Below are 72,089 nucleotides of genomic sequence, written 5' to 3' on the forward strand. Positions count from 1 at the left end.
AGTCAAACCAGTTATTACAAACCAAATTTATAATTCAACATTACATTAAATGGTAATGTAATAATCCTCACAAATTCTCACACAAATCCACACAAATCCTCACCACAAGATAGTAGGCAACCAACTTCGAGTCCTCGGAGTGGTCCGTCGATCTCCGCTAATCCACACCTGCGGAGTTATTTTCTACACCATCGAATAGGTGCACCAGGATTGTAAACACAAACCTGTAAGTTTTGCAGCTCGTATGAGTAAAACAACAATATAACTCGCATATCAATATATACGAAAATCCACAAATCAACAAATATAAATGCACTCATGATTCATTAGACGGCCCATCTGGTTGTCTAATAATGTGAAAATATATGTACTCATGAGAATTGGGCAACCTCTTTGTTTACCCAAATGCATTTATAATACGGGTATTCATGAGCGCTGGTACACCTCTCTACCCCTCATGTAGTACGCCGCCGACATTGGATAACCATCAGTCATCCAATATCAAAAATATATGGGTTCTCATAAGCCGATAACTCATCTGTTACCTCATATGCAGTACCCCGGCAGACAGACTAGAGCTCTAACTGAATCGTAACTTTCGCCCGGCCAAAGGCTAGGTTCTGACATGCCAAACACATCCGAAGACTGGTCTGAAGACATAAAACACGTTCGAAGACATAAACTCGTCCGAAGACATAAAACACGTCCGAAGACAAACACGTTTTAACAAAACTCAATGTTAAAACCATGTACAATAATCATCATGTCATATTGTACAATCAATTCACATGCTCGATATATAAAAATCTCATCACCAATTGAACATATTCACAACGAAATCATGATAGTATATAATATAACAAATTATATATATGTACTTATTTACCATTTATACAAATATATATTCTACTATATCATATACATATCATATTTCATTCTTTACAATTCAGCATAATCCCGAATCTCCGCAATGGTAGATTCGTAAATGTGAGGTTTTACTCACCTTATAATCTCAAGCGTAATTCTACAACTCCGAATGTAATTCATTTTCTTGAATTATCGATCACCTTGAAAAGATAAGAAAAGAATTTAGAATCGTTACGTAAACCTTAAATGCCGAAACAGTAATAATATTTTACTGTTCAGCAATTTCAGATTTTACGAAATTACTCCAAAATTAATACAGTAAAATTCTCGGAACTCATGACTAACCTCGAATTTTTGGTTCTTCCATTGCATAGGATAATCCCAGTACTTTCATTTTAATTGTCACAACAACACCTAATTACACGCGCTCTCAATCCCCATTCTCATCTTTTATATCACATGTTCTGTTCTACTTTTCAAACTTAGATTAGGTTACGTATAGGTTGTGTCTATTCTTCCAGTTAACATCATCAATAGTCATCTAGTACGTACTACGTAGTATCATGAATTTACTCGAAATGTTTCAACTTCTCTACAGTTTACAAGACCAGACTTTTCTACCCACGTACTTTCCAGAATTTTGATTAGTTTGTTTTGAACTTTAACGATCCGAATAACTTTTCTATCCCCAGAAATTTCCTTTACAACTACGTATCCACGATCATTCAGATAGTGCTCTTAACTTGTTAGATTTTAATTGGAAATGAAGACTAACAGCCGGCCGTGAAATATGGTAGAAAGTTGTTAAGCTTGTTAGAAATTTGGGGCAATTCAATTTACACCCAATTGGAAGAAGAGAGTTTCAATTAAACCCATCTTTTTTTTCATTTCAATTTACACCTAAAAGTTGTCATGTACGATTAATATTAAAACATGTATTTTCTCAAAATTACAAAACTTGTCACTGGGTCAAATTTGTAACCTACCTAATTTACTAATCATTAACTTAATCCATTTCATAATAAAAAATTATTACATTAAAATAAATATTAATCACAAATTTGTAATTCGTAGCCTTAATGCAATTATTAATTGTGCCAAAGTCATGCAATCTAGATTTGGAAACCAAAGTTAAATGAGTTGTTATGTATTCTTTTGTAGTTAAAAATGTTTCTATAATATAAGTATATTATTTAATTAAACCTACCATATAGATAAGTTATTCTACCATATAGGTATATTAATTAAACCTAATATATAGGTAAGTTATTTAATTTTACCATATAAGTATATTATTTAATTAAACCTACTATATAGGTAAATTATTTAATTATGCCATATAGGTATATTATTTAATTAGTCCTACTATATATGTAAGTTATTTTAAATAGTCATACTATATAGGTAAGTTAGTTTTGAAAATAACTTGTTTCAACTTTGTACGTTAGTCATCCATGTAGGTATGTTATATTATACTATATTAAATTAGTAAGTTATCTATTTTTACTATATAAGTAAGTTACATATTTCTACTATATATGTAAGTTATTTATTCAAAAGGTAACTCTAATCATTTGAGTTTTTCTCAATATCTTATTAAAATGTAAATTAGTTTAGATATCTCACATAGTTGTGTGATTTATTAGTAAACTATACTAGAGATTTGTTTAAAAGATGACAATATATACCTATATATATTAGATAAAATAATCTAATAACAAGATGTGTACCTTATGATAAGAAACACAAAATGTAAACACGTTCGTGAAAATCCATGATATGTCTTGTATTATTCAAAACTTTTTCTCAAATCCTTAACTATCACTCAGAAAAATGGTAAAAAGTACTATATACATAGTCAGCCTCATTATTTCTTCAAAAAATATATCTCCGTCTTTATATCAAATCTCTCAATCATACAATATTGGAAGGAAAATACCTACTAAATAGATCAAGAACTACAAACTTTTGTTATAAATAGATAGTTTTGTAATGAGTATATATATATATGCTCAAGTCATCAAATTATGATAAATTAATGGATGAAATTGATTGAAATAGAGTTAATAAGATTTAAGTTTAGTTAAAATTTTCAAATTCTAATAAAAAGATGCTAAAAAGAAGCTAAAAGGCACTACAACAAATTACCCCTTTAGTCACGAAGTATAGGTCACAAACTTCAAATTGTCACCCAAAATCGAAAATAGTCACAAACTTTGTTAGTTCGTCACCCAGGATTTCGCAAGTCGAATTTGTCTAATAGTTTCGATTACACACTGGATTTCACTTAACCTTATCTCTACCACCACCAAACCACACTGCCTTCCACAGACCCCCAACTTAAAACCTAGATCTCTCTCTCTCTCTCTCTCTCAACCCATTAATCCTTTTAGTTTCGATCTCGTTTACTCTTTCACTCTCACCCTCTCAATTTCTGCAATTTTAGGTGGAATGATTCGTGAAATCCCCAATTCGGCAGCGTTGCAAAGTGACTGTTCTGCTCCGTCGTGTGGGACCAGCAAGGGTTCCTCGCCCATCGCCTCCTCCTCCGTCCACGATAACGTCATGATGCTCACTTTGAGTCCCAACCTCCCTCACCTCCGGCTCTTCACCGCGACCCAAAAGTGGCGATTGCTTCTGGTTCGTTCTCTCTCCCTTATTCCCTCACACATCTCTCGTTTCCTTTACTTTGCTTCAGAAAAGAATCTTAATCTGTAAAAAAGACTCATCCTTGTGTGTGATTTCGTATGTAATTGATTGGTATGAAGCTTTGAATCATATCAATTACTTGTTTAGATTCTCAATTTGGAGGCTTTTTATTTGTATCGGTTGAAATTGGATGGGTGCATTGATTTTTAGGGTTTTCAGGACCTGAATTGATAATAAGTTTTTCCCAGAAACTTGAGGTTCGATGGGGTTTTTGGTTTTACTATTACCATATTCAAATATAGAGAAGACCATCATAAGCTAACTGAACTGGAAGAAGGCTGAAATGCTGGGCATGCACTAGCTAAGCTCGATGAGGATGAGGATGAGAAGGAGATCAATTCTCATATTCTTCAGTATTAAGTTCCCAGTGTAGAATATTAATTGATCAAAATTGGCCAGTGATTCTAACTGTAGGATTTATTTAATCTCATATTACATTGCATTGGTTAGATTAGTACATGCAATTTATACATGTCTATATTTATAATTAGGAAACAATAAAAATGGATTGAAAAAAATGAGATATTTCTGTGCATCATCCATATATGTAGTTATATCGTACACGTGGTATCTAATTAGTACTGCTGATACTCTGCTAGTAATACCGTCAATAATTTTCATGGTAAAATGCTTCAAGCTTATGAAGATTGATGTCGTGCTGGCTTTGGTTTGTTCTGATTTCCTGTATATTAATTTAAGCTCAATTTCATTGAAGCAGTAGTTCATAATACATGCTGCACTGGCTTGTCTTTTGCACATTGCCAAAATGCTGAAAGACCGGCTTTTAAGTTGTACATTTTCGGTTCATTGAATTGGTTATTAGTTTTGACATGTATATTTTAGTTTCTTTTGCAGTGTTTCTTATGAGGTTCAGCATATGGTTTGTGGTAGATCAATATATGCAGAAGGTACAGTTGATGCTGTAATTTTCCTTGCTATGAAGGTAAGATTTGTATTGCTGTTTTGCTTTACTAGTTATCATAATGCTCCAATTGTGCTACATAAGTTTATCATTCAATATATGGCTTCAACTGTAATTGGCATATGCTTACTGTTTGATTGCTTTAAAAATCAATGGGTAGATATAAATCATATAATTTTGGAATGAGCTGTCATAGGATACTGAGAATCTTGTTTCTGTATGTGTTGAGTCATCTAAGTTGTGTGGTGATTATGCAGGGAAGTGTCATCAATATAGCTTGTTTGTTGGTCTGGTTTGCAATGTGGGAGAAGCCAACCATAGTGCTATTGCCCTAGGTTGTATTGCATCAGATATGACTACTGAGCTAGGGGTTGACACCATCCCCAATAGGTGAGCTTGAGGAAGTGCTACTTGATATTTGTTAGAATCATTTTGTAATTGAAGTAATGTCATTGTTGTGGTTGTGTCTACAGGGAGATATGCTCAACGTGAAGAGATTGCCGGACTTGTGGAATTCTTGTAGGAAAATTCTGATTGAAGGAAAGAGTTGGACAAGATGAAGCAGAAGTCTGTTAATCGAGGCATTCTTTTAGAAGAGATTATGAAGGTAGCAGCTAGATTCAGAGTGATGCCCTCTTACACTCTTAGTTTGTATTAGGATCTTCATGTCCCTGGATTAGTTTGTATTGGCTACGATCTTCATTAAGCAATTCATTTTTGCAATGAGAACTCTTGTCAAGTACTCGATGATAATTATCTATATATGTCTGATCATTTTTTATTTACACTTTTGGTGTATTCTGGTTAATTGTTGTATGGCCTTGAGAGGTATCAAAGAAAAAAAAGAAAAAAAAAAGGTGACAAAATCAGAGGGATTGGGTCGCAATTTTTTTTGTCAGCAAACATAATTTAGGGACGAACTTAGGATTTCGTCACCTATTGGAATGGGTCACGCACTATAGGTGATGAAAATGGTGACAAACTTTTTGCGTCACCCATACCGTTTGGTCACGAAATTTTCAGAATGAGTGACAAAAGTGGTTTGTCACCAAAGGGGTAAATTCTAGTAGTGAGGCAAATTATACCTGGTAAAAATATTAATTACAAACATATAATTTATATAGAAGGTTTAAAATACAAAATTGGGTGTAATTAAAGGTATGAGTTTATCTTAAAATGAGTCTTCTATTTTGAGGGTTTCTCTAATTTTCAGTAGAAAATTCCTTTACAACTTCTCTTCTTTTAGTTTACAGAAATAGTATGTTTATGAGAGCTTCTTTTCAAACTCTTCCTGTTTATGTGTCCTTACATTGATTTTTATAAAAGTTTTATGCATTTTCTACTTCGTAAGAAATTAGAGAAGAATAAAGGGTCTCTTATTGGAACCATGGAACCACTCTTAATTAGTTACCCACATGTATATGATACTCTCATTTACAAATTTAAAACACATTTGTTGTGAATGAGGTGATTATAGTGATTTTTGGGAAGCTATTTGTTAGTCGTAATTACTTCACCGGCCTATGATATTTTTACAAGTTTATCAACAAAAAATGCCGATCCGTAGTTTAAATGTTTAATTATGTAAACAAATAGATTGAATACATTTTGTTATTCTATTGTCCATAATAAATTTAATTCAGATAAATTGTCAATTGTGTTCAATTAGTTATATAAAAAACTAAACTAGGTACGTATGATAATATAATTAATATACCGTAGATGACCCTTTTATTACACTTTACGACCAAAATACTAGGGGAAAATACAATTTTGAATCTAAAATGATGAAGTTCTAAAATGAACTTCTTCGTGATTTTCCTTCCTTTTGTTGAAGTTTTACTGTTTTAGTGTGTACTTTGGGGTTTCAACTCCGTTCAATCAAATACACATCTGACTTCTCTCTCGATTCCCCTCCTCATCTTCTATCTCGTTCCTTTTTCCAAAATCTGTTAAGGTACAGATATTAAACACATGTTTAGTCTTCTAGATAACATCAAGTCATATATCAACATAGTTAATATCAATAGTAACATGAAGTTTCTCTAAAACTTTTCAATATCTCCGATATACACTCTTCAACCACTTTCTAGAAGCTTGAAAAGTTTGCTTTCAAAATTTTTTCATCTCATTTTCTACAATTTTGAATAAAATTGTTTCTTAAAATTTGATAAATATCATTTGAATAAGATTAAATTTTGTTAAGTGCATTGAACGTTAATGCTAAAATTAGTTTGGTTAGATTGTTAGTCCTTGTACTCTCACATAATATCCAAAATATGAAATGGCGTTAAATTTAACATGATGGAGGTCCTATTTTTCAAACTGTAAGCCCTCAATAAGTCAGCAAATGATACGATTTGATCAGAAGTTTGGCTTCAAATTCGAGAGTATAATTAAGAATAACCAACATGGTAGAAAATGAGATTGAGAAACTAGACTCATTTTAACCGTAAAGTTCAAATGACTTTAGTTAAATCTAAAAACTCACTCGTGAACCTAACAATCTTTCAATGTTTGTTAACCAATAATTACTATCACCTTTTTTTTTCTTAAGGAGTTAACGAAACAAGTTTGGCATACTATGTATGACTTTTCTCATGTACGTCAGTTTTGATCAAGAAACCAATTAGGTTGGCCGTTGGCTGGATGACAAGGCCCGCTTGGATCGTACGAGACTTATAATGCGAGAACCGACTCTCTCAGATGTCTTAGACGACGGAAAACCTTGGACTAACGGGGTTTAGAGGCTCACATGTTGTAATCCAATGTGTCAATTATGTGCATAATTATGTTACATAATTAACCATAAGTATCCACATACTTTCCTGGCTAAGAATCCTAAGATTCCAAGTATCAAAAAAAAAAGGAAAAATGAAAAATCCCCAATTACCTGGCGGGAATTTGAAGTTTCCAATTAAGTTCTACCAAAGTCACACTTGAGTTTTGAATAACTAATTATTCTCAACTGAATACTATTCTCCCAGACTTTCTGCAACACGAGAGTTTTCAAAACCATTGATACAGTTGTACTCCCGCTTCATGGCCCCCTCCATTGTTCCATTTCTCTATATAAACCACACCCTTCTCTTCTCATCACAACAACACGTCCTCTTCTCATTCCTCATCCAAACTCTTTGGAGCTTTGAGCCGATCAAAACTGATTTACATTCAAGTTGAGAAGCCCCAAGTTTGAGGTTTGATCACTTTGGTCATTTTGGGTGCACCAACTTTCCCGCCAGTTGATTTTCTTCCCGCCAAAATAATGGCGGCGGCAGCGATAGCGGGAGATGACCTATCGCAGCAGTCGAGCAGCCGGGGGAGCTGGCGGTCGACGAGTGTGCGAGAATTGTGGAACCAGCCGGACGTGTTTCAGACGAGCCTGAGGGAGACGCTGGATGAGGAGGAGGAGCTCAAGTGGGCCGCCATAGAGAGGTTGCCGACTTATGATCGGCTGAGGAAAGGGATGTTGAGGAATGTTATGAGCAATGGGAGAGTTGTGGCTGAGGAAGTTGACATTACCAATCTTGGGGATTCTGAGAAGAAGCAGTTGATGGAGAACATGCTTAAGATTATTGAGGAGGACAATGAGAAGTTCTTGAAGAAGCTCAGAGCCAGAAATGACAGGTAAATTGAATTTTGAAGTTATTTGAATGTTACTTACATATTAGATGTATTTTTCTTGGCTTTAATGGTCTCCAAGTGATTTATTTGTTGTCTAATTTTTTTGCTGTATGATGATTTGGGGAATAGGGTTGGAATTGATATTCCTAAAGTTGAGGTCAGATTCCAGAATTTGGTAATAGAGGGAGATGCGTTTGTAGGCACCAGAGCACTTCCGACTCTTTTGAATTCCGCCTTGAACGCATTAGAGGTATCGCAAAGACATTTCCCAGTTGTTAAGTGTACTTCTTCATAACTTTGTCTTCTGTGCCTTTTCTGAATATCTAAATTACTGTTGATGTGATTAGGGATTACTGGGACTAGTTGGACTTTCACCATCGAAGAAAAGAGTTGTTAAGATCCTACAAGATGTTAGTGGTATTATCAAACCTGCAAGGTATGCATATGAACATGTCAAATATAAATAATCTCTTGGCTGGAATTGTACTGTTATATACTTGTATGTATAAACTTCACATATTAGTTCGTGAAAGAAATCTCTAAGGATGAAGACTTGTAGAGCTTGTTGATTCATAGCCTAAATTTAAAAGTTTAATGCTGTTGGTTTAGTTTGGGTGCTCCATCCATGAGCTTGTTGTTTTGTTGTTTTCAGGATGACACTTCTTCTTGGTCCTCCGGGGTCAGGAAAAACAACTTTGCTAAAAGCACTTTCTGGCAAATCTGATAGGGATATTAGGGTAATTCGTTGTTACTCAACTTTTACCAATTTATCTAAACTGTGTTTGATGTGTCTACATTTCTTGTTTGCATCTCTATTGACAACTTGTGCTTCTAAACAGATAAATGGGAAAGTTACTTACTGTGGCCATGAATTTAAAGAATTTGTACCTCAGAGAACCTCGGCTTATATTAGCCAGCATGATCTTCATTATGGTGAGATGACAGTTCGTGAAACATTTGATTTCTCCGGACGTTGCCTTGGAGTTGGAACGCGGTATGATATACTAGCAGAGTTGTCTAGACGGGAGAAAGATGCAGGTATTAAGCCAGATCCAGAGATTGATGCATACATGAAAGCCACAGCTGTGGCAGGCCAGGAAACAAGTTTGATTACAGATTATGTTCTCAAGGTCTGTTGATTCATTCCTATATCCTAAGACATTATCATGATTTCCTCTGGTGTATACATTGAGCAAGCGAGCCTCATTATTTTGGTTTCTTTTAACAGTTACTGGGATTAGACATCTGTGCTGATATTATGGTGGGTGACAACATGAGAAGGGGAATATCTGGTGGGCAAAAAAAGCGTGTCACAACTGGTATGTGACCATGGTTCCATGATAATTATGCTTTCTGATCTTTCTTTAGATATGTGAGAAAATGTATAGAGATTAGAATCTATTTGCTTGCTAGTAAATTGTTGAATGAAAATAAATGTGCAAACCTATTCTGCAATAATAACTCGAATTTGTTTTCACTGAATGCAGGAGAAATGTTGGTTGGACCTGCAAAAGCATTTTTCATGGATGAAATATCAACTGGCTTGGACAGTTCCACAACTTTCCAGATCGTCAGATACATGAGACAGATGGTTCACATCCTGGACGTGTCAATGGTCATTGCTCTCTTGCAGCCTGCACCTGAGACATATGATCTTTTTGATGATATTATCCTTCTCTCGGAGGGTCGGATTGTTTATCAAGGTCCGCGTCAGAATGTCCTCGAGTTCTTTGAATATATGGGTTTCAAATGCCCTGAGAGAAAAGGTGTTGCAGACTTCTTGCAAGAAGTGACTTCAAAGAAGGACCAAGAACAATACTGGTTTAAGAGGAACCAACCTTACAGACTAGTCACAGTAGATGATTTTGTTAAGGCGTTCAGCACATTCCATGTTGGTCAAAGGATTGGGGAAGAATTAAGAGTTCCGTATGACAAAAGAAACACCCATCCTGCTGCTTTGGTTACAGAAAAGTATGGATTATCCAAAATGGAGCTCTTCAAGGCATGCTTTTCAAGGGAAATCCTGTTAATGAAGCGGAACTCTTTTGTGTATGTATTCAAAACTACACAGATTGCCATCATGGCTATAATTTCTATGACTGTATTCTTCAGAACAGAAATGAAACCTGGGACACAACACGAGTCACCAAAATATTGGGGGGCGCTGTTCTTCGGTCTTCTTAACATTATGTTCAATGGACTGACAGAGCTTGCAATGACAGTTCACCGGCTTCCAGTTTTCTTCAGACAGAGGGATTCCTTGTTCTATCCAGGATGGGCTTTTGCCTTGCCCATCTGGGTGACCAGAATTTTAATTTCAGTGGTGGAGTCTGTGATATGGATCGTTTTTACTTATTACACTATAGGATATGCTCCTGATGCTAGCAGGTATGTAAGGGTTATTCTATTATTAGTATCTACAGATGTTCTCTATATCACTGGATATTTTGTTTAGATTATAAACTATTGGTTGTTTTTCGATCTGACAATATGTTCAATATGTTTAGGTTCTTCAAACAGTTGTTGGCCTTTTTTTGCATAAGTCAGATGGCACTCTCCCTCTTCCGTTTCATTGCAGCTCTTGGAAGAACAGATGTAGTTGCTCACACACTAGGTTCATTTACACTGCTAATGGTATTTGTCCTAGGAGGTTATATTGTTGCGAAAGGTGAGCCTCATTTCCTTTGAATATGCTTGTAACAATTAGACTGTTATTAATCTTCGAAAAATGTAAGGTTCTAATGTAAGGTTTTTAACTATTCTCATCTTGATGTGCAGATGATATCGAAGATTGGATGATATGGGGTTACTATATCTCACCTATGATGTATGGACAAAATGCAATTGCTATTAATGAATTTCTTGATAACAGATGGGGCGGCGTAAGTTATCTTAAATCTCAATTGATATCCTCCTACACATTAATAATAAGAACCTACAGTTCATGTTCTCAAGTTAACGACACAATTTTTATCCCTGGAACAGTCACCAATCAACTCCACTCAGCCCACTGTTGGAAAGGCCCTTCTCAAACAAAGAGGCCTGTACACTGAAGAATATTGGTTTTGGATTTGTATTGGTGCACTTTACGCGTTTTCTATTCTGTTCAATCTTCTATTCATTGCAGCACTAACCTACTTGAACCGTAAGCAACAAGTTTCTTTCATCATTTATCTATTGTCATGATAATGGATTCAATTGTTGACTATTTGTTCTCTGTACTACTCATTTTAGCTCTTGTTGAGAACAAAACTCTTCTGGGAGAGGATGATTCTGAAACGAAGAGGAGGCCACAATTGACAGAAGGTTGGAATACTATATATCTTGTGTATAACTTAACTTGGATCCTATTATCGCTGTAATATAATTGTGGCTGATTGCATACTTCCTACAGGTATTGATATGCAAGTGAGAAATGCAGAAGGAAGTTCAAACGTACAAGCCAAGCGAGGAATGGTGTTGCCCTTCCAGCCCCTTTCACTCGCTTTCAGCCATGTTAACTACTATGTGGATATGCCCGCAGTAAGTCACACTGATTTCTTTATATCTCAAGCAGTCTTTGAATCTCCGGAAATCAGTGAGATAACCTGTATAGAAGAAAATAGAATTCAAAAGTATAAATGGTTAAAATCAAAGTTTAATATATGCCTCAAATTATAAGGACTTTAGCCACTACAGAAAATATGCAATATTGTATTTCTTAATCGTTAAAATTTTCTTCATTATCAGGAAATGAGGTCCCAAGGTATCGAAGAGGAGCGACTGCAACTACTAAGAGACGTTAATGGGGCATTCAGGCCAGGGATTCTCACTGCATTGGTTGGTGTTAGTGGTGCTGGAAAAACTACTCTGATGGATGTCTTAGCTGGAAGAAAGACGGGTGGATATATAGAAGGAAGTATTAGCATCTCAGGATACCCCAAAAACCAAAGCACATTTGCTCGGGTCAGCGGTTATTGTGAACAGAACGACATTCATTCACCGTATGTTACTGTGTATGAATCTCTGCTATACTCTGCATGGCTACGTCTTGCTAAGGATGTCGACAAAAGCAAACGAAAGGTAGGTCATTTAGTAAAGCATTAATATAAGCTATGGACTTGTTGGAGACTGCGATGTAGTTGATACTGATTTTCTTGGCTATAGATGTTTGTTGATGAAGTTATGGACTTGGTGGAGCTGAACCCCTTGAGGGATGCTATAGTCGGACTTCCAGGAGTTGATGGACTTTCAACTGAACAAAGAAAGAGGCTGACCATTGCGGTAGAACTGGTTGCTAATCCTTCCATTATCTTTATGGATGAGCCAACTTCTGGGCTTGATGCTAGAGCAGCTGCAATTGTTATGCGTACTGTGAGAAACACAGTCGATACCGGAAGAACTGTTGTCTGCACAATTCACCAACCTAGCATTGACATTTTTGAAGCTTTTGATGAGGTATTATTATTTATTCAAATTAATATGTCAATCTCGCACTGTTCACTATCCCATGTTCCATATTTCACCTTGATTTTCTTTAACCTTGCAGCTTTTCTTGATGAAAAGAGGAGGCCAAGTGATTTATGCTGGACCCCTTGGTGACCGGTCTCACAAGCTTGTTGAATATTTTGAAGTAAATTTATACTTGACTTTACCTATTGTATTCAGTTTAAATTTTGTTCTTGGGAGTTATTTTGCTGCTGCATTGTCGATTGTTTGACTATCGTTTTATAATGATTGGATAACCCTTAATGAAATAATATGATCGGATAGATTATAATATTTACTATATCAAAATCTTGTTCCAGGCCATTCCAGGTGTTCCAAAGATCAAAGACGGCTACAACCCTGCTACATGGATGTTAGAGGTCAGCTCTGCTGCAGTTGAGGCTCAAAATAAAATTGATTTTGCTGAAGTATATGCAAACTCTGAGCTGTACAGGTGTGTAGATTGATGTATTATTTTTATTTTCTACGTACTCTATTCCGCATCTCATATGTGTTCTTAATATTTATGGTCGCTTGTTTAGGAGCGTTCAAGAACTTATCAAAGAATTGAGCACTCCACTCCCAGGTTCGAAGGACCTTTACTTCCCCACCAAGTACTCGCAAAGCTTTCCAACTCAATGCAAGGCTTGCTTTTGGAAACAACACTGGTCATACTGGAGGAACTCGCGCTACAATGCCATTAGGTTTTTCACTACAACTCTCATTGGCATAATTTTTGGTGTCATCTTCTGGGACAAAGGAAACAAATTGTAAGTTCTTAAACTTATTCTTACAATGTAGTCTCCATTCTTAATTTTTTTCAGGTTACAACATTTTTTTTAAATGTCGTAAAGATGTTGGGAACACGTCTTTTGGTAAATTTCTCCATGTTCTCACTTCAATGATTTTGAATTTGATTTGTCAACAGGGAAAAAGAGCAAGATATGGTTAACTTAATGGGAGCAACCTATTCTGCTGTTCTTTTCCTTGGAGCGGGCAATGCGAGTTCTGTGCAACCTGTAATATCAATTGAGAGAACAGTTTTCTACCGAGAAAGAGCAGCAGGAATGTATTCAGAGTTGCCTTATGCATTTGCTCAGGTAAAGTATTTGATCCTAAACATCTCTAGTATTCGGTTTTGCCAAACACTAAATTTCAGTTCTGCTTGATTCTCAAAACGAAAAAAAAAATAAGTTCTGCTATGTTATCTATTTATTAAATATTTATGACCACTTTTGTGATGCAGGTTGCCATTGAGACGATTTATGTAGCCATACAAACCTTGGTTTACTGCCTTCTTCTATTTTTCATGATTGGCTACGAATTTAAAGTTGAGAAAATTCTGTATTTCTACTATTTCATATTCATGTGCTTCACAATGTTCTCAATGTTTGGGATGATGATGGTCGCCCTAACTCCCGGAACTCAAATTGCTGCAATTGTCATGTCCTTCTTCTTGAATTTCTGGAATTTGTTCTCCGGTTTCCTCATAGCCAGACCAGTATGTTTTACTTTCTATTTCGTCTTTCTTTTTCAGCTAAAGAAAATTGTTGCCATTTTCATTTTCCTTACTGATATATATATATATATATATCTATAGGAGTGTCTGTATGTTCTTTCAGTATATATCAAAATAGGTGGCATTTTTAACAGTTTGAAATATTTCTAACAGTAAACATGTTCGAAAGGAGTACAAATTTTGTAATATCTTTTACTTTAGTACATGAAGTAAAATCGAGAAAAACGTACACTTTTCATTGAGTCTGACAATATTCATTCTCAAATTTGCAGCTAATCCCGATATGGTGGAGGTGGTACTACTGGGGTTCTCCAATCGCTTGGACAATCTACGGTGTCATTGGATCTCAATTCGGTGATCGGGATGATAAGAGTTTCTCAACTACTGGCGGAGATAAAACCGTAAAGCAGTACGTTCAGGATACTTGGGGTTATGACCATGATTTCCTCGGACCAGTTATTGCTGGTCATGTTGGTTGGGTCCTCATCTTCTTCTTTGTCTTTGCTTATGGTATCAAGTACCTTAACTTCCAGAGGAGATGATCGATCAATCAACCTCATTGTGCTTCAAATCAACCTGTTCAGGGATGTTATAGCAGCAAGTCGGAGTCAAAAGGACTCTGATGATCATTCTTTGTTTTCTTTGTATCATATAATATGCAGTAATTTTAATTGGCTGGAAGACTTCATTCCTTGTTAACTTTTGTGCTCATACTTATCAGTCGATATTCAATAAAACAAGCTTTGACAGTGACATTTGTCTTACTATCTTAAATTAAGATATCAAGCATTGATCTGTATGTAGAAAATGGAGCTATATATCTTATCCTTCCTTACAAAAAATGATAAGAGCACAAAAATATCAAACAAAAGCAACAATTACAATGTTGTTACTGTAGGATTCCGGCAGGGCTAGAATCTTGACTATCACGGAAAAATGCTCCATCTCCGTTCATTTGCAAACCATGAGCACACGGCGTTACGGGGTGAAGACCAGGCTGTTCAGCGTTCAACGCTCTGATGCCTTAGTCAGCTACAAAGATGAACATGTAGAGTTAGGTAGGAGAAGAGGTAAGAGTGAAGGCTTACCTTGTTATAGAGATGAGAGACCTATTTATAGGGACAAATAGTGTGTGATTACTGAAATTACCGAATTACCCTTGTGGGGGCTAATAATGCATGTAGTGACATTTTAGGCTAATTGGATCCCAAAGTGGCAATTTAGGGCTACGGTAACCAAGTACAAGGTGAACAATCACGATGTTTAGCCCTCTACGGGGCATATCCTTAACAAATGCAATTTCAGACCTGATGCCTCGAATTATCAAAATTTATATCAAACCTAGTAGTGTTTGCTTTGTATTTGTACCATCCCCATTGAAGCAGTTAGGCTTATATATGTCATTTACTCTAATAGCTATAACCCAATCGAAGTCATATAACAATCTCATTTATTTTTTGAAGTAGCCGCTCTGATAGCTATTGGCCTGTTTGGTGACCGCCGTTGTCGGCGGAGGGAGTGGTGTAGCTGCTGTTCTCTCTTTTTTTGTCATGTTTTTCAGTCGGTCTGTTCTCTTTATGTTGAGCTGACTGTGTAACTTATCCCTCTTTGGGCTGTTTCCTTTCTTAATGAATTATTCATTATCCTAAAAAACAAAGTACTAATAGAATTAGATGCCTCTATCATGTTATTGAGCAGAATATGATCGAATTAAAATGAAACAATCAATCTTGCAAAGAATGAAAATGATAGACTTGAATGAAGGCTGAACTTATGCAGCTTATTTTTCAAATCCATCTAGATTTTTTTTTCCTTATATACAACATCTCTACCCTTATATAGAGGAGCAAGTAAAAGTTTTAACCTACAAGATATCTTAAAAGTAGTAACTTAAACTAAAATTACACAAAAAATATCTAGTTATTGAAGTGGAGAAAACAGTAAAAACCAGCTGTAAAGGCATATCAGCTTTTTCATTCAGCAGTTTCCTAGTTGCACTAGGAAAGTATTAATTTCAACATCTGCCATCCTTCTTCAAAGAAAAATTATTCAAGGGTGAACTGAGAAGCAAAACAACATTGAGGTTACATACATATAGTCAGCTTAGGACACTAGACATTTTTATTTTAGAGAACTAAAGATTTATTGGGACTAATATATATCATCGACTTAGCTAGCAGTTACAACCAACTACCGAGTACTGACTGATTAAAGTTGAAATCTAGAAATAAACAGAACACTACAGTTAAGGAGAAAGTACATTAATTCCAACATAGGGTTGCAAGCTAGAGAATGGGAACTACTGAACCATTGGCTGGGAAATCAGTCCTTGGTTCCACCATAAGTGAGAAGTAGCCATGGATATGTCCAAGAGCGTTTCAGCCACTAATAGTTGGAGAAATGTACTTCATATGCCAATTCTGATGACTCATCTGTCGAAACGCATTACTATCTTGTAATGTATCTCGTATTATGGGATCACAATCTTGATACGATTGGGTAGGTTCAACACTGCTTTAGCTCATGCAGTCGCAGATATTTGGCAGAAGACCAACTCTAGCTTTTTCAGGTCAGGGCAACTCGGTCTCACAAACAAGTTTTGTAGTTCGTGGTCTCTTAGTTCTCCTACACAGTTGAGCAGCAGATATCTTAATTTTGTCCCATATAATCCTAGCCAATATACCCCGTCATGTGATCACATCAGCTTCCCCATTTTGAGCTACCTCAACCCGAGGTTTTCTGATGTGATGGCAACAATTACCAACTTCAAAAATCCGATTGTTGTGAATAACGTATCAAAGCCACTTCGTCTGTTTGATCAGTATTATTAGTTTCTTGGGTATTACTATAAGTATCAGTATTCTCTTGGTTATCAGTAAAAATAACTACACGTTTTGCTTTTCTTGAGCGAATCTGATGGTTCTCTACCCCACTTTCCTCGTTTTCTCCCTCCTGTTGTTCCAAATCGTTAATTAATTTGTATGATCATCTAGGGATTTTTTTATGTATTTCTTTTAGTGCAATATATTCTTTATATATCGTTTTCTCGTTTGGAAGAGTTGTATCTGTATCAAATAAAACTTTTAGAATTTTGATTCTATCTTCTGAATCAATTCTTACTTGTTCATGTTCAGTAACTAAAAAAGGTCTTGTAAAATTGAAACTTGATGTTGATTTTAAAGCAAATTCATTGATTAAGTTCAATAAATAATACACTTGCTTTGCGCATGCTTTTCTATCAAATAGATTTAGTTTCTGTTCAAATTCTAGACGATTAATAATAAGAAGTATACTATGAATCTTATATATCAAAAACTTTTCTATATAATTTTGTATATAAATTTCATTTTTATTTTTAATTGAAAGTGAAAACAATTTTTTGATTCGTCCACGATAGGGTCCATTTACGAAAGGATCATATATTTTTGGTAAATATTCTTTTTTAGTTTTATCATTACACAATCGAGTTTTTTTTTTTGAGTACATTCAGAATAATGGATTCTTTAGTGAGAGTTTGAGCTAGATTTTTATCGAGAACTTTTACTCTATTTAAAAAATGTTTGTTTTGATTTTTCTGTTTATGTTCATTGGTATAACTCCACTGATTATAAAATTCATTAGAATTAGAGGAGACTTTTTCCTTTGGGAACATAGATGTTTTTCTTTGCATCATTTCCAAAAAAGTTGCCAAACTGGGGGGTACGTAAAAGCTATTCTTTCGTTTCCATCACTTTGACATGTATAAAAATAATATTGTGACGTTTCAGTTCTTACAGCATTTTCAAATCGATTTTTTTTATATAGCGTAAGGGACGTTTCCATCGTTTAGGGTCGAAAAGAATAGTTATAACCGGTTTTTCAAATTGGAAGAGATCCTTTTTTTCTTTAAATATTTGTAACTTCGAATTTTCTTGTTCTTGATTCCCATCCAGATAATAAGTTTCAAAAACGGGTCTATTTTTATAGCGTGTCTCTTTAAAGTCGAATTCATCCTTTGTTTTTTCCTTTCCATTCACTCCGATCTCTTCCGTTTCATCGATTTTGTCCGGATCCTCCTTTTCTTCCGAAAAAAGAGAAAGGGAAGGATCTTCTGTGGTGGATCCCTCTTGTTCCTGTTTAGTCCCCTTCGTTTCGGAAGTTGTTTCTATTTGTACATCTGTTTCTTCCTCACTTCCCCCCCCCTTTCTTCCGTTTCTGGGGTTTTTTTTTCAGTTTCTTAGTAACAATAGGTGACGGTATTCTGCCTAAATAGTAGACACAGGTAATAAATAAGAGAATACTAAAGATTCGAGCCATAGAATTTCTCAATTCTGACACAAGGTACTTATTCGATCTAATAAGTACATTAGATCTAATAGAATTATTTTGTTGTATCCAGCCTAATACCAATCCAACCCATTTCATGAATAAAATGTGACCAATTAACCAACCAACAAAACTACTTGTTACAAATGACATCTTGTTGTTGCATCGAAACATATAAATGTTGACTAATCTGACTAACATTGAACTTGGTAAAATGAAATGGTTGAATAATTGAAAAATGAGATTATTCAGGAATAAACATTGAATGCTAAGATTACGCATTGAATTTCTGGTAGTAGATCCATAATCAAAAAAGTTTTTGTGATTGTTCCAGAAGAAATGAAACAAAAGATACGGTAGAGCTAAGACAGTTATTGTATGAGGTCTACCCAATGCTAGATGCAGAGGCGCATAATAGATCGATATGAACATCATGAGCTGTCCCGTAATAAAACCGGTTGTTGCTGATACTTTCTTCAGGTATCAGGCCTGATAGCCGATGTAGTTGTATAGACCAGCAATTGTAGATTCAATTTCACGACTTGGGAGTTTTGATCATTGCATAGTCAATCTATTGTCTCAAGCCAAAAGGGTTTTACCTACTTCACAGCCAGCAACTAAAAAGATATAATAGAGACCAAAAAGAGAAGTGATAGACTAAAAGTTACAAGTGATTGACTCCCCTTAAGAATGGTCTTACAGACAATTGATGTCAAGGTTAATACAATTCTCTCAATACAAAATAGACCCCTACGCATCAGACTTTGGTCAGAACTGTAAGACAAATATGAATATTGCAACATCAGTCTCGATTTTCGGGATTGTTTTATCCACTAATGGTCCATGAATAAAAATTATGCAAAACAGGCATACTCATGTTGCATTCATGCAATAACAGGTTATTCATACCCACTCAAACAGTGTAAGCAAGTAACTAGACATACATCCCATTCAGATTAAAGAACCGGGTCAGGTACTAGGACATACAGAGTTGCCGTAATCCTTGTCCAGTAAAATACAGGAAGCATGTTGAGAATCACAACCAATGTTCAACCATGTTGCATCAAAATGCAGTATTTATAACCAAACATAACTTTAACAGTAATTTTAAAATTTAAATAAAAAAAAATCCAACTTTCGTTGGTGGCAAAGAATCTGCTACTAAGCAATTATTATAGGAAGCAATCAGAAAAACAAACACTCTCTAGTCTGGAAGAACTTGTATTTTGGAACTCCGATTTCCAGCTATGTCGTCATTTGTCAATGCTGCCTCATTCTTTCTTCCCAATCCCATGTGACATGTTGTAGATACCTCGTCCCTGCATAAAATGAGGAGACATATACAATTTGATGGTGATAGAACAGAGAAGATTGAACTTCCATAGATAGATTGCATAATCTGAACACTTACAATAAGAAACAAAGAAGTAGCAGCTAAAGCAGCTGGAATGGCCACAGATGTGATCTTATCAAATGGGCCCTTGAGATATGTGTGCTTGTGGATGCTTTGGAAAAGCTTCTGCTTCTCCGCCAGTTGCTCGCGTGGTCTGAATGGGGCTTCTGACATCCTGTGTTACAAGTTAAAACCTGTGTTACAAGTTAAACATAACATAACAGGAAAACTACAAAACATTTTCTAAAAAAAAAAACTTGGAAAAAAATACACAATATAGATGACATGTGCTCCGGTTGCAAACTCCTAAGGTCCAAGGAGAGGCAATTCACACTCCCCTGTCATTTTGGTTGAAATTCTTATACGAAAATACAATATAAGTTCACTGAAGATAAAATTTAACTTGTATAGAAAAAAAAAACGGAAGAGCAGATTGTACAACGATAATTGTGAAATATGATTCCCTAAATCCAGCAATGACTCTTAATCCAATAACGGAGAGAGAGGTTTACCTAAGCTCAGTACCCAAGGAAAACTACAACTTTGTTATTACTGTATTAAACTGAGACTTCTTCTAAAAAAAAGAGAGAGAATATTATACTGAAACTTGAAGCTTCAAACGAATTCCTAACATGGTAATTACATTTATATTTCAAGAAACAATGAGAGTTATGTGTTGCGCAATTGTAGTTGAGGTCATTCAATGACAGCAAACACTCTTAAAAACAAAGATCTTATAAAATCCTGAGATTATGTACAATAAACATATGAGAAAGATAGTTTCATGATCTACTTCCCAAAATAAACACTTACCAACAGTATCAGTAATGCAGAAAATCTCATTTCGAAAGCAGTCTTACAAAGATGTCACTCAAAAATAGAAGGATAGATCTCATGTGCCCAATTTTTCAGTGGATAAAGTAAGCTTACGAGAAAGTAAGGACAAATACTAAGTTGCCGCAGAAATGTGCCAACAACGCCAACCTAAGACGATATTCTGACATTAAACCCACTGATCTCTTTCAAATCCTATGCGCTAAACCTAACAATTACAGTCAATCGCAAGTAACAATCTCAGAAATCGATAAGCTAGGGCCGCAAATCCTATGCATGAGTATTACAAGACTTCCATAAAAACCATCTTAAGCCAATTTCATAGACGATGGATTATGCCCTTATGTGCATTAAACCAAGAGTGCCTTAACTCTTTCAGATTCAATATTTCCTCCATATTACCCAGCTCAAAATAGTCAAACCCAACTGAAGCTCGAGCTTCAGTCCATACCACTCAATCCACAATCAACCAATCAAAAATTGAATTAATCCAACCAATAAGATTACCGAAAATCAAGCGAATCCATAAATACAAATTGATCAACATCAGAACGAAATACAACTATGCGTTACGAAACCCAGTCTCAGGATTGATAAGAATAAACCAATTGGCATGAACAAACCCTAGATCTGAGTAATCAACCGAAACCGATGGGTGGGATATGCGATTCGACAAGCAAATTAGAGAACCGGCGGAGGAAGAAAGCTTACGTAAAATTGGGAGTGATCGGAGAATCAAGCAGTCGGGGATGGGAAACCTTTGACGCTGCTACTGCGGATAGAAAATATGACAAGGGAAAATCTACCGCGACTGCGTCCTTAATATTGCTCCACAACGCACGTATAATTTTGCCATGTCATCCCATCAACAATTTAATCATTGTTTTTTAATAGCAAGAAGTTAACAATCGGTACCCAAACTATTGTGGGAAGGTTAATGTAGTACTCAAACTTATAATTCACTATCAACGAAGGGTCTGAACCTAATTTTCGTTACGGCTCCGTTATCTCGGTCACGTGTCTTGCACGTGACTACAAAAAAAAATCAACAACGGTACCCAAACTCTTGTGGTAAGGTCAATGTAGTACCCAAACTCTGAGTTGTACCAATGTAGTACTCAAACTCGTCTTTCACTATCAATGAAGGGTCTGAGGCTAATTTACGTCACGGTTTCGTCTTATGGATCAAAATAAAAATGGTATTTACCTAAATGACTCTATGTGGGTTCTAAGGCCCTAAATAAAAAACACTTACAGTAAATATCTAGAATTAAGAAACAACTTACAAATTGGGCAAAACACCAACCCATTCTCATTATCCTCCGGACACCTCACCACCACAGTGTGGCATCGAGAAGCTCCACCTCATCTCATCCCCACCGCCTCCTCCTTCACCACCAACACCACCTCACCACCACAGTTTGTCTCAAAATCTGAGCTCTGAAATACAATGTGTAAGGAGTGAGAGTAAAGAAGAATGAAAAGAAAATGAGAAAAAAACAAGAAATTATGACACATGACCCAGAAGATGGAGTTGTGATAGAAATTGGCTTCAGACCCCTCGTGGATGGAGAAAAACGAGTTTGGGTACTACATTGGTACAATTCGAAGTTTGGGTACTACATTGATTTTGCCACAAGAATTTGGGTACATATATTGAAATTTTTTTTGTGGTCACGTGCGGGACACGTGACCGAAATAACGAAGCCGTAACAGAAATTGAGTTCGGACCCTTCGTTGAGAGCGAATTACAAGTTTGGGTACTACATTGGTACAACTTAGAGTTGGGGTACTACATTTACTTTGTCACAATAGTTTGGGTACCGATAACGAAATTAACTCTTTTTAAAAGATATACAATTTACGACCCTAATTTTTACCTTAAATGTAAATTTGTTACCCTATTTGTAATTTTTATTTTTACTCTTTATCTTTTTTTGAAACTTGTCGACTTGGTTACCCTATATTTTATGTTTGTCATTTTGCAACATGCTTATAGTTTTGAACATTATATATCTGATTATGTAGGCATCAGTTTCAATTGTTGGATTTGAATTATTACTGACAGCGAATGGTTATGATATCTAAACATGAAAGACGTTGGCATCATTTTACAAATTTAATCAAATTATTTTTCTAGAGTTTTCAAAATAAAATCTATACATTTGCTATGGGGAATAGACAAATTAATATCACAAAGCAGTAGCAAATATTCTTGTTTCGGAAACACAAAGTAGCGAATGTGCAAACATGCTACTTATGGTGGCAAATTGGCAAGTTACCAAAATTTAGGGTAGCAAATCGGCTCTTCAGTCTAAAAACAATTGTGAAAAAAAAAACATAATGCTTTTGCTTGTGGAACTCAATCAGTTGTCTACTTGATAAAAAAACATGTTCTATAAATATAAGAGCCAGAAGGCTCACTTTGATTAAATATAACATTGCTAGCATGCATAATTATGTTATGTATTGTTTCAGGTGCTCTAAGGAGTTACTAATGAGATAGACAAGAAATCAAGTTCTTTCTTACAATTACTCGTGCTAAGTTACACCATTCTGTACTATGTATTTCAATAAAGTTATGCATGATGAAAATGGGTGGAGATTGTCAAAAAGAATCATCTCTAAAGATTTTCCTAGGGGTGGGCACGGGACGAGACGAGTCTCATCCCACGTCTCATCCTACTCTTTTGAATCGGGACGGGATCATGACGGGACGAGGATTTTTAAGAATACATCTCACTCGGGATTAATCCCAGTTGAGACAGGACGGAATCGGGACGGGACGGGACAAATTTCACCTTCCTAGGAAGTTTAAAAAAACTATAGTTTTACTTTTTTCATTAACAAAGTAACATTCAATAATGAAATTTTAACAAAAAAATGCATATTATGTTCAAAATATTATAATTTACCATTATTATTTGAGTTGATATAATTTTAGGTTATTAAGAACATAAATTAGTTTCATTTTAATACAAATAGATAAGAATTTTTAAGTGTTCATTAAAGGTGGGACGGGACGAAACGGGATAAAAATTATTCGTCTCACGTCCCATCCCATTATTATGAAACGGGACGGGATCGAGATTTCCGTTTTTTATGCCCACCCCTAGATTTTCCTGCTATCAGGCCAAGAAGAAACACATATTTTCTCTTGCCCGGAAGCCAATCTAGGATGCTAGAGACTCGATTTTGAAATGTACGATAGGAAGCTAAAATATTTACACTGAAATTCCAGTCGAGATTGTAAAACATTTTGGAATATGAATGCTCAAATGTTTCCATGTATTCCCTCTGCAGTCCTATTAATCATCTCTTCCGCCTCTTCATGATTACCATCAACATCGTCATGTGAAAAATAATTCACGTATATACATATATGTTGATCCAGCTCGCTGATCAAGTAGTCTTTAACTCATAGAACTCTCCCTTCGTTATAAAGAGGTACTGATGAAAATGATGAAACCGGAATTTAATGAAACGGGTGTAAATGATTAAATGAATTCTGGCGAGAGAGCGAGATAAAGTGAAGCCGTCAAAATAGTAAAAGTAGGTATATATTTGAGGGCATTATGTAAAACAACATGATCAGACCAAATAAAAATGTTGAGGTTTAAGTGAGTGTAGATTACAATTCCGGAGTGCAAATTGCACTGTCCAAAATTGTACAGATCTGAATGTACAATCATGCTCAGATTAAAAAAAATTATGTGCCCAGGTCGATCAGAGGTTCGGCTTGCTTCTCCCTTGCCGCTGCATGAGTGGTAGCTCACGCTCAAAACTCCTCCGACACGAGTCCTAGTAATACAGGAGCATGGAACTTGGGGATGGGGAGCTAACTAATTGGAACAACCAACTCGAGAACAATGGAGGGAGGCCTAAAAATTTCATTTAAATTTCCAAGCCAAGTTCCCAACAGGGAGATCGCACCCAAGAATTATAGTAATCGACTTGTACTGCTGATCCCTTTCAATGGGCATTCAGACTTTGATAACCTATACATATATCTAAGAACTCACTTACCACATAAACCATAACCAACAGTTATTTCTATAATTTAAAGAACCAACAGTTATTAAAAAGGCGAAACAGAAAGGAGAAAAATGGCACACAAAACCAAAGATCTGCTTTCCTTCTCTGAAGATAAAAGACATCAATAATTCAACACCAGAGATCACCAATCACCCTCTTACAGTACCACAGCTGAACACCCTACCGCTCTTTTTCTTCCCTTAGAACTACTAAGTCAGGAGAAACCGAGAATGACAGGTTATATCAATTTCTTATACCCCTCCCAAGAAAGAAAAAAAATCTATCTCTTGATAGGAACCACTTACCCTTCTGCCCACACACTTTGAATCTAAACAGTCCTCAAGTCACCACTAGTTCAACATAAAGTAAAAACAAAAACAAATAGGAACTGCAAAACTAGAGACAAATTAAGCCAAAGTTCTCTTTTCCCTGTCTGGAATTTCACTTCTATTGCATCACAGTTCACGTTTTCATGACACTGATTGCCACCCAATTTAGTAAAGGTAGTCATTCTTTTGAATAAATTGCTCAAAAATTGAACATTAAAAGATAACCACATTAATTGGTTAACAAAGATATGGATGTGCATACTCTAATCTGCAGTGAAAGACTAGGGAGATGTTTATGATGATATAATAGCTTTGACAAGATGTACGTTCTTTCTGATTTTAGAGATACAGCCAGAAAATCAGCTTGTTGCCTTCATCAGTGGGAATCCAGCATATAATCAGGAGTTGGAAAAATTTGGTATATCAATAGTTACAGTAAATGGTCTATGGACTCTGATACAAATACACCAAGACATGAGTGAACGAACAAGAAAAAAAAAAGGACAATAATGCTGTTCAAACAATGAATATTAAAGCACTTATGGAAGCAAAACCTTAAAAATTAGACTGAACTGGAGCTGCAGCTGAAACAGATGGTGAAGGATGCTGATAGATGCGTGCTTTGGTGAGAATTTCAGCAACAATCCAATGCTTACGTTTGCTCAAAGGGCGTGAAGGCTCCAACCGAACCTTAAGAAATTATTAAAATTTCAAAAAAAAAAAATCACATACAAAGCAATTTTGTTCAGAACTTTGTCAAAAAAAAAAATTTCAATGCACTATAGAGGACATACTCGGTCTCCAATGTCGCAATCATCTTTCTCATTGTGAGCCATGAACTTGGATGTCCGCTTAACGTATCGGTTGTACAGCTTGTGATGGAATAGCCTATCCACCGCCACAACCACTGACTTCTGCATTTTATTGGAAACCACCATTCCCACCACTGTCTTCATCTTCCTCAACAAAAACTTGTACACTGACCGGCCTTAGTACCGTCCTGCATCAACATATAATCAAACTTAGTATGAGTTCAAAACAGAAAACAGTCTACACCATGTAACCGAAAAAATACACAATATAGATGACATGTGCTCCGGTTGCAAACTCCTAAGGTCCAAGGAGAGGCAATTCACACTCCCCTGTCATTTTGGTTGAAATTCTTATACGAAAATACAATATAAGTTCACTGAAGATAAAATTTAACTTGTACCGAAAAACAGAAAAAAAGGAAGAGCAGATTGTACAACGATGATTGTGAAATACGATCCCCTAAATCCAGCAATGACTCTTAGAATCCAATAACAGAGAGAGAGGTTTACCTAAGCTCAGTACCCAAGGAAAACTACAACTTTGTTATTACTGTATTAAGTGGAACTAGTGTAGTTCAACAAGTAATGATAGTGGCCCTATCAGTGTTTTTCCTCCACCAACTCAATTTCACTTTCATTTAACATATGGTTTTAGAATATTATACTGAAACTTCTTCTAAAAAAAAGAGAGAATATTATACTGAAACTTGAAGCTTCAAACGAATTCTAACATGGTAACTACATTTATATTTCAAGAAACAATGAGAGTTATGTGTTGTGCAATTGTAGTTGAGGTCATTCAATGACAGCAAACACTCTTAAAAACAAAGATATTATACAATCCTGAGATTATGTACAAGAAACATATGAGAAAGTTGGTTTCATGATCTTATGGTAGACAAATTAATACATTTGCTATGGGGAATAGACAAATTAATATCACAAAGCAGTAGCAGATATTCTTGTTTCAGAAACACAAAGTAGCGAATGTGCAAACATGATACTTATGGTGGCAAATTGGCAAGTTACCAAAATTTAGGGTAGCAAATCGGCTCTTCAATCTAAAAAAAATTGTGAAAAAAAAAAACATAATGCTTTTGCTTGTGGAACTCAATCAGTTGCCTACTTGATAAAAAAAAATGTTCTATAAACAGAAGAGCCAGAAGGCTCACTTTGATTAAATATAACATTGCTAGCATGCATAATTATGTTATGTCTTGTTTCAGGTGCTCTAAGGAGTTACTAATGAGATAGACAAGAAATCAAGTTCTTTCTTACAATTCCACGGGCTAAGTTACACCATCTGTACTATGTATTTCAATAATGTTGTTACAGTAAATTTAATAAAGTTCTGCATGATGAAAATGGGTGGAGATTGTCAAAAAGAATCACCTCTAAAGATTTTCCTGCTATCAGGCCAAGAAGAAACACATACTTTCTCTTGCCCGGAAAGGCAATCTAGGATGCTAGAGACTCGATTTTGAAATGTACGATAGGAAGCTAAAATATTTACGCTGAAATTCCAGTCAAGATTGTAAAACATTTTGGAATATGAATGCTCAAATGTTTCAATGTATTCCCTCTGCGGTCCTTTTAATCATCTCTTCCACCTCTTCATGATTACCATCAACATCGTCATGTGAAAAATAATTCACGTATATACATATATGTTGATCCTGCTCGCTGCTCAAGTAGTCTTTAACACATAGAACTCTCCCTTTCTTATAAAGAGGTACTGATGAAAATAATGAAACCGGAATTTAATGAAATGGGTGTAAATGATTAAATGAATTCTGGCGAGAGAGCGAGATAAAAGTGAAGCCGTCAAAATAGTAAAAGTAGGTAAATATTTGAGGGCATTGTGTAAAGCAACATGACCAGGCCAAATAAAAATGTTGAGGTTTAAGTGAGTGTAGATTACAATTCCTGAGTGCAAATTTCACTGTCCATAATTGTACAGATTTGAATGTACAATCATGCTCAGATTTAGTAATACAGGAGCATGCAGGCGCGGATGCAGCATGGAGGTTGGGGGGAGTCAAGTCCCTCCTAAAGTCTTAGAGCAAAAAATATATATACTATTACTAATATATATATATATAATTATATATACAAGGGTTTTCAGGTAAGGAGATCCTTACCTTAAGCTAAGGTACGGATTTCCATTTTTTATCAATTTTTCGATCGAGTTTTTACATCTCCACCGTCTAATATCTAGGTTATAATGTATAGATCATCGTCACAAAATTTCAGCCGATTTCATGATCGTTAAGGTATCAAACTAATCAAAACCAATGGACGGATTGAATTTGCCGAACCTGAACCGTTCATATTTTGAGTAGAAAATCGAAGTTATGAGTACCTTAATGGTGATGGAATCGGGTGAAATTATGTGGAGATGATCTATACGTTATAGCCTAGATGTTGGACGGTGGAGATGTGAAAACTCGATCGAAAAGTTGGTCAAAAATGGAAATCCGTACCTTAAGCTAAGATAAGGGCCTCCTTACCTAAAAAGCCCCGTATATATATATATAAGTGAAGCTAAGTCCACACTAAGGTGAACTCAAGCCCACCCGAGAGCCTAGCGCAATTGCTCTTTACCAAACAAAGAAAACAATAAAAAAAAGGGGGAGTCCAAGACTTTGAGTTCGACACTTCTATGTGCAAGTTCTCCCTTCTCCACTCTCTTTGTCTTTTCTCTCCTTAATTCTTAGCTCTGAAAAGAATCGGCAATCAAGTCCCTGTGAGCTCTCCATTCTCTCTGTCATCCTACTCAAATCCAATGTAAGGATTTCAATTGAATCAATTCAGATTTTAGGGTTAGAATTTGGGGAAAATCTGGTAATCTAAATTGAATGATATGTATATATCATTGAATCATTCAATGACAGATGCGGATCCATTAGTTAGTCCATCACAAGCCAAGTTCCCAATAGGGAGATCGCACACAATAATTATAGTAATCGACTTGTACTGTTGTTCCCTTTCAATGGGCATTCAGACTTTGATAACCTATACATATATCTAAGAACTCACTTATAACATAAACCATAACCAACAGTTATTTCTATAATTTAAAGAACCAACAATTCTTAAAAAGACGAAACAGAAAGGAGAAAAATGGCATACAAAACCAAAGATCTGCTTTCCTTCTCTGAAAATAAAAGACAACAATAATTCAACACCAGAGATCACCATCACCCTCTTACAGTACCATAGCTGAACATCCTACCGCTCTCTTTCTTCCCTTAGAACTACTAAGTCAGGAGAAACCGAGAATGAAAGGTTATATCAATTTCTTATACCCCTCCCATGAAAGAAAAAAATCTATCTCTTGATAGGAACCACTTACCCTTCTGCCCACACACTTTGAATCTAAACAGTCCTCAAGTCACCAATAGTTCAACATAAAGTAAAAACAAAAACAAATAGGAACTGCAAAACTAGAGACAAATTAAGCCAAAGTTCTCTTTTTCCCTGTCTGGAATTTCACTTCTATTGCATCACAGTTCACGTTTTCATGACATTGATTGCCAAACCCAATTTAGTAAAGGTAGTCATTCTTTTGAATAAATTGCTCAAAAATTGAACATTAAAAGATAACCACATTAATTGGTTAACAAATAGATGGATGTGCATACTCTAATCTGCAGTGAAAGACTAGGGAGATGTTTATGATGATATAATACTCGTAACTCACAACAGAATTCTACATTCAACGATCAATGCAATTTCTTTGACAACATCCATTATTTACAATAACACTATTCAATCTATGGCTAAAACTTCAATGGTGCTCATTCCCCCCACAACTCTTAAACCATAACACCAACCACTAGGGTTTAAAGAATTAAGATCTCACAAATCTAATCACCAGTTGTGCAATTGCTATTAATACTATTGAAAACCCCCAAATTGGAGACTGAAAAAGTAGCACATAAAATCAAAGCTCAGATCAGCCAATCACTAGTAATTGATATTTCCCGTGTTTGAATATCGCTAAATTTCCATACCGCGGAGAAGACGATTTGATAAAATCAGAAGCATACCTGTAGAGAATTTGCAAGCTGTTTGAGTGACGTCGGAGTTGAGAGAGGAGGCTTTGGCCGTCAGGGAGCGAATGAGTTTAATGGAAATGGGCGACTCACACTGTGAGGAACTGAAGGGTAAACCCTCAGGTTTATAATTTCGGCTCCGATTTTACCTTTCTTACAGGGTAAAAACGTTTTTTACCTTTTTCTCAAGGGCTATTTTTTACCTTTTAAAGGTCCCTTTTACTTAATTTTCCTTGAAATTATCCACCAATATTTTTTAGAAATGAAATTTATGTTTCAGGATGAAATAATTGTGTATTATTGAATAATATTGGGACATATATATATAGGCATTACATCACCTGAATCCCGTAGGATTCGAAATCCTAATCTATTACAGAGATGTGAATCTATCTCTAACAGGAAACCTAATAAGGCTAAGACATACAAAAGGGTAGAATAATAATTCTCCCGGAACACTCCCCCTTGTGTCGCATACCTAGGTTGCATGGTGCATACATCGTTGCCTTGGTAAAAACCTTGTCAAGCAAAATCAAAACCGCTTGGGTAAAAACAAAAGCTTGATCGAAGGGAAAAAGAGCACAACACACTGTCTACATTTCATAGCATCATGTGAGGTAGACTCCCCCTGAAGTCTACAAAATAACTCCCCCTGATTAGTGCTATAATCATGGAGTACAATGAACAACGTATACAACGTTCATTACATGCTTCTCAATGTAGTCTTGGGCTAATGATTAAATATTAATCTAGCCACACATCCTTAGATCATACATGTTATACTTAGCCAAACTTAGATCTTAGGAAACAAGATTGCATAACAACTCAAAACAAGAGTTTGCAATGAAGATCAGATTCTCGGGTAGAATGACCTTCACTCACTTAAACGGCCATAATTTATTCGTCAAAATAGGTATTAGCAAACCGTAAAATATTCTGGAAGTAGACACTCGTGGATTTTCCAATGACATAAAGTTCATAACCAATTCGATCAGAGCAGTTCACAGTGCTCTATCGAAGTTGACTGACTTGCAAATTTCCGAACATAACTGTCCTACTTTGCTAAAACGGCCATAACTCACGCAATATGATAGCTATGAACAAATGATTGGTGTCCCTGAAAAGTAGACACATAGACCTTTCCAACGGTATCAATTTCACCATATTATTGAGCGAGCTGTCCTATAGGTCTCGTTGAAGTTGACCTATGAAACTCGACATATTCTGATTTGTCACATTCAATGTGTCTTTCGCAAAAAGAATGGGGAAATTGACCAATGAAGGACTGATTTTGGTCCAAGATGGAACCGTACGCATTCTCTACGCTACCAGTATCGACTGCTACACCAAGGCATACGTTGATGTTGCTGGAGCTACTAGCGGCGTTGGTGTGGATAGAATTTGTGTTGGTTCACTAAGTGTAGAACTAAACCCATGTCAAGGGGCAATGCAAGTCCAATGACGATGCATATGCGCATAGTTAATCACGTTATAATGAAAGCAATAGTGTCCCAACAACACTTACATATATGACTCTATAGGTCATTGAATCTCTTCATCATCTTTACTTAGACGAAATAGAGAATCAAGAATTATCTTTCATATGAACACATATGGGTATGAGTTCTTGCAATCGATTGTACTACGTTCTCTCGAACGTCGCAATCTGATTACATAAGCTCTCCGTGGTCTAGAGGCATTTAAAGTCCCTCGGGCACTCTCATATATGCGTCAAGATCCCTTTACAGATATTGTATGACCACTATCATATGCTGCAAATCAGTTTTCATGAACACAACTACTGATCAAGTAGGGGAAAGCAATTATGTCCATAACGAGAGAATATAACTCATCGTATTCAATACTAGGATAATGAGACAATCTTTGCGTCATAAGTCCTGCATATATCGCATGACTTCATCTTTCTCATTACACTTACGAACAACGATCAACATAACAAGTCTAATTCAGCCTGTATTGATTCTTTCCACTTCGGTCAAGTTCCTCATTGTTGATGCTTTACAACAGAATAAGAGCATAAGTGAATACATCATCAATCATGGGAGATCAATCCATTAAACACACGCGCGCGCTGTATACGATCAATTTGTGAGATTTCTATTATTCTCTAACATCAACAAAAGGAGTCTGTAGCGTCCCACAGAAACTTAGTTGATACACATGTTTAGTGAATATCTCTTGATAATGGGTGAAATACTTGTGCCTACGCACTTCGCTTCTTTCTGGTTTTGATTCCAGAGAATAATGGTCTCCCCTCATCTAGGTAGGAGCCAAGACCGAAGCTATGACCCTTACTAGTCCATCTTTGCGTTTGCCGCCCTTGTTTTGTGGTGCAATACCACGGGCGCCGACAACACCATAGCGTACGATCGCCGGCTTCCTTCCCACTGTCAGGGATGGTGCCAACGGTGTTAGGACCAGGTCATATGAAATTCTCTTATATTCTGAGAGTTCCAACCTTACCAGCACATCACAGCATTTATGTGCGATCTCGTCACTTTCGCAATATCGGTAAAGTCATTGAGCATCAAATCTTTGACTTTCTGGATGTGGATAATGCGTTGCACATTTGCTCACTTTGAGTAGTGCGGGATCTTAATGAGATATAGTGCCACACCACGTCAATTCCTAGCGTTAAAACCGGAATGGGAGCATTCCATATCTCCCCCTAACGACGGGAAGTATGTCTCATCAAAGTGACCGTCTACTAATATCGCAGGATAGAGATCAATGGTTGTAGATTAGAAATAGCGGACAAGTGTTGGTGATTCATAAATCATAACCAACCAGAATACTTAATCGTTTCTAGTAGACCCATTGAGATAACTACAATATAGGCACATATACAACTTTAACCAAATAGGCGTTAGTGAAAAGAATGTTGGGATCGTATCCAGTAACCATCTGGTACACACTAAATGCTTGGAAAGTTGTAGGTCTAAAACAAATAAGTGTCGCTGCATGCAACATCATTACATATCCCCATGCAAAAATCGGCAGGTTAGTACCCATAACCAAATCTGAGCTCTGCTAGATCGTACAGTGAATGAACATGAGGAATAATATGTTCAATGACGATCCCAGTAGATATGCAAAACGAAATCATCAAAGTCGTGGAGGTGAACTCTCCAACGGTATCAAATCAAATAGATTTGAGAGGATAGGAAGGGTGGTGAGCCCTTTGTATGATGATCATAGTTAAAACTTTAGCAAATGCAGCGTTTCTTGTGGAAAGCAAAGCGACGTGTGACCAACGCGTCGATGCTCTTCACCTATACCATAAAAATACCAAAAAAGTCCGCATTCGGTTGGATAGGGTCCACTAATGTCACCTTAAATACTTTGTAAAAATGGAAAGTTCTCAGTTAGAGCCTTAGCAAATAAGGACTTTCTTGAAATCTAGAAAAAGAACAAGCTTTGCAAAATGAGCGATGTGCATCAGAGATTCTTATGGAGACATTAGAAAACATGGGAGGCATCACAAGCTCCTGTGAAGGAGGGGATGCCGCCACCGACGGCCTGAATGCCATGGAGCCGCCGAGAGGGGCAGGCTCGGCCTCACCGTGCATGGCACGGATAGGCACGACCTCACCGTGTAGAGCACGGGTGAGGTGATCCTCCAATCGCTTCGTGAACATGAAAAATAGATGATCATGTGAATTTCAAAGACGTCGAATCTTCATATCTCGTTCAAAATGACCAAAAAATGATCATGTCAAAACCGAGGAGACTGCAAACCAAACCCATGACTCAAAGAATCTTGAGTTACATAAACCTACTACTGCATGCAAGCAAAGCTATGTCCATGAAAAAGTTATTGTTAATGAAATTTGATAAATCTATTCTTCTTCATTCTTAACACAAATATCAAGATGAAAATTCATCATTGGCATGTATGGCCTTTAAAACTTACCAAGGCACGAAGATATAGATTACAATCTCCGCACGAGATCCGTAAAACAACTACATGCGCCGTAGGACAGTGTGGGTGGTTACGCAATTAGCAAGACACTTGATTTCACGGCGGGACATGCTAAAAATAAAATTAAGAGAGTCAACAACGCGGTGAACTACTCTAGACAATACGTCGTAGGATATTGTAAGAGGGGGGATTGAAACAAATGGCAATCCCATCTAATGTATCACATGGCAATAGAACTACATTCTTCAACTTAAGAGTTGGAAAAACATGGTATTAGAGCAGTCGAATACCAAACAATTTGGGTGGTAAAAACCATCCAATTGGTGTGGGTGGTCACCAATAATAATAAAATCATTTGAGCTATGAAACGACTTGGAGAAAACCGGCAAATTAACCGGAAAACCATGTCATAATAACTCAAAACCGGGTGAAATTTGGACTAGGAAAACGTGGCAGCAAAGACTGCTGGAAATATGACGAGAAACGACGAAAAAATCGTCGGCAAAACTTGCCGGAAAACGGCAGCACCAATCGCCGGAAAGCCGGCCGGTATGGAGGCCGATACTTCAGGTCCGATAGGGGATGCCGGCAGGAACCGGATGGTGGTGCCGGAAACACCAGAAAATGGCCAGAAGGCGGCGAATACGCCAGCAAAATGCCGAAAATGTTCCGGAAATGCCAGAACAGTAACCGGGGAAAACGACGTCAATTTTGACTTTCCGATGTCCGTTTTCCAAATTTTAAGATCCAAAAACACAATGTAGTACTATTGGGGTCCCATGTAACTCAAAAGCGGCCAATTTAAAAACCACGTGAGTTGCAAACGTTGACCATCCATGCTAAGCCAGGGCAAATAAAATTCTCACGAGTCCATCTTGTAAACAAGAAATACGAGAAATTTTATTGAATATGCCAATATTTAATACAACACAACCAAACTTCCAATTCCAATAGACGACTTAATCTAAAGTCGAGCAAGAAACATGGCAATGCCAACGTCATACTTGAAAAATAGTAAGTAGAAAACATAGTCAAAATAGATTGACTAATCAAAAGTCCGTAGCAACAAAATCTTGCATATCGGATCGGGCGAATGTTTGCTTACTTGAGAATGGAAGAATGTTACTTTTCCATCTCCAAAATTCCCTCAAGAAATAGATACATGTGCCAAAAATGGCATGCGTTTTTTGGATGTGGAGTATACATCAAGGTCAACTCTGATAATACAACCTCATAGTCGTTCATTAAATCACTTCAAATGTGTCCCATAGAATTCGTTATTTTTGGGATCTTTTGTCAGCAAATAGTGATACTTCAGAGTAATGAATTTCAACTCAAATAATTGAGTACGTAGACCTTGGGATTATCGTTTATAGACATGAGTTTAAGAAAACTCAAACATTCAAATAACAGTCGTGATGACGACGCATCCATGAGAAACGAGGGTTGTATTGGTTTCGAATAATCGAAATATTCAAGTATGTAATAGGAATTAGAAGGGTTGTGATGTATATGGTCACAAAATAATCGATGCATATCGGCGATTCTCATGATCGCACCCAAAATAGCGGTGTACTCAGACAACCACACAAAATCGATTTATTCCCTTTAAATATAACGTGACTCCCCCAGGACCGTCACACGAAAAACGTTGACAAAGAGGGGAATGATATCCCTCTTTGGTCTCATCGGCGTTATAAGAAGGCCGGAAAAGAAGACATGAAAAAGGCTAATAGTGCCAGATAATTTATATATATATATATATATGTTCAAAAGCAACAATTTTAAGAAAAAAACATACTTGTTAGTCTGCCAAATAGACCACATATAATTAAATTGCTCTGCAAATCGATTGTCATGCATGAAGTTGCTTGATGAATTCCTTTTCGATCTTCGTCCGATGACATAAAAATCTTGGGAGGATACGATCGAAATCGTATGTAGATGACAAAAGTATCGTCCATCTCGGCATGAATGTCATCATAGTGGTACGACGATTGATCATTTTTCCTATACGAGCACGTGAAAATTAGTTAGAAACTAAACGTGCGAACAAACGATGTAATAAATCAATAGGAAAAAACGAAAAGGAAAAAAATAGAGTTAAAGGGTTATTGGGCTCGGTAGGCCAGAGGCCCAAATCCAAGGCGGGTCAACTATTGTTGAAATCGGGCAAAATCAGTTCGGATCCGGGTCGGCTTTGAAGGTTTGGAGAAGACGGGAATAGCTTCTCTTGAGCGAAGACTTTGCTTGTGGAGTTCACGTTTCTTGCGTGAATATGCGGGAGGAGCAATGTTGAACCCTTTGATGCGGAGTCTTGCGGGGCAAAAATATGTTTTTGCGGAGCGGATGCGGAAGAGACCCTGCGGGGCTGCGGAGGCTGCGTGCAGGGGCTGTGGGGGCTGCGTGCAGGGGATGTGGGGGATGCGTGCAGGGGCTGCAGGGGGGTCGCAGGGGCTGCAGGGCAGGATTTGCGGGGCTGCGTGCAGGGCTGCAGGGGCTGTGATGCGGGGCTGCAGGGGTGCGTGCAGGGGTGTTGCAGGGGCAGCGTGCGGGGCTGCGGGGGTAGCAGCGGGGGGGGGGGGGGCTGCAGCGACGGCGAGCAGGGGCTGCGCCGACGAGGAACGCCGACGGGAAGATGCCGGAGGCCGGAGACGACGGCGGCCGGTGGTGGAGAAGAGAAAAAATTTCTAGGGCTCTAAAAGTTTAGGGTTTTAGAGAAAAGTGCGTAATAACGTGTTTCAAGATGAAATAATTGTGTATTATTGAATGATTTTGGGGCCTATATATATAGGCATTACATCACCTGAATCCCGTAGGATTCGGAATCCTAATATATTATAGAGATGCGAATCTATCTCTAACAAGAAACATAATAAGGCTAAGACACACACAAGGGTAGAATAATAATTCTCCCGGAACAATTTACACCTATTATTTTACGATCCACACTTCATGTTTCCTTTTATAGTATGTAAACTTTTATTTTGGTGACGTGTGTTTTTTTTTCTTTATAGAAGTTTTAACTAAATATGAAAATGACTATTGGATTCATTTGGGTTATAACAAGAGGAATGCAAATTTCAAAATCAAATTGTAACGTTGGCGTCATTTTGCTACCATTAAGATAAACTACTGCTCTAACAGTTTAAAGAAAAAATAATACTAATTCGACCCCCTCATTCACAATTTGAATGACAAAATTTAAAATGTGACCAAACACTCTAAAGGAAGTGTGTTGTATTTGGAATTAGTGAGAGTTTAAAAGAAATCTATGGATTTCAAAAATCTAGGTGTATTCAATACAAACATTTAATTATCCGTACAAATATAGGTGTATTCAATTAGGATTTTAAAAAGTCATTATAAAATCCATGAGAGTCTACGGGTATTTAATCAGGACTTTTCAAAATGAATAGAAGTCGGTGTGTATTCAAAATATTATTCATACTTATGGAATTATAAACTCATGGAATCTCATGGATTTTATAGTGTAAAATATATACACCAAAGTCTAAAAATTATCTAGCCTCTAGACCAAAGATTTGCATAGACTTTTCCATGGACTTTCTCATTTCATTTAAAGATCAAGGTTCATCCTCCATCATTTTTTTTCTTTTTTCTTTTCTTTACTGATTATTTTTCCTACAACCCAACATTGTTATTCACCATTTGATTATTTTCTTCTTATCTATGTTATATTCTTACCTTGTATCTTTATACTTACTAAAACATCATTCTCAATTATGGACACATGTCCAATGTTACCAATAAAAATAATGACAATAAAAGAAGTACATAAGAAAAAAAGGATTAAATTTGAAGGTTTCTCTTACTTATAAATAATTGAGATTCTCTAATTTATTTATAATAGACACAACCAATAAAGTTTCTTAGAATCAATGAAATACCCGAAAACTATAGCAGAAGTTTATTATACTAATTATATTGAGCGATATATATACTTATCGATTTAAAAAAAGAAAAAGAAAAATGAAGTCGATTTCGACCGACAGAAGGAAAGAGATAAAAACAAAAAGACTGGCATCAGAGGGGGATACCTCGACTCGGCTCTCTCTCTCTCTCTCTCTCTCTCTCTCTCTCTCTCTCGCTTTGCAAAACCATTGTTGATGATGGTTTATTATACTAATTATATTGAGCGATATATATACTTATCGATTTAAAAAAAGAAAAGAAAAATAAAGTTGATTTCGACCGACAGAAGGAAAGAGATAAAAACAAAAAGACTGGCATCAGAGGGGGATACCTCGACTCGGCTCTCTCTCTCTCTCTCTCTCTCTCTCTCTCTCTCTCTCTCTCTCTCTCTCTCTCTCTCTCTCTCTCTCTCTCTCTCTCTCTCTCTCTCTCTCTCTCTCTCTCTCTCGCTTTGAAAAACCATTGTTGAAGATGGGAATCAGGGCATGCTACATTCATGAACTCATAACTATTGAAACTTCATATCCTGCTAATCTTAAACCCGAAAAGAGCTTGTTGAGGGAATTTGAAATAAGTGTTTCAAAAGCCTCGAGAGAAGATGACAAGGCTTGTGATTGATGGTTGTGATTGTAATTCTCCAGCTTTGAGTATAGACGTATAGTTTGTTAATCTTTTGCGGCAAGAGAACCATTTGTAAGGAAACAAAAGGCAAAAGCTGCTCACTTGAAAGTTGAAACTAGAAAACTTGGTGTTGTTCATTAATGTCAGTGTGAGTCATAGAATGTAATTTAGGGATGTATATCATGTAGTTAGTACTTACCTATTCTATAGATGGTATTACGTAGTACATAGAGTTGTAGTAAAATGTATTCTATATATATAGTCTCTAGTGTGAGATGAATAGATATCAAAAAATTCATTCTCTAAATCGTGTCATATTTGACTTGGTATCAGCGCTGTAATTTATTTGTGGAATTAAACCCCATCATTAGGGTTTTTTCCTCTCTTTTTTGTCTTCGTCAAGCTCTTACCAGTCTTCGTCAGCTTCGTTCATCACTGTTCAGAGAAGTTATTTTTCTTTTTTGGACTCAACGTATGATTTCGGCACCCAGCCTCCAGCTCTCCTGCACCGACATCATTGCTTCAACTCAGCGGTGATATCAAATTCATCCTTTAGCTGGTCGAGTTCGCCGCCGCCTCTCAACTCATCAGTCCAGTTTCCCTCTGCCGCCATCGCATCTCATGCGTCTCGGTGTTCGAATCTCCTTCTAGTTCAGATTAGTCCGTCCCAGTTTTTCCGGCATCTTGTGCTTCACAATGAGCTTGGCGTCCAAGCAGATTAGCGACAGTTTCAGTCTGCATCTGATTGGCAACGATTGTTGCGACGTCCAGTCAATCCGATTCAATTTTGTCCGATCCGGTTTCAGGTTTTTGATCCGAATTCAGATTTCAACCTGAGCCACTCATCTTCTGACCCACTCCATCAGGCTCAGTCTTCTTTTTCCCGATTTGTTTACACACCCACATGAATTTGATTAGTACACCACAAAAAATGTCTCATGTGTATATCGGTAATTTGGATTCTTGGGTTTCAGAAAGAAAGCTTGAGATTGAATTCCAAAACTTTAGACCTATTAGACGAACATGGGTTGGAAGGAGACCACCGTGATATGCTTTCATTGATTTCGTCCACATTAGAGACGCGAAGACTGTTATTTGAGAGTTAGATAGTAAGATGGTTGGAGAGTTGAGTTCTCACATGACTCTATACATGTTGTGGGCAGTTTTACACTAATGGTAACATCTCTATGACTACAAAAACTCAGGCTGGTGGTAAGATCTGTATGGCTTTGAAGTTTCTAACTGTGTTGGTTATGATACTTGGATTATTGATTCAGGTGCCTCCGATCATACGACTTATGATAAATCTTACTATATTATTGAGTTATCTCTTCCACCTGTGTCATATGTCACTAATGCTAATGGTGAGGTTTTTCCTGTGTTAGGGAGAGGGTCAGTGCGTATCACTCCTACTTTAGAACTTCATAATGTTTTATATATACTGATTTATCACATAACTTGTTATATGTTCCCCAGTTGAACACTGAGTCTCGATGCTCTATAACCTTTTTTCCCATGTATGTGATTTTTCAGGATCTTCTCACCAGGGAGATACTCAGTATGGAGGATTTGTGGGGCAGATTGTTTCATCTAGATCAGACATATGCAGGATAGAAACAGGAGCACAACCACCCACCGCTCTAATAGCAAGTTCTACTCAACTAAGTGAAATTGGTTGTGGCATCATCAATTGGGTCATTAATATTTCCATGTTATGAACAATGCATGTCTTCTTTGTTTATTGGTGTGGATGAGTCATCTTTGCATTGTGAAACATGTGTCCTTGCTAAGAGTAATTGTTCTACCTATTCTTTGATCTTTTCTAAGAGTCATACTCCTTATAAATTAATTCATTCTGATGTTTGGAGACCTTCCAAATAGCCTATAGTCACGGGTATGCGATATTATGTGTTAGTTATTAATGATTGCACTAGGTCATCATGGGTTGTTCTTCTTCAAACCAGAGATGAGTTTTTCCTGTTTTTCAAACATTTCACACTCATGTCCAAACACAGTATAATAGTACCATTAGGATTCTTCATTTTGATAATAGGGGGAGTATGTCAGTCATGTTTTTCAATAGGGTTTTTGAAAGATCATGAGATTTTTAACCAAACCAAATGTCCACGAACACTAGAGAAAATGGGGTGTATGAAAGGAAAAATTGTCATCTCCTTGATATAGTTTATTTCATTCTTTTTAGTGCTCATATGCCTAAGTATCTATGGAGTGATGATGTAGCACCTTAAGCTCATCTTATCAATTATGTTCCATCTAGTGTCTTTTAGAGAAAAGTTCCTCTTCAGGTTTTTGCATCTCATGTATCCATTCCCTCTTTTCACAATATACCTGTCAGTGTTATTGGTTGTCTGGCTTTTGTTCATCTCCTTAAAAGCCAGAGAAAGTCAAAGTTAGATTCTTGGGCGATCAAGTGTGTGTTTGTTGGATATGGCAGCAATCAGAAAGGATACGGGTGTTATCATTCACCCACCAGAAAGTATTATGTCACTATGGATGTTACTTTTTTTGAAGACATGCCTGATTCAGCCCTTTAGGGAGATAATTCATTTTTTAAGAGTTGTATCATGGCGAGGAGGAGGAATAAAAAACAGTCATTGTTGGAGATACTTTGACTCCAGTAGCAGAAACTCATTCTGAGGTATAAATTTCAGATAATCAAGTACCAACAATGGCAGAAGCTCCATTAAAGGTAGAAGCATCAGACACCCAGGTTCCAGAAAGAGAACCAATAGTTGAGAGAACAACTGCCCCTCCAGCTATCACTCATACCCCCGACCGACAACTTACTGGTGCAGAAGATCACTCATCTGAGGTATGTCCATCCACTGGTACTAGTAGTGAGTCTGATAGTGGGCAATATGTGTTACCAAATAGGTCTCTTAGAGGTCAACCCCCCAAAAGATATTAACCTAATTTACAGGGCAAATCAAAATATCCAGTAACCAATTATATGTTCACTAGGAGATTATTAAAATCATATGAATCTTTTGTGAATCAAATATTTGTTGTATCTATACCTAACAAAATGCATGATGCATTGGGGAATCCAAAATGGAGAAAAGCAATAGAGGAAGAGATAGAGGCATTGCCGAAAAATGATACTTGGAAACATGAGCCTCCACCACATGGCAAGAAGGTTGTAGGGTGTCGTTAGGTGTTCACTGTGAAGCATAATGCAGATGGATCAATAAGCAGGAATAAAACACACCTTGTTGCGAAGGGGATTACTTAGACATGTGGTATTGATTATGATGAGACTTTTACTTATGTTGCAAAGATGAACACTATCTGAATTCTCTTTCATTTGCTGCTAGTTTGAATTGGCCACTCCGACAGTTTGATGTCAAAAATGTATTTCTTCATGGACAGTTAGTTGAAGAGGTGTATATGAGTCTCCCTCCATGGTACATAACTACTTCTTCTCGTGATTTTGTGTGCAAATTGAGAAAGTCTCTATATGGCCTCAAACAGTCACCTTGTGCCTGATTTGGGAGTTTCTCACTGTTTATGGGAAGATTGGTTACAAACAGAGTAATTCAGATCATATCTTGTTTCTTAAGCATCTTCAAAGGAAGGTAGTAGCTTTCATTATATATGTCGATCATATGGTGATTACTGACAATGTACTGTAGAGATAGATTGGCTACAGGGAAGGACTTGGGTGATCTCAAGTATTTCTTAAGGATTGAGGTAGTAAGAGGGAGAGACGAGATCTACTTGTGTAAGAGGAAGTACATACTTGATTTGTTGACAGAGACATATATGTTAGATTGCACACCTATCGATAGCCTTATTGAGCCCAAAACCATCGTCTAGCAGAGTATCCAGACCATACACCAACTGATCGAGCTCGCTATCAGAGGTTAGTTGGGCGCTTGATTTATTTGACTCATACTAAACCAGATTTTGCTTATGCAGTGAGTGTAGTGAGCCAGTTCATGCATAATCCAAGTGAGAGTCATATGGATGTTGTTGTGAGAATTTTTAGGTACTTGAAGTCAACTCCAGGGAGAGGAGTAATGTTTTCTAAACACAACAATATTCTTGAGGTTAGTGGTTTTACAGATGCAGACTGGGCTGCAAAGATTACCGACATGAGGTCGACATCAGGTTACTTTACCTTTGTGGAAGGTAATTTGGTCACATGGAAGAGTAAGAAGCAGAAAGTTGTGGCCAGATCGAGTGCTGAGGCTAAGTATAGAGGTATGACTCATGGAGTGTGTGAATTGTTGTGGCTGAGAATTCTACTACTTGATTTGGGTATTAAGTTGAAAAGTGATATGCAGTTGTATTGTGACAACAAAGCATCAATTGATATATTACAAAATCTAGTACATCATGATTGTATTAAATATGTGGAGGTGGATCGTCATTTCATAAAAGAGAAGCTAGATGCAAAGATTATTAGTTTCTCTTTTGTCCCTACTGAAGAGCAGCTTGCAGATATATTCACTAAAAGAGTTTTTTAAAAAAAGTGTTCTATGACTCAATTAGCAAGTTGGGCATGATAGATGTGTATGCGCCAACTTGAGGGAGAGTGACAACGTGAGTCATGGAATGTAATTTAGGGATGTTTATCATATAGTTAGTACTTATATATTATGTAGATGGTACTATGTAGTACATAGAGTTGTAGTACAATGTATTCTCTATATATAATTTCTAGTGTAAGATGAATAGAAATCAGAAAATTCATTCTCTAAATCGTGTCATATTTGACTACTAATCCAATTCCTTATTGCTTTTCAGCCTTTCCTTATTAGTTTAAACCATTGTATCTTGTTGGAAATTCTTTCTGGCCAAATTCCTTCGGCTATACAAAAGTAGGCACATTGTTAATTTGTTAGGATTCTCTTCTGGCCTTTTACCAATGTACGCACGTGATCTAGGTAGTTGGTCACCTAGGGTCGTACATTGTACACCCTAAAACAAAATTGGTTTGAGGGAGGGACACCTTCATCTAGGAGTCTAGGCGTATTGTACGTAGTAGTATCATATATGGTCCTCGATCTTTTTGCGTACCTCTTTTGAATTCATCTCAAGCATGTAAACTAATCATGCCTTGTAATTACGTGAAATTTTAAGCTAATACGGTAAATTCTTTTTGTACGTATACCACTTTTAAAATGTTCTTCCATAGTGCTGTAGTAGTCATTGCTTGAATGTTGTGGTATATATAGAGGCTATCACGTATTAATAATACATTAATACCAGTGGCGGACCCAGGGTTTGAACCTAGGGTGGACTTAAGTTTGCCCATATAAAAAAAACTTCGGGAGAAAATTCATTAATTGGAAAGAAGAGATACACATAAAAATGGAGGATATAAAGTCTTACCCCTCAAATGAAATGAAAAAAAATAAACTAGCTAAATTTAACTCTACGGTTCCATAAAGCTTTAAACTCATGTATGATCTCCTCATTGTTAATAGCCTCAGCATACTCTTTCTCAATATGAAGTACCAAACAATCACCAAGATACTCATCTTCCATCTTGTTTCTTAGTCTATTCTTAACAATATTCATAGCTGAGAATGCCCTTTCAGTGGTTGTTGTAGACACAGGAATAGTCAAAACAAGACTAATCAATCTATGAAGCATAGGGAAAAATTCAGACTTCCTTGTTTGCACCAAGGTGTGGCACAATTCTGCAATGGATTCTAATTTCTTGAATTTTGGATCACTACGCATATCCTTCTCATAATATGCACACTCCAATTCCAAAGTGCACATTTCACCATCATCAAAATCAGCAGGGTAAAACTTCTTTGCAAGATTGCAAACATCTTTAGTTTTGAAGCTTTTGAAATCATCACGAGGATCCAAGGTTGAACCAAGTATAAGGAGTTCTAATGCTTGTTCTGAGTATCTTTTGTTCAACTCACTCAACTGATAATCAATCAAACCATTGAACAAATCTATACGGTAGTGATGCTCAATTGATATGAAATTCTGTTGTTGGCAATCACGACCTGTTCCGGATTTGTAACGTGCACTCATATCAAGGTCATATTTTTCACAAAAAGATTCAACATCCTTTACCAAATCATCCCAACCTTCTTCTCTCATCTCTTGAAGAAGTGTCTTTGTAAGTCTAACAAAGTTCATTGCTTGCACAAAGTCGAGAGCTTTCCGCTGCAACGTCTGACAAAGAAAATCAGTAACTTTCATGACTTTGTTCATTAGAAGCAAGCAGAACACAAACTCAAAAGATCTCAAAGCTTTAAGAATAGCTTCAGCTTGTCCTTCCACCCTTTGATCAATCATATCATTAAGAGTTTTCTTTGTTGAACTAAACAATTCAACCAAACTCTTAATAGAACGGAAATGTGAGCTCCACTGTGTAACACAAGCTCGCTGTAAAGTACAAATTTGGTTTAGACCACTGCCTGTCTGAAGTTCCCCACAAGCTACAAGATTTGTAATTTCTTCTTTTCTCACTTCTCTCAATAAAGAATGCCGCTTAGCAGAAGAATCAACAAAATTCACAATAAGACTCAAGGTTTGAAAGAATTGCCAGATCTCATGAACTCCTTGAGCGGTAGCATTCAATGTCAATTGCAAACGGTGAGCATAACAATGCACAAAGTATGCATAAGGACACTCTTCAAGAAATAATGCCTGCAACCCATTATAAATGCCTCTCATATTACTAGCTCCATCATACCCTTGGCCTCTCATGTTTCTCACTTGAAGATTGTACATAGTGAGAACTTTCGAGATCTCATTTTTAAGAGTCTGTGATGTAGTGTTAGGAACACTTAGAATCTTAAAAAATCGTTCTCGAATCAAGCCTTGAGAATCAACAAATCTGAGAATAATTGCCATCTGCTCCTTACCAGAATTGTCTAATGCTTCATCAACAAGAATACAATATGGTGAATGCCCAATCTCCACTCGTATCTTGGTCCTCACTTTATTACCAAGAATATTTAGGAGTTGCTTTTGAATTTTTGGACTTGTGTACTTAGCATTTGCCGGAGCATTTAACACAACTCTATCAAGCTCAGGAGTCATTCTTCTAAAGGCTTTTTGAACTTCCTTAAAATATCCTTGATTCAAGGAACTTTCGGATTCATCATGACCTCTAAAAGGAACTCCTTGATTGGCTAACAATCTAACACCCTCTATTGCAGCCTTAAGCCTCAATCGGTTGTCTTCCACATCCTTCAATGACCTTGAATGCAAAACTGCTTCAATCCCCTTAGCGGGGTTTCTTAACGAGTCCCATTTTTGCATTGCAGCATTATGTGCAGAATTAACTCCTCCAACATGCCTCAACAACACATTATCACTTGGGCAAACCCTCTTCCAATTTCTAAACCCATCAACCGTGAAAGCCTTATGTGTATTCTCTTCGGTTTCAAAAAGAAAACATGGGAAGCAATAAGCTTTATCATGAGTAATTGAATACTCAAGCCATGGGTTATCCTTGAACCAACTACTCGGAAACTTACGTTGTTGACCCCCTTGTTCGCTATATGGAAATGATAATTCGGGTTGAAATGGACCTAACAAACTATAGGCTTTTCGAATATCATCTCTCATATTTATTGGCTGTTTCCAAATAGGACAACGTAATCCAGGATCACGTTGGAGATCATTGATATTATCTTGTGGTAATGACTCATTATTATCTTGTTGTACTGGCTCAGGAATGGAAGGTTGGAGTGGATCATCAATTTGTGGATTGCATACAGAAGGCTCAGAGATGACATTAGGACTAGATGATTCATTTCTTCTCGAAAACCATGAATCAATATATTTTCTTCTCTTCGGTATATGCTCAGACATTATAATCTAACACCTATACATCAAAACATTGATATTCAATTATTCAGCTAAGTGAACTGACCAACCAATTCATCTAAATATTTACATACATATATATATATATATATATATTCAATTTTAGACAATATAATCTAATCACAAAGACACAAACATGAAACATGCAGTCTAAAATCAATTAATCAAACATATAAATTGAGATATTCTGATATTCTCACCTCAATGGAGCTTGCTATCTCATTCAATTATGATATTGCCAACTTGCTTTCCAAAACCCCAACAATTCAAGTTTGAAAGTTGAAACCTCACTACCACAGCTTTTCAGATTCAATGAAGTCTCTTTCAATCTTAGACAGCCTAATTCATCAATCTATATTAGTATTGAATTGGAAATCTCATGATGCATAATGCAAAACCTCCCCAAATCCCCCAAATTTATTATGAAACCCTAAAAATTCAATTAATCAATTGACATTACTTACATAGAGTGAAAGGAGGGATGACTGGATGAGGGAATGATTGAGTGAGGACTGAACTCACTGAGGCACTGGATCAATTGTTGAGGGACTGAGGGAGGCCGGAGAGCACCAAAGTAATTAAGGAAATAATGATGGAAAACACATAGGATAAGAGAAATGGAAAACACTGAGGTTGGAGAGCACCAGAGTAATTAAGGCCGACTGTGATATATGCTTGTATTATATATTGATTTATTGTTTGAGTGGGTCAGCCGGTCAAGACTTGTAGCTCCTATAGGCCAAGTATAATCATTTTGATAGTTATATATGTATAACATTATGAATTTTTTTTTTGCCGTGAGAAGTGGGTGGACTTGAGTCCACTCATCAGTATACATGGGTCCGCCCTTGATTAATACTACTTGACATAATTACAGAAAATAAATCGCAATAATCACAATGCAAACTGTATACACATAGCCTGCTAAATATACTTTAATTAAATATGAACAACTCCCCCATGCAAAACGCAAAGCTAATCTTATGGCCCTCAAGATTGATTTGGAGAAGGCTTATGGTTTTCTTGACTGGAATTATATTAGAGCTTGTCTCCTTAAATTTGGTTCCACCCTACTTGGGTTAATCTTATGATGAACTGTATCAACTCTGTTACTTTCTCCATTTTGGTTAATGGTACTTCTACTGCCCCTTTTAAACATCTTCGAGGAATTAGACAAGGGGATCATCTATCTCCTTATATATTTATTCTCTATCTTGAACCCTTGATCCGACAGCTGACTATTGCTGCAGCCAATACGAAATCACACATAGGAGTTTTAAATTTTCCTCATGGTTATAGGATTTCTAATTTATTTTTTGCTGATGATTGTCTTCTGTTTGGTAGAGCATCTCCTACTGCTACGAGAAATCTCTTCCAACTTTGACCAAGTTTTCTAAAGCCTCTAGCCAACAGATAAACTATTTTAAGTCTACTTTTTTTTTTCTTCAAATGTTCCTAGCTCTTCTAAGAACTGTATATCTACTATTCTTCAAATTCAATCAAGAATTATTATTGGCAAGTACTTGGGTATTAATAATATTATTTGCTAGATGGATTCTCTTAACTCTAAGACATTGTTCTAAAGATGCAAAAAAAGTTTGTAGGTTCGAAAACAAACTTTCTTTCAAGAGGTGGTAGACTTACCTTACTTAAAGGAAATGTTTCAGGTATGCCTAATCATATACTTTCTTGTTTTAAATGTCCTTCTAAACTTGCTACTGATATTGACAAAATTTGTAACGAATCTAAAACCTAAAGCTAAGAAAGAAAGGAATTGAAATGCAAAGTTTGATATTCGATAGCCTGAGTGTCACGGGCCTACTTACTACGCAGCGGAATATGACCCGTGCGGCGCCAAGGTTACCCTTAACAAAGGCCAGCCTAACTCTTCATGCATCCATGATGCCAACTTCTTTTTCTTACTTGTGCGCCTCTCGTGTCATTCCAATCTTTCCAATATACATTCTTTGCTTGTGAGGTTCCCACAAACGAAAGCTACTCACACATGAGTCTCACACTTGTGACTTATCGATCACTTCCCCGTGTCATGGTACTCCCATGCCATCCACTTACCGATCGCTTCCTCGTGTCATGGTACTCCCGTAACACTCGCCCAACCGATAGGCTTCCGCGTCATTCCGGCTAGTGCCAACCCCTTACTAACATGCGTGCACCTTGCACCTTGTAGCAAGCGGCATGACAGTAGGCCGAGACCTTAATGGTCCTCGCTTCCATATATTTGATCGTTCCTTGGAAGCATGCGCACGTTACTTGCCTCCTGAGCATTAATCATCATGCTCACTCGACACATAGGCATCCTTTGTGAACCCCTCACCCACGGGGTATTCATGTGGACAACTCTGCTCTTGGGTGTTAACTTCATGGGCGAGGCTCGCCTCCCACATATCATCTGACATCGTATCCGTCTTGCCAGCATACTCTTTCATAGGTCACTTGCCCGCATCTGCCCACTATAGGCTTCCTTCCTTCTAGCACGGTGTCGCCCGTCCGTGCTTGCTGACAACTCTTTCCTTTGGGCAAGGTCGAACCCCTAACATATGCCCACGTCGCTTTACTCCGTGGCCATTGCGCACCACAGGGTTCCGACATGTAATCCTTCAGCCTACAAGTTCGCCCATGCCACTGGCATAAGGATCTTCCACGTACGAACCTCGCCACCTGCATGGACCCGCAATATCGGCCTGCCGGCCGATACTGCCCACGAGACATCCTGACTCATGGAAACGCATGCCTCCACTCTTTGGCAACATCCGCCCTGCTCCTAGGTTCCCCAAGGTCCCCTAGGAGTGACTCGCTTAGTGCCCCATAAGGCCGGCACCGAGGATGGTGGAGAATCAGACACCATGTACCCCCTATAGAGCATATTGGACAAAACTAGACTTAGTTGGAGGAAACATCAAATATCCGAGGAGGGGTAACTTCCATAATTAATTCAGAAAAGCTTATAAAAATATGCCGTCAAGTGCATTGAACTCTTTTCGACGTCCCAGACATTTTCTGTGTTCAGATTTTTCTCAAATTCCGAGCCTAAGTGCCTCGAACCTAGAAGTTTGTCTTAATTACAAAACTGCCACATGGACATGCCATTGACAGCCAATCCACCTGCAAACAGCCTGCATGATTGTCACTCGACACCCTCTCTTCGGCATAGCGCCTAGGAAGTATCACGATGGCACAACCATTTGTGCAGCTCGTGACACTGAGCTAGGTTACAATGAGACATATATACTCCAAAGGGAGTAATGAGACAAAAGTCACGTGCAAAACATGTGCACGAAATTAAACAAAACGGTGTGCTTCAAATGACTCGTTACATTGATAGAAACTTGTCCTCAAATTTCACTTTTCAAAATGAGAAAAGCACCATGAAGCTTCTCCTCAAGTTCAAATATAAGAACCCAACAGCATATGAGAGATGACATTCTTGAAATTTGAAGCTTAGATAAGCATTGGCAGGTTAACTTGTCCTCAAAAGTAGTGATCCTCCTCACCTGCTCGCCTAAAATAGCCAATTGATCAATAACAACAAATCTATAATCAACACCCGGATACAACTCTTCCCTAAGCGCCAAGCATCATCTTCGGACCCATAATTGTCACGAATGACAAAAGGAAATGGGTGATACAGACACCGCCTAGAAACTTCCAGTATCATTGTCAATAACAATATCAATCCATGTAGACATATAAATGGCAAGCCAATCCATTTGCATACATCCGGGCTTGACCTCAGAATTGCTTCCAAATGTCAAATTTCCCAAATGTATCATCATAGAAGTTCACTTCCCAGCCATGGTATAAATTATAGACAAGAGCTTCCGCTTCAAGCACAATGAGTAAGAAGACAGATAGTAGGTACATGTAATGGTAGCAACCACTTGTTGTAACTGCAACAACATTTCCCGAATATTTGAAAACTCCTTGAAGATTATGATGGTTGAGACTTTTAGTGAGCTTCCGGTACATGAAGGTCCATGTAATGTAATCCCCAACATCTTGCTTCTTGTTCACACTCATTCCACCAACTTCTGCATTTAGATTTTTAAAGATGGTAGAAAATATAATGGAAGAGGTTTTACTAAGATTGGAGAATATATCTCTTCCCTCTACACGTGCATAATATTTTTGACCCATCAATAAAGTTTTAATCACCACCAGAATCTCATGCATATAAGGACGTACCACTTCAGCCAATTTATAGAGCATTCTATCAGTTACCTTAACCAAGAGGTGCCCCATTTGATACTCTAAAGTGAGATGTATTAGCAAAGGCATAATGTTGCACAAGGGACCAACGCCAATGCCAAAGTCATAAGCTGCAGAGAAAGTGTTACCATACACTAATAATTACGAGGCCTGAAACCAAATTTTGGTGCCTCCTAACTATTTTTAGCACATCAAGAGTTGACCAGGAAGACGAGCTTTGCTCATTTTGTCCTTGTCCTGCTCTAGTGCATGAGCCTCAACTTCCAATTGGATTTCTTCATCAAATCTGACATATCCTCTATTTCTTAAGTGATGAACAACTTTAATAGTAACATCTGCCAATAATTCATCTAAAAAGCTTAGAGCAGGCGATGCGGCACAAGATACAGTCCTCTTTCTCTTGTTGGCTTGATTGGAACCAAACTGAAATAATAGAGCACCGAATAGTAGCTCATGGTCTGTAGCAAGAACATTGCCAAACTTTTGAAGGAAGTCGCATGAGATATCAACACATTCATATTTTATCATTGTGCTTGTTTCTAGGGCAGTAATTCCTTCATATACAGTGGTAACATAGACACAACAGTAGAGAACAATAGGAGCAACAATAATTTGAGATCTTCCTCGATTATGTCTAAGATGTCTGCTTGCTTCCACCTGTCCTTAAAAGCAGCCAAACACTACCACTGTAGTAATAAGACCAGCTTTAAAGCTACGAAGCAATCTTTGTCCTAAAAACAAGAAACACACATATAATTTTGACCAACTATAATGGCTTCCTTATCTTCCCTCCTTGAGCAAAATCCTTCCACTTCTTTCTGCATAGCTAGTAAAGATTCAACATAATTCGTAGATAAAGGAGCAGTAGGAGTTGCACCAGCAAGCAAAGTAGCATTTAACATAAGAGTTAGTTCATCACTAAGAGAGAGTGACCAGTCACCACTACCTTTATCTCAAACCTTCTTATCAAACCTAGAAAAGCATTGTTGTAGTGCATAGTGACTGATTTTCCTTGAATCCTCAATGTAATGCTTAAGCCTTTTGCATAGTGAACCATTTGTAACAATTTTACTCACAAAACTGAAATCCTTCACCATGCAATTAGCCAATTCCATAAAAATTAACTAAGACATACAATTCATCACCCCATTAGAAGGCATGACATGAATGCCTGGAATTGATGATGCAATCCCCTAATGACCCATTGACTTTTGATGCATCACAGGAAGTGTTCTCGTTGAATATATAGCTGGACTGGTTGTTGTACAGCTGCAAGGCCTTAAAGTACAGATGATTGTCCACCATTGTCAACATCCGCAGGACTACAAGTCTCGGAACCAAAAAGTGTTTTCACAACAAATGATTCATTATCAAAGCTAGTGCACTGGAAACAATGTGACTGAGCATTATTCTTCCATTTCACCCTATCATTCCCTTCAGTACTTTGAATCACCTCCCGACCTCCAATGCTAACACCCATGTTATTACTCACCAAATTCTAGGTATCAGTCATGCCAACAGGAATATCATCATTGAAGCCCAAAATAACTTCATGGTGTGATAAATTGTAGTTAAGTCTTTCCAAGATTCGAGTACTACCTCTAGCAATTATAGTACCTGACGGTGGTGATGGTGGTGTCTCCCTTGACAATGTACGAGACATAGCAACTGCAGTAGCTGGTATCGACCCAAACTTCTACAAATTCGGATCAGCTTCATAAGAGTCACGCTTTTCGAAATCATTGCCTCCAATCGGTCGTCATGTATCCGGGTAGGTACTACTGAAATTGGGCAAAGCTGAAAGGCAAGTTCGACCTGCATCAGATCTGAAATTGGATGTGGTGGTTCATAAGTTGACGGTGGAGGAGCAGAAGGATTGTATTGTGGTGGTGGGTTTGGGTATGGCTGTAACGAGGGTGGTGGATAATAACCCAATGGTGTTGGTAGATGGTCAGAGTGAGGTGGCGACTGCGATAGCAAGTAGCAGTGGTATTGATACTGGTTCAAGTAGCAACTTGCTGATAAAAAACTAGCATTCTAGGCGGCAAAAGCGGCGGTGGTTGTTGTTGTAGTTAGGGGTACGCATTTACCGTGGTGGTGTTGATTGTAGGCGGTGACATAAGTGGTTTTTGGGTGGCTGCATTGGAGCTGTCTGTTCCAAGCTAAATCGCCTAAACTCAGCTCGCATCTCGGACTGAAATGCCTCCATTTGGGACTGGAACGCCGTAGTGTTTTTCTGAAGCTCACGGCACCAGGCAACAGTCTCTTCCGAAATTTCGATCTTCATTCTCCTCACCTCATTTGGATCGGGTGGGCGCGGCAGATCAAAGGAGTACGGCAGTGAAATCTCGGCACTCGGCCCTATGAATTGAGGCTCTGATATCAAATGTAACGTATCTAAAACCTAAAGCTAAAGTTTGATATTCGATAGCCTGAGCTAGGTTACAACGAGACATATATACCCCAAGTGGAGTAATGAGACAAAAGTCACGTGCAAAACATGTGCACGGAATTAAACACAATGGTGTGCTTCAAATGACTAGTTACAAAATTAGTCGTAATTTTTTCTGGGGCAATGACTCTCCACCCTCAATTGCTTGGTCTTCTATTTGTACTCCTAAAGCTAAAGGTGATTTAGGTCTAAGACCTATTTTACATTTTAATCAAGCTGCTCTTGCCAAACTGGGTTGGAAACTTCTAACACAACCTCATAATCTTTGGGTTAAAATTGTTATAACCAAATACCTTAGACATGATTCTTTCTTTAAGGCTACAGCTAAATCTTTTAATTTCACTACTTGGAAAGGCATTCTTGACTGCACGACTCTTCTTCATGAGGGCATTAGATGGATAGTTGACTCTGGCTCACAAATTTAAATGACAATGTTGACTCTTACATTTTGAATGGCACTTGTTCTCTGAACATTGTTAGCATAGTGAATTATACTGATGTGATGCGTTGTATTCTTTGCAGATGCAGTACGTCGTACTCCTTGTCCCTTTTCTATCACAAATGGCACAAGTCGTCAAACTGGAGACCACGGTGGCGTGGTCTTCAACTCTCCGACGCTCAAGTTAGGCTGATGGTAATTTATGCAGAGTAACAGTAGAGGGTGTAGTGTACTTACCTTATGAGGTCAGGAGTTTGACATTTTATTGTTGAGTCGAGGTAGATCATTTACACCTCTTCCGGTGTGGGACAAGGTCCAATTAAGGTGGTCTTCTGGAGTCTTTCTTCGAATGCGCGTGAGGGCGCGTCCGTAGTCAGTTTGGGCCGCGAGGCGGCTCATTGCATAGCTAGTGCGGCTGGCTCACTATTAGTATTGCGAGACTGGGCTATTTATTAGCCTTAATGCGCTGAAGTGACTGAGCGGGATAGCAACCACGCCGCAAGGGTCTTGTTTCTGGAAAACGACTTGGCCAACGCCAAGGCCAAGTTAGAGAACGCGGTGAACCTGCAGGAAGATCTTCGGCAGGAGGTTGCCCGTCGGGAGGTGGCGAGTCGTTGGCAAAGCAAATGGCCATGGAGAGAGATGCGGCGCAATCAGCCCTTGTTGAGGCCGAGGGGCTTGCGAGGTAGGCGAAAGAGGAGGCAGAGGTTGAGAAGGCGCACGTGGCGGAGGAGGCTGCAGCCAGCGCAGTGGATGCTTTTAAAGCATCTGCGGAGATGACTGAGTACTTGGAAGGGTACTACGTCACGGTCGTGGGTGACATGATTGCGCAATTCCAAGAGCTAGAAATGCTGGGTCTTGCGGATTACGAAGTGCGGCTAAGAGAGCGAGGATTAGAAGCGCCGCCGATGCCGCACGAAGTAATCCCGCCTTTCTCGCAGCCTTCCTCTGCCAAAGAGGCCGAAGTATGGGGAGAAGATGGTAAGAAATATTTTGACTCTTCTTCTGGTTTATCTTGTGATGATGACATGTCTAATTCTAATTCGGAGACTTCTTCTCCTACTCCTTATTCTAATTCGGAGACGTCGACTCCTTGTTCCTTTTCTTGTCACAAATGGCACAAGTCGTCAAAGTGGAGACCACGGTGGCGTGGTCTTCAACTCTCCGACGCTCAAGTTAGGCTGATGGTAATTTATGCAGAGTAACAGTAGAGAGTGTAGTGTACTTACCTTATGAGGTCAGTGGTTTGACCTTTTATTATTGAGTCGAGGTAGATCATTTACTCCTCTTCCGGTGTGGGACAAGGTCCAATTAAGGTGGTCCTCTGGAGTCTTTCTTCGGATGCGCGTGAGGGCGTGTCCGTAGTCAGTTTGGGCCGCGGGGCGGCCCATTGCATAGTTAGTGCGGCTGGCTCACTGTTAGTATTGCGAGACTGGACTATTTATTAGTCTTAATGCGCTGATAGTTATGCTGATTATAACGGGCATAAGCCTGTGCCAACAAGCCTGTGCCAACAAACATCTTACAAAATCTTTTATCTCATGATACCCTACAGCAAATTGCAAGTATTCCTATTTCTCTTTTTCCTTGTGGAGACTCTTTTGTTTGGGCCTACTCCATGGTAACTTTACAATCAAATCTACAGCTAATCTTGTTCAAGCTAATTCTCCTGCCCATTCTAAATCTAAGGCTCTTCTTCAAATGTGGAAATTACCTCTTCCTCCAAAAATCAAAGTTTTTGCCTGGCAATTTAAGAGGCCATTTAAAAACAAGAGACTTGATTTACACTTCTATGACTATTGACACATGATGTCGTTTTTGTCATACTGACTCTGAATCTATTGATCATCTCTTTAGCTAATGCGCCTTTCTGAAATTTGGTCTTATACTGATATTCATTTTGATACCGATGCAACTTTATCCTTTCTTTAGTGGATGGATCAACAATTACTGCAATGTTCTAGGAATCAAGATTATCTTAATTGTAAGGTTTTAATTACTTGTTATAGTATATGGCATGCATGAAATAACCTGATTTTTCGACAAAGACATCAAACTCCTTTACAGATTTTCTATAATGCTGCAACTCTTTTTGCTTATATTATGTTGCCAATGTTTGGAATAGACATAGACCTCCTCCTTCTAAAATCATAGAATGGCATGCCCCTCCCAATCACTTTGTTAAATTGAACTTTGATGGTTCTGTACATTTGAATGATAATGCTCCTGCTGGTTTGCCATCCGTGATGATCAAGGCTATCTTGTTATTGGTTCTACTAGAAATTTAGGAAAAACTAATGTCCTCTTGGCTGAAGCTTTGGGTTTACGTGCTGGTCTCCTTGCCGCCTCTTTACATGGTTACACAAGAATTCAAGTTAAAGGTGACTCTAAGATCCTCATTGACTTTATCACAACTATATCCAAACTCCTTGGGCGCATTCAAACTATTGTCCATTATATTAGAAGACTAGCCGACCAGTTTATCTCTATCAATTTCACTCACATATGGCGTGAAGAAAATTTTCTCGCTGATTCAATTGCAACTTTAGGCCACTATACTGTGAGCCCCTGAAATTATTCGTCATTTTTGGACAAATAGAATACGTCAACCGATATTTTTCCTAGATGTTGAATAAATTGTTTGGTATTTTTGTATTAAACTACACGTCGGCACGAGCTCGGAAATATTCACGGAATATTTTTCTTGACTCTCGGTTTATTTTATACGAACTTTCAAAGTTTTATATTAAAATCATTTTTAGAAATTCATTTATGTCTATTTTTAAATCTAGACCGTTAGTTCAAGATCGAGTGATCTAGGTTGTCCATTTCCTACTTAAAGGGCCGAAGCCCCTTTTCTCCTTCTTCTCCTTTTTCTTTCTTCCCCTCTCTTTCTCTTCGCTCAATCTCTTTCTTCCCGACCTAGAAACCGGCCGCCTTCCTCACACTATGTCATCGCTATTCGGCCACCAATGGCCACGAGACCACCACTAAAATATTTCTTTCCTCTTTCTCTTCAAAACCCAATAACTGCATGTTGGATTTAAGCATCTTTTCTACTAAATCGAATTAGAGGCAGGTTGTAGCTTCCCCCGATTGCATCCTCGATTTACAGCTCCGGCGAGCTCCTTAGCCACCATTCTAGTATGTCTAGCTTCTCATCATGATATCCAACTCAATTTTTTTTCAATTTCCCAAATCAAACCTAATTGGAGTTCTCCTCTTTCTGCAATCTCCACCGTCAACCTTGTTCTCCAATGAGTTCTCCCTCCATCCTTAGGGCTCGGTGAGGACTTAGCTGTGTAGTGAAAAGCCTTGAAGCAACACCAACAACTAGAGTTAGAGCACGGAGGCGTAGCAGCACCAATCAGAGGATTGTTTAGGATTACGCCTACGTCCGGAGCATGTGGGCTACGGCTTCAACATACCAGGTAATTAAGGGGTGAGCCGCCCGCTAGGGTGAGCAGTTATCTTTCTGGGTTTGTGATATTTTTAATTATATTACTTCATTTGTTCCTATCTAGATACTTTATAAATGGTAATTTCAGTCTTCGTCTCGAGCCTCCACTCAAGATTAGATAATATATGTATTATTAAGTTAATATTTATTTATGAGTTTTCTGGTACCGTTACTCATAAATAAATAGTCAATAGTACTCGGTTCATCCGAACTGGAGAACCATGGCACCTGTTAGTTAGAAATTGGATGTTATATTAATCTTGGTCCATTTTCGGAGTTGCAGCAGGCCTCGGAGTCCCCCCCTGTGGTTCATCTTCAGCAGGCGTCGGAGTTTGTCCATTTGCAGTAGGCTTCGAAGTTTGTCCACCTACATTAGACCTCGGAGTTTGTCCCCCTACGGTTCATCTTCAGCAGGTGTCAGAGTTTGTCCACCTGCAGTAGGCTTCAGAGTTTGTCCACTTGCAACAGCCCTCGCAGTTTGTCCCCCTACGGTTTATCTTAAGCAGACCTCAGAGCTTGTCCACCTGCGGTTCATCTTCAAGATGAACCATGAAGCCAACCAGGTCTTACACATCCCATCGGCGTCACTTGTTATATTGAGCTGAGTCGCATGTTTTCACATCTACGTGATTCAACTGATTTGCCCTACTTGTCATGAGACATGTTATTGTCTCGGTTTGACTTTCTTTAAGTATCTTTACGTAAATGGTCTATATATATATATATACTTTCATATATATTATATTCCTCGACTGTGGAGTCGACCATTTACTGCAGATGGATATTTTTTTGCCTATCAATAACCAAACGTTGTTTTGGTTACTCCTCTACTCTCGTTTTCTTACTTCCTAGTCGAACACTCATTTATATATTTTTACATTTGAGCATTAGACCCTTATTTTATTCCCTTTTGTTTTCAAACCTACCTTGGTAGGGTATTGGCCCCAAAACGGGTTAGCGAGGATGAGTGCTCACCCCCTGTTTTGCAAGTATCTAGTGGTGTTGGTCTGGAGATTAGTAGTTTGGTGATGTTAGTGGCTCGTAGATCGCTTTCCATTCCCGAGGATCTTACTTCGCAGTGTCTCAGCTTTTGGGTCTCCGAGTTGGATTCAGTTGACGTATTTGGTGTACTCTGGTGATTCTCACCTTCCGACTTTGTCTTTTACCTTCTTGTCGAACCGAGTTTGCCCATTGAGAGTTAGACACGTTCTTTGTTTTATGTTTGAGTATTAAATTTCCACCTTCTGCATTTGTATTTATTTGTGCCTATATTACACCTGCTCCTCATTTCTTATTGTCAGTTTGTTTATATTTTATTCATAACCTTCTAGTTTCAAGTTGATAAGTTGTCGACACGTCAAGTTCGACGTGTTAGTTGCTTATTAATTCGAGTTACGGTGACACTGTTGCATTTCGGTCCCGGAAATAGTTCCGAAGTGTGACATCGACCTCAATTGTTGCCTAGAAGAATGGACTCCCTCTCTCTTCCTCCAAGAATTTTAATTTTGATTGACATGGTTTAAGTTATTTTAGAGGTTTCTCTTTATAATTGTATTATTTCTTTCTTTTTTCTATTTCCATCATCGAAAAAAACTTAAATTAGCACCAAAGTACCCAACCAACCCACTTTGATATACACCTTCCAATTAGAGCATATGCACCGGCGAGCATCTGCAAGCGGTGTGCTCGAGCAGGAGGAGGGACCGGCCGGAGGAGCTCGAGCAAGAGAAGATGAAGCTCGCACCGACGAGCAGAAGGAGGCGAGCTGCTCGTCCAGTCAACCAAGCTGATTTGCTCGCCCAATCACTCGAGCAAGTTTTGCTCCGGCATTTGCTCGTCCGCCTGGCGGAGCCTACCGCCCGTGGGTGACGTCAGGCACGGGCCGAAATTTTTTTCTGTTAGGCGCGTGTAATGAATGGCTGACACATGTCTCACCGAATGGGCCAACGGTTTAATAGATCTGGGCCTTCCATTTTGAATCAAAAATTTCGATCAAACGGCCAGAATTAATTGGCAATGGCTACTATTTGATCATAACGGAAATAAACCGAAAAAATTGTAAAAAAATCCCAAAAATTTCAAAACTCTCCCAAACAATTGCCTATAAATACTACTTCAATTTGTTATGAACTCACACCAATTTGTGCACAACAAATTTCACATCTTCCTCCATCTCCTCTCTCATTTTGTTTAGCATTTTTTTTCCAAAACAATGGGCACCCATTGGCTTCCTTCCGAAGATTTACAAATGTGCATTTCTTTTGTCCGTCATAGCATTGATGAATATGACGGTAATAAACAAAAGAGGGACAAATTGTGGGAGACAATTCATGGCGATTATATGCTAAATTGGGTGCAAGCACCGGGTGAGAAACCTCTGAAGGAGCCGAGGACCCGAATTGCGCTCGCTTCTCACTACAACAAGTTCAAGCTACTCTTGCAAAAATGGGGCGAATATTTGGCGGCATCACGACAACGTATAGCTAGCGGCACTTCGCTAATGGACGAAGTAAGTACATTATTTTATCATATATTATAATTTTTATTTGATTATATGAATTAAGTTATGTAATTTATATCTAATTGATTTAAATATGTAGCATTGTTTACATATTTAATTATTTTAATATATCTAATTTTTTTACATTATTTGTTTTATTTAATTTGTTTAAATATGTAGCATTGTTTACATTATTTGTTTTAATATATCTAATTTGTTACATTATTTGTTTTATCCAATTTATTTAAATTATGTAATTAAATAAGTACTTAATATAAGTTTTTTACATCAGGAACGACAAGCTCAATCATGTTACTATAATGCCAAGAAGAAAAAGTTTACACACTTTGAATGTTGGGAAGTGGTTAAAGATCATCCATCTTTCGTTGCGGTGCTACATACTACTCTATCTCCATATGCAAGTAGTTACCACGGTACTCCTTCCGCAACTAAATCATCTCCAACCATCAATTTGGATGGCGACCAATTGAATGAGACACCTCAAAGCAACATGGCAGCTCCATCGAGTCCACCTAGACCAATGGGAACCAAGGCGGAAAAGGAAGCTAGGCGCCAAAAGAAACAGGGTAAGACTCCTATTGAGCAACGGGTGGAGGTTTTGCATACCATTGCAAGTGACCAAGCATCATGGCATACCAAGAGGCTAGCCCATAATGAAAGTGAGCTTAATTATTATGCGGAGTACATAGACATTCAAAAGCAGAAAGAAGCAAGGGCGGAAGAAGAGTTACGATTGAAGAAACAAAAGAATGACACAAGGATCATGACAATGGATTTGGAGGCTATGACCACAATCTCGAAAATGTATTTTATCAAGAGGAAACTAGCAATCCTTAATAAAGGAGAAGCTAATCAAGATCAACCTACCGATGAAACATATTCGGATTGTTATCACCCAAGTCGAGTGCTTTTTCCATAGTAGTTATAGTATTGTACTAAGAATAAATCTGGGTTTGGCTCGTCATTTTATGTAATTTAAATTTTTCGAGAAATAAAATGTAATTTATTTATTAAGTTGAAATTGAAATACACATTAAATTAAAACACATACTGAAATTAAACACAAGCTTAATAATTAAACACAAACATCATGAAAACACACATTAAAACATATTTAAAGTATTTCACCGGTTTTCACTCTCCAAATGTGTTTCACCAAGTCTCTCTGGAGCTCTCGATGGATGTAAGCGGATTAGAGATCGGCAACACGGTCGTGAAACCGTTGTATATTAGCTCCATCTCTATTGATTGGCTCAAAAAGAATTCGATTCCCTTGTGCATTCACCGGCTCATCATAAACCCGGAAAGTCCTCGATGGATTTTGCAAGTCTTCTTCTTCTTCCTCATCATCCACATACTCTTCTTCAACAATCATGTTATGCAATATAATGCAAGCTTACATGATGGTAGTCATTACCGATTTGTGGTGCAATGTATAATTGCTCATAGAGATTGCAAGATACCAAATGCCCTCTCCACATCTTTCCGGTATGCCTCTTGTTTCTTTGCGAAGAGCTTATCTTGCGGCGTCTGGGGATTGGAAATTGTTTTGACAAATGTAGAGTACCTTGGATATATTTCGTCAGCCAGATAATAAGCTATGGTGTACCTCTATCCGTGGACTTCGTAGACGACAGTTGGGCCTCTTCCGGCAAGGATCTCTGAGAACACATTCGATAGGTGGAGCACATTAATGTCATTTTTAGCTCCAGGACACCCAAAAAAACTGTGTCATATCCACGTATCAGACGAGGCCACTGCCTCTAGGATAACCGTTGGGCGACCCTTTCGCCCCGAGTATGCCCCTTGATAGGCGGTTAGGCAGTTTTTCCACTTCCAATCATACCTGAAAAACCTCGGCGTTCGCCTTTAGCTAGTAGTCGCGTGAGGTCTGCCGGTGTTGGACTGCGGAGGTATCTTGGACCATAGAGATGAACCACTTGGCTGCAAAACTCCTTCATACATTCCAGGGTAGTCGATTCCCCCATCCTTGTAATTTCAGTACACTCATTTGGGGCTGACCCGTACGCTAGCATTCGTAGAGCCCCGGTCATCTTTTGTTGGGGAAGTAACCCTAGCAAACCAGTGGCGTCTTCTCTTTGATGCCAAGACATGTCGTGGTTGCAGAGGTCCGTCATGATAATGTTGAATCGATCTATGCTCATCCTGTACCTCCGGCGAAAGTCTTGAGCATCGAAAATTGGACGTTCGATGAAGTAATCTTCCATGAGATTGCGTCCCCTAGATAGCCTCTGACGTGGCTTATTTGGTTTTTTACCGCGACGTGAACCGCTTGGTCGTGTTGATACATCGTCGTGTTGTGCTTCCGCCATGACCACCTGATTCACAAATGATTGCTCCATATTGTCATCCTCTTCTTGTTGACGTTGTCTCCGCCTGAAAAAATTGTTGAAGCTGTAAGGATTCATCAGAGTGATGAACAAGGAAATGTTGCTAAGTGTTTAGATTGAAAGATGAGTTATATGCTCGGATTCTTCACAATGGTGTGAGTATAGAATGAGTGATATTAAATGTTTTATAGCAAATTGGTCGAAAATCTTATCAGAAATTTGGTCCAATTATTTTGCTGACAGTGACACGTGTCAATTCTCTACTAGTCGAAAATCTTATCGGAAATCTGCTCTAATTATTTTACCAACAATGACACGTGGCAGTGATACCTGTCAATTATCTATTAGTCGAAAATCTTATCAGAAATTTTAGATAATATCGAGTCGATAATGACACGTGGCACATTATTATTGGTTGTAAATATATCTGGTAAAAAAATTAATTATTTCACAACAAGACAAAATTGAATTGCTCAAGCAAATTGTAAATGAGTGTGTGAAAAAATCGATTTGCTTGAGTAAAATATGAAATCGATTTGTTTGAAGCAAAATTTGCTTCTGGTCCTATCATTTACTTGAACAAATCCAATTTATGGGTGTGGATACTCTTAGCATCTATTAATCTATATATGAGTGTGCGTGGCATTCCTACCACCATTTCTGATCATCTGCTTTTTCATAGAGGCAACTGGGTGCCCTTAATTCTAAAGGGCCACAGAAATATGATGATTGATGATAGATATTGCCAGTCTGCCACTTTCACATGCCATTATGTATACCCATTTTATTATTCATATATGCAAGACTGGTATTTATATATACACAAGTAAGCAACATTAATCATTTATGTACCTGGTCGATATCATGTCCCTGTTTCTACAAACAAATTTATACCTGGGAATTTCGTTTATTTCTCTTAAGTTATGGAAATGTATATTTCATTGGCTCATGTCCCTGTTTCTACAAACAAATTTAGACCTGGGAATTTCGTTTATTTCTCTTAAGTTATGGAAATGTATATTTCATTCTCTCTCTCTCTCTCTCTCTCTCTCAATATATATATTTTTATTTTTGTTTTTTATGTATAAATTAACTTTAATTTTCGATATATATTATTATACATATATGATGCATGAACTTTCTAAAGACAACACCTGATGATGGGTTTGTATATAAAGACAATACCTGATTCCCTGTTCAAACTTAATCTAATTAGTAGTTCAGATATAGCCCCCAAGTTTAGTTTTTTTTTTTCCTGACATGCAAAGCTAGCTCTAAACAATCTCCTACGAACCCAACTTATGTCGACGTAAACCATACACGCGAAGTAAAGGAGTAACACACATAAAATTAGTAGAATTATAGCTAAAGCCAGCAAGATTGTATTCGTCTTCGTTAACGACTACAGTGGTTTCACCTGCATAATCTGCATTAAGCAGATCATAAAACTCATGTTAATTTCCTCCTCTTGCTGCATGCTCGTTCCAGATTTCCAGCGATGCCTTTTCCACAGGTAACCGGCCGCGAGCGCAACAGTCATCCCATAGAAGCTCTCCTTGATTATATGAAGGTACACATATTGGCCTCCATAAGGTGATGAAGACAAAAAGGAGTGAAACACAACAAAGGGGGAGCATTGATGACATTTCCTAGTTGGACTAGGAAACACACCTTGCGGCAAGATTTTGTGAGTTGGTCAAATCGTACATATATGGAAATATATATGGGATTATATATGGAGAGAATAAAGTATATTTGGAAAAATAGTTTCAAATATATTTAGGTTAAAATGTATTCCATATGTATTGTTTTTTTCCTTTTATATAGAATGATGTATAAGGAAAGGTTTTAGGTTGATTACCTATTTAGTACTAGGGTTAGGAATGTGTGGCCGGCTGTGCTATATATATAAGAGGTATCCATGCAGTAGAGGAGGGATCCAAGAAGAGATACACGGCCAGAGAGAGGAGAAAATAGAGAGAAGGAGAGAAAGAGAGAAAAAGAAGAAAAGAGGTGAATCCTTAGAGAAGAAAATTCACACAAAGAGAAGCTTAGTGCTAGGAGATCTTTGTGACTCCTTTGAAGACCTTAGTGGCAACATCAACGTTCTTACTGAGGTTGATCATCCGTGTGTCTACAACGATCTTAGTGAGGTTGTATCGACACTTGAAGCAACGATCTTAGTGAGGTTGTTTCATGCTTGATTGTGACTATCAAGTAAGAAGTATTTTTACTTTTGAGAATAATATTATCATTGATTAAGGTGTAATCATTGTAATATGAATTGTTCAATAGAAAAGTAAAATTCTTCTATATATTCTGCTGCTATTACTCGTTGTTGTTCTATCTTGTATTTTCAATTGGTATCAAAGCCGGTACTGGAGGTGTCCGGTAGATCTAGCTCAAGATGGAACGTCAAGGATTGAATCAGCCACCTTTGCTCGCTAGCATGGATTTTGCTCAATGAAAACTCCAAATGAAATCATTTATATATGGTATTGACTTTCATCCATGGAGAAGTGTCGAATGTGGATGGAATCCTCCAATGAAAGAGGTTGATTCAAAAGCTCCTAAAGGATCGTCTATGCAAGAATTAAAAGATGAAGATGAGTGGACTGACAAGGAAATCAAAGCTAGTGAAGGAAATCACAAAGCTTTGAATGCTCTTTACGCATCGATGAGCAGAGATGAAAAGAAAAGAGTTCAGAATTGCGTTACCGCCAAACAGGTTTGGAATAAACTTTGTGTTTTAAATGAAGGTAATGATATTGTAAAAGAACAAATATTACAACAATATTATTCTGAAATGATGCTTTGAAAATGAGAGATGATGAAACTATTGATGATTTTTATAGTCGTTTTACTGATCTCTCTAGTTTATGTGAAAGCCTTGGAAGACCGTTACAAGAATCTGATATTGTAAGGAAAATATTACGATCTCTTCCAAAGTCATACAGGATGAAGAAGACAACAATCCAGGAGCAATATAATCTAAACGAATATTCTGTGGACTTGTTGATTGGAAATCTAAAGGCTTGGGAGATGGAGCTGGATGAGGATGAAAGACCAAAAGGTAAGAATTCAAAAAATATTGCCTTAAAGGTTACTGAACCCTCAAAATCAAAGTCTGAGGATTCTGAACATAATGAAATATTACTGTTGACTAAAGAGTTTAAGAAATTTCTGAATCAGAAAAACAATAGGAATAAACAAAATAATCTTAATTCTAGGAGAAATTCTAATAATAAAAATTTTGAAAAACGTAGTGATAATTTCTCTCAAAGGAAGTATGAGTATGGAAGTAGTAGTAACAATAATAAGAAATGTTATACTTGTGGTGGCATTGGCCACATTGCTACTGATTGTGGAAACAAAAAGACTGATTCAGGTAACAAGGCTTACAAGACATCTTGGAGTGACGATGATGATAGCTCCACAAAAAAGGACAAAACATTTGCTCTTGTATCTTCTTTCTCGTTAGATTATGCAGGTTCTGAAACTGAGGATCAAGAAGAAGATGAAGACAATAGCTATGAAGATAATGAGATGTTTGAATATCAAGCAAGAGTTATAAAAGCTGCAGAGAAAATTTCTGAAAAAAAATCTTCTGTTAAAACAATAAGTAGAGATGCTGGAAAACGAAAAAGTGAAATGGGAAGAGGAGAAACTGCACATGCGAACGAAAAACGACTATGGTGATCAAGTGATTGAACGAAAACATCTTTTAGCCAAAATTCAAATGCTACTGTTGGTTACTTGATAGTCAGATTTTACTTGATATCTCTCGTTTTGTTGGTTTGTCTAAATCTTATAAAGAATCTAAACATGATGCAGACATGGTTAGGAGACATTCAGGTAAAAAGGTTTGGAGAAAAAAATATAATCATGATTCCATAGAAGCTTTTTGTAATTTGTGCCATATTGATATAGATTATGAATCGAATGATATTAAGGCTACGTGTAATGTTGCTATTACTGCGTTATCTGCTAGACAGGAGGACACTTTGTATATTGATAGTGGTTGTTCTAGACACATGTGTGGTAACAAACATTGGTTTTCTGACTTAGAAGAATCAGGTCTGACAGGTGCTGTTACTTTTGGAGACGGGAAGAAAGCAAAAATTAGAAGGAAAGGCTCAATCAGATCTCAAGATCTTAACTGCTTAAATAATGTTCTTTATGTTAAAGGTTTATCTAATAACCTTATTAGTGTTAGTCAATTAGCTGATGAGTATGAAGATGTCTGGTTTAACAAACGTCGTTGTGTGGTTTTTGACAAAGATGGTACAGTTGTGATGGGAGGGGTTAGATCAGGAGATAATTGTTATCATGTTGCATCTAATTTAAAATCTGATAACTCGGAATCGTGTTTCAGGACTAGCTCAGTTGAGGAAACCATGGAGCTTTGGCATAAGCGTCTTGGTCATCTAAACTTTCAAGATTTGCTTAGACTATCTAGTCAAAAATTAGTAAGAGGCTTACCTACATTAAGTGGTCGTACTGATGTTGTTTGTGGAGGATGTAAAACAGGTAAACAAACTCGTGCAAATCATAAAGTTGTGAATGCTTCCTCATCATCTCAACCTTTGGAGTTGTTACATATGGACTTAATGAGACCTTCTGCTACTGTAAGTATGGCTGGTAAGGACTATATTTTTGTTGTGGTTGATGACTATTCTCGATTTACATGGGTTGATTTTCTAAAGGATAAAAGTGAGACATTTGATTCTTTCGAAAAAATGAGTAAACAACTTACAGTGGAAAAACAACAAGCTAATCTTCAAATCGCTAGAATTAGATCTGACAATGGAACTGAATTTAAAAATTCCAAAATTTTTAAATATTGTCGAGATTACGGTGTGTTTCATGAGTTTTTAGCTCCCATAACTCCTCAAAAGAATGGAATAGCTGAACGCAAAAACAGATCCCTATTAGACATGGCAAGGGTAATGTTGCATTCAACAGGTTTAAGTGAGAATTTTTGGGCTGAAGCTGTAAATACTGCATGCTACGTTGGGAATCGAGTTCTTCTTCGTTCAGGTACAAAGAATACTCCAGATGAATTATGGAAAGGTAAGAAACCTGATGTAAGTTACTTTCATGTTTTTGGAAATCCTTGTTATATTTTAAAAGACCGTGAACATCTAGCAAAATTTGCTCCAAGATCAGACTCAGGTATTTTTCTTGGCTATTCTCTAAACAGTCGTGCTTATAGAGTGTATACTAAAGAAACTCGAATTGTCATGGATTCCATAAATGTTTCTGTTGATGATAATTTTAATGAGTCCAATTTATCTGAAGAAAGTCTAACTAGTTCGAAAGAAGAGAATGTACACTCACAGGAAGCAGTCACAGAAGTGGATAAAAATCTACAACCTATAGTAAAATATCGAACTGGATTCAAGCAGGTTAGAAAAGATCATTCATTCAATGATATCATTGGAGATACTGGTGAAGGCATGCGTACAAGAAGGAAGACTGTTGAGATTACTTCAGCCACAAAAGACGACTCTGAATGCTCCAACACAGAAATTATGGACATCAATAAAGCTCTAGTAAGTTTTGTCAAAGAAAGAGTTAAAGAAACTAACAAATGAAAATGTTTTGGATTTGTTTCTTTGATAGAACCTAAAAATATCAAGGAGGCTTTGTTAGATGATGATTGGATCAATGCAATGCAAGAGGAACTAAATCAATTTGAAAAGAATGAGGTATGGATTCTTGTTCCTCGTCCTGAGAACACTAATGTTGTTGGTACTAAGTGGATTTTCAGGAATAAAATGGATAAACATGGCACAATCACAAGAAATAAAGCAAGATTAGTTGCTCAAGGATATTCACAGGTCGAAGGCCTGGACTTTGATGAAACTTTTGCCCAGGTGGCTCGACTTGAATCCATCAGACTTTTGTTAGCCATTGCATGTCAACGTAAGTTTAAGTTATTTCAAATGGATGTAAAAACTGCTTTTTTAAATGGTGAAGTACAGGAGGAAGTGTTTGTTGAACAACCTCCGGGATTCAGAGATATTCATCATCCTGATTACGTTTGGAAACTTAGAAAGGCTGTTTATGGTCTTAAACAGACCCCTCGTGCCTGATATGATAAACTCTCTACTTATCTTGTTTCTCAAGGATATTTCCGAGGCACTGTAGACAAAACTCTATTTGTTAAACATGTTGAAAGTCATCTCATGGTTGCACAAGTTTATGTTGATGATATTGTTTTTGGATCTACTTCTGATGTTTTAGTAAAAGAATTCACTAGAATCATGACTAATGAGTTTGAGATGAGTATGTGTGGTGAACTTACTTACTTTTTGGGTCTGCAAATTAAACAAAATCATAATGGCATTTTTCTATCCCAATCAAAATATGCTGAAAACCTCATTAAGAAATTTGGTATGACTGAGAAGAAATCTGTTAGTACACCTATGAGTACACCATAAAGTTATGTCATGATCTTGATGGTAAGTCTGTTGACCAAACTAAGTATCGTAGTATGATTGGTAGTTTCCTTTACCTTACTGCTAGTCGTCCTGATATATCTTACAGTGTAGGTGTTTGTGCCAGGTTTCAGGCCAATCCAAAAGAGTCGCATTTGGAAGCTGTTAAACGAATTATTTGTTATGTTTCCGGAAGTATAACATGTGGTGTATTTTATACGTATGACACTAATGCTGAAATTGCAGGTTATTCTGATGCAGATTGGGGAGGTAATTTGCAAGATCGAAAGAGCACAAGTGGCGGTTGTTTCTTTGTTGGTAAGAATTTAGTTGCATGGCATAGTAAGAAACAAAATTGTACTTCATTGTCTACTGCAGAAGCTGAATATGTTGCCGCAGGTAGTTGTTGTACTCAAATGCTTTGGATGAAGAATATGCTTAAGGATTATGGTATTCCACAGGGAAAACTTGTGATTTTCTGTGATAATATAAGTGCGATTAATATTTCCAAAAATCATGTTCAACATACTAGGACTAAACACATAGATATACGTTATCATTTCATTCGTGAACTTGTTGATAAGAATATTCTATCATTAGAATTTGTTTCTACCAATTATCAATGGGCAGATTTGTTCACCAAACCACTGGATACAGAACGCTTTCTGACCTTACGTAATGCCATTGGCATTTGCTCTCAATATTGACAAATACCTGCCTCTGTGAGTACCTATGTCAAGGTAATCGTTCCTTGTCCTTGATCTTATCTTACTATAGATGAGTTACTGCATTTTACCTGTGAGTTCTTTAGGGCTCTTGACATTGTTACTTTGGATCTCTCATCTAGTGTTCTCGGATATTATTTATGATCATTAGCCTTTATGTTTGATTCTCACGTACACATACTTCATAGTGGTGGACATATCTGAGTTGAGTCACCTAATCAGGAGCCGGTGTAGTTGAATACATGTTATAGATTATGACTGCATGAAAAGAAAGAAAAAATGTGTAAGGAATTTGTGCATGCAGTCTTAGGCCAGGCTAGTTCTACATCTCAATGAGTTGACTAACTACTCGACTCCTAGAGGAATGGACTGGTTTGGTCTCCCCGGAGGATATGATACTCTTAGGCCAGGCTAGCTCTCCTCTCCAGGGATTGACTAACTACTCGATACCTGTTGGAATGGGGTGGCTTGGTCTCCACGGTGGTTGAAACATTGTCTCAGCAATGTTCTGAGCATATATTATCATTATCAAAAAAAAAAATTCATACAACTTATGGTGTTATAAGGTGATTTTCTGGAGAGATAGGGGGGAGAGTCGTTTAAGTTGGCTTGCGCATTTAATCACTCCTCATTTTCATTCCCATTATGAAGTATACTCAATGCACATCACATCTTACTATTGGCTAATGGTCATGTGTATTACTCGAGGATGCATGTTTGTGTGATTGATAAAGTGTATTGTCTTGCTCAATAAGAATGTCCAGGAAATTGTCGTAACTCTTCCTATAGTTGTATGGTCTGCTTGGACTTGTCTCAATTATCTTGACATCGTGTACTTTGTACTTCCTTCAATGTCATGTTGAGAGCTCAATGCGTGTATGGTCCAAAATTGCTTCTGTTTCATAGATTGGTCTACATACTTGATTTTTAGTTTCGAACTCTAGGTATTACTAGAATCATCCTTGTCTATGCTTGTAAGTGGTTGTTATGTTCACATTGTGGTGTTTTGTTTTGCCTACATACCGGTAGATCACTTGCATTGTTGATCATTTTATTGTGTATCAATTTTGTACTCATGCGTAGATTCACTTATGGTTTTTGTTTCCTGGTTTTTTAATCTTCTTGTCGTATGCATGTGTTCGATTTCCTTCTAGGGAAGATTTAGTTACTCTCTATGATTCGATCAATCATCTACTGCATCTCCATGTCAACTAGTTCATGTTTTCGAAGGAAATATCTTCTATGCTTTATAGGTTGCAAACAGACATCCCGTCTAGATCATATTCCGCCCTTCCACTAGGTTACTCCTACATCTTTTGTTTTTCCGTATACATCTAGGTTTGCATGGTGCATGCATTAGTGGGCAGAAATCTTCTCAGAATACTCTCCTTTTGCGGCCTCATGTTGCGTGACTTACCCTTCTCCTCACGGCATGTAAGATTTGCATGTATCTTGGTTGGTTCCCTTTCCTTTTGCAGCTAGGGTTGCTTGATATTCTTCAATCGTTGATTTCCTGATTTGTGTTGATACGTGCTTGGACTTTAATGTGATTTTCCTTTTACTCCGATTTGCCTTAGGGTTTATGTCTTTGTACCTCTCTATATATAGTTGTCTCCTATGTGCTTACCTTCACATCCTATTATCGCTTCTGTTGTCTTCACGGTTTGTGTCAAGTGTGCAGGAGTCTCTACCATGGACGGAACCAGGAGCAATCACCACGACACCGAGGATGCAAGACGTGAAGCTGCCTCTCGTCATCAACAAGCTGAGTCTGCTTGTCCCGTTACCCTAGCTAAAATCAATCACGCCTTCTCACGGCTTGGTGTTCAATTTCAAACACAAATCAATCGTGTGCAGCTGTTGCATGAAACTGGTCATGACAATGTCATAAGGCAACTACATCGGATGGAGGCCGCCATACAACTGCTCGTGGATCTCGGATCGGAGACACAATCCATACTGCGGACTTCCAATGCTCATGCTGGACCTCCTGCTTCCTATGGTTCCTTGTCAAGCTCGGAGGGAATTTTTCCTTCTCCTTCTCTTCCGACGGAGGGGAGTCCACTGTGGGATACAATCTTTCAAGAAAGAGAGCGTCGTGCAGAACGAAACATGCTTGCAACTCGGACTGCGTGGTTGGCTGATCACGAACGTCTTCAAGGTCCTCAACCACATTCACAAGCCGTGGCAGTTGTCCCTGCTGCTCCTCCTTCCCCTCCACCATCCAATGGTCCTGCTTTTCAGAATGGAGATCTCGCACCTCATGAATGGACTAATTACAACTCCATTGGTGGACGTCGGAGGAGTGCTCGGCGTGGACGTGGTCATCGTGGTGGTCATGCCTAGGCTGCTTAGGACCTCTCCTCCTTTGGCTTCATCACCTTAGGGGGAGACATCAAGTCCCTAATTACTATTCTAATGCTTTAATTTGTGTTTTTGGCTAAGAACTATTTTCAATTCGTTTGGTTTGCTTTGTACTCTAAGTGATATGCACAAACTATGTTTGGTTAATCATGTTTATTTGAATTCTAATGCTTCTATTGGTTGTTATCTATTAGAACCTATGATCAAGTCACTTGATATCTTGAAAAGGATGATCATTGATTCTTGATATCAAGTGATGTATTCTCTTATTGAGAATTAGGGAGGTTCATCTTATGATATAAGTTAGGTTTTTGTTAAACTTGTACTTATGAGGTTCTTTGTGAGTGTGTAGGTACTTGATGGAAAAAGGTGCATGGAATGCCAAAGGGGGAGATTGAAGGTACACATATTGGCCTCCATAAGGTGATGAAGACAAAAAGGAGTGAAGCACAACAAAGGGGGAGCATTGATGACATTTCCTAGTTGGACTAGGAAACACACCTTGCGGCAAGATTTTGTGAGTTGGTCAAATCGTACATATATGGAAATATATATGGGATTATATATGGAGAGAATAAAGTATATTTGAAAAAATAGTTTCAAATATATTTAGGTTAAAATGTATTCCATATGTATTGTTTTTTTCCTTTTATATAGAATGATGTATAAGGAAAGGTTTTAGGTTGATTACCTATTTAGTACTAGGGTTAGGAATGTGTGGCCGGCTGTGCTATATATATAAGAGGTATCCATGCAGTAGAGGAGGGATCCAAGAAGAGATACACGGCCAGAGAGAGGAGAAAATAGAGAGAAGGAGAGAAAGAGAGAAAAAGAAGAAAAGAGGTGAATCCTTAGAGAAGAAAATTCACACAAAGAGAAGCTTAGTGCTAGGAGATCTTTGTG

At 37.7% G+C, this 72,089-nt stretch overlaps 4 protein-coding genes, 1 long non-coding RNA gene and 1 pseudogene across 5 annotated transcripts; 2 read left to right on the top strand and 4 right to left on the bottom strand.

The window, feature by feature from the left end:
• Window positions 1–3,141: 3,141 nt before the first annotated feature.
• LOC126787708 (uncharacterized) lies at window positions 3,142–5,281 on the top strand. Its single transcript, XR_007671258.1, has 4 exons — window positions 3,142–3,507; window positions 4,432–4,519; window positions 4,756–4,888; window positions 4,972–5,281. It is a non-coding gene; the product is annotated as an uncharacterized LOC126787708 (long non-coding RNA).
• Window positions 5,282–7,763: 2,482 nt separating this feature from the next.
• LOC126787703 (pleiotropic drug resistance protein 2-like) lies at window positions 7,764–14,810 on the top strand (annotated as a pseudogene).
• A 3,068-nt stretch (window positions 14,811–17,878) lies between these two features.
• Window positions 17,879–19,364, bottom strand: LOC126787289 (protein TIC 214-like). The gene is made up of 6 exons (XM_050513199.1): window positions 19,323–19,364; window positions 18,672–18,887; window positions 18,513–18,546; window positions 18,389–18,457; window positions 18,317–18,352; window positions 17,879–18,252 (listed from the first exon to the last, which is right to left on the bottom strand). The coding sequence occupies exons 1-6, from the start codon at window positions 19,362–19,364 to the stop codon at window positions 17,879–17,881; spliced, it is 771 nt and encodes a 256-aa protein (XP_050369156.1).
• Window positions 19,337–21,468, bottom strand: LOC126786070 (uncharacterized). Its single transcript, XM_050511776.1, has 3 exons — window positions 21,352–21,468; window positions 19,825–19,981; window positions 19,337–19,732 (listed from the first exon to the last, which is right to left on the bottom strand). Exons 2-3 carry the CDS (start codon window positions 19,978–19,980, stop codon window positions 19,685–19,687), a joined length of 204 nt encoding a protein of 67 aa, XP_050367733.1. The 5' UTR covers window position 19,981; window positions 21,352–21,468; the 3' UTR covers window positions 19,337–19,684.
• Window positions 21,469–25,409: 3,941 nt separating this feature from the next.
• On the bottom strand, window positions 25,410–29,972 carry LOC126786069 (uncharacterized). The gene is made up of 3 exons (XM_050511774.1): window positions 29,869–29,972; window positions 25,799–26,004; window positions 25,410–25,694 (listed from the first exon to the last, which is right to left on the bottom strand). Exons 2-3 carry the CDS (start codon window positions 25,958–25,960, stop codon window positions 25,560–25,562), a joined length of 297 nt encoding a protein of 98 aa, XP_050367731.1. The 5' UTR covers window positions 25,961–26,004; window positions 29,869–29,972; the 3' UTR covers window positions 25,410–25,559.
• Window positions 29,973–43,759: 13,787 nt separating this feature from the next.
• On the bottom strand, window positions 43,760–46,189 carry LOC126787290 (uncharacterized). Its single transcript, XM_050513200.1, has one exon. It carries the CDS (start codon window positions 46,187–46,189, stop codon window positions 43,760–43,762), a length of 2,430 nt encoding a protein of 809 aa, XP_050369157.1.
• Window positions 46,190–72,089: the final 25,900 nt, after the last annotated feature.

Source organism: Argentina anserina, chromosome 3 (assembly GCF_933775445.1).
Source record: "Argentina anserina chromosome 3, drPotAnse1.1, whole genome shotgun sequence".
Taxonomy (NCBI): Eukaryota; Viridiplantae; Streptophyta; class Magnoliopsida; order Rosales; family Rosaceae; genus Argentina; species Argentina anserina.

Coding starts and splice junctions, on each gene's coding strand:
- LOC126786070 (XM_050511776.1), bottom strand. CDS start 19,980: ATGTCAGAAGCCCCATTCAGACCACGCGAGCAACTGGCGGAGAAGCAG. Junction 19,733..19,824: donor CTACTTCTTTGTTTCTTATT/GTAAGTGTTCAG, acceptor CATTTTATGCAG/GGACGAGGTATCTACAACAT.
- LOC126787289 (XM_050513199.1), bottom strand. CDS start 19,364: ATGGGATGTATGTCTAGTTACTTGCTTACACTGTTTGAGTGG. Junction 18,888..19,322: donor TGCTTACACTGTTTGAGTGG/GTATGAATAACC, acceptor TGATACCTGAAG/AAAGTATCAGCAACAACCGG. Junction 18,547..18,671: donor GTAATCTTAGCATTCAATGT/TTATTCCTGAAT, acceptor TGTAACAAGTAG/TTTTGTTGGTTGGTTAATTG.
- LOC126786069 (XM_050511774.1), bottom strand. CDS start 25,960: ATGAAGACAGTGGTGGGAATGGTGGTTTCCAATAAAATGCAGAAGTCA. Junction 25,695..25,798: donor ATTGCGACATTGGAGACCGA/GTATGTCCTCTA, acceptor TAATTTCTTAAG/GTTCGGTTGGAGCCTTCACG.
- LOC126787290 (XM_050513200.1), bottom strand. CDS start 46,189: ATGTCTGAGCATATACCGAAGAGAAGAAAATATATTGATTCATGGTTT.